Raw genomic sequence first — 60,948 nt, 5'->3', positions numbered from 1 at the left:
TTGTTCAGCAAGAAATGTTAAGAACAGAATGGCCTTTAATTTAATACTTAATATGGACAAAAAGCTTTAATCATTCCACAGAAATCGGTCGCCGAAATCGCTAAATAGCCAAAAATCGCTATTTTCATAATGTCGAGGCCCCAGTGGCACATGTTAACATATTCCAATTGTGCTAAAACTTTCACAGTCTGGCCAAACTAAAAACTTTATGCGGTTGCCGTCTTAAAAATCCGACATCGATTTGTTCCCTTTGAACAATAACCAGCCCAACGCTACAAATTATAACAAAGAAAATATTAAATTTTACATAGAACGTTTGATATTTTATCAAATTTTATACTTTTGCAAAGTTTAGTAATAAAAAAGTATATTACAATACCATACTTTTGTACCCAACACCACACTGCCGTAAGAGGTTTCGATAACACAATAATCTGCTAAAAAATCAACGTTAAACGGCCAACTATCTTAATTTAGAACATTTTGAAGATTTTTGACGATTTTTCTAACATTAATTGACAATTTTACGACTTTTATGACGATTTTCGGCCAAAAACTTTTTGCATATTTTGCATATTTTTTGCATATTCTGCATATTTTTTGCATATTTTGCATATTTTTTGCATATTTTGCATATTTTTTGCATATTTTTTGCATATTTTGCATATTTTTTTTGCATATTTTGCATATTTTTTGGCATATTTTTTGCATATTTTTTGCATGTTTTTGATATGACCCCAAATATCGAAAAATTGACCCTTAAAACGCCTAGATCCAAAATTTGAGTCCAATCGGATGAGAAATAAAAAACATGCAAAAATCCGATGTCTAGTGATTATCATCAGTGATGATATTCTGCACCTCCAAGGAATAAGCCTTAACCCTCTACGTTAAGGCTTATTCCTTGAAGAGTTTAGTACTTAAAAAAAACGAAGTACTTTGAATGCAGTTCATGGTAACCTCCTCTGTGAGGATTTATTTGATATATTTGAATTTGGCAATTGAATTAGGACAAGTTCGCTGTATTTTAACGTATATGTAAAAAAACACTGTTGTCAATAGCTTTTATATATTATTTTTTTTAGATATTTATTTATTTTTCAGTTTAATCACATAAAAAGTAGTAGTTTTTCGTTTATATTTCTGTATCGTGACGAGATAGATAGTTTGATTTTGCTTTTTTTTTCGATTACACCGTAGTTAACATTGAAGGCAGTTATATTTTCTTTTGTTTTTCAATAATGGTCTTTTGTGAAATTTCTGAGAAATTACTATGCAATGCGATACGATTTGTACATATACATTCATATTTTTGTTATAAAACATACATATAAAGTTCTCCTAATAAGTTTATAAACAAAGATTAAAAGTTTGTATGTTTTTGTTTGCTTTGCTTTTGTTCCTGGACGAAATTGAACAGCATATCCGTTATCAGTTATGTTTTCACAATATCAAGGTACAGCTGTGATGTGAATAAATAGTATATAAAATTTTACACAAACTACAACATTAAATTCATTGCATTGCTTTTTTATGCCGGTAAACAATAAAAATAGATAATAGATGAAGTTAGCTTATTTGTCCATGTATATATAAGTACATTTGTATGCATTTTTGTTGTTTAAGTAATATTTAAAAAATTAATATAATAGTTTGTTTTTCTTAGTTATCTTTTTGGTGGGATAATTTTTCAGCTTAAATTACTACTAAAGGTTTTTCCGGAACGTCACAGGTAGAGGCTTTCTCATCATCATGCTCCGTATTTGCAGACTCATTGGTAGCACTTGATGGTAATAAATGCTTTGTGCTACCAATCATTCCATGAGTATCACTTGGGCTTATGTCCAAATCCTAAAAAAATATAAAATTAGAGATATGGATAAAAATTAGTGTCTATATTTAAACAAGTAGAGTAATATCATCTGGCCTTGCCGAGAGAGATATACCCTCCGCCTAGGGGTTAAACAGAACAAGTAAACCCAATATCGGCTGTTTTCCCAAAACATTTGTTTTACGCCGACATTCGATAACACTGTGCGACAACTAAAAATGACAAGGAAAACTGAATAGATTATGAAAGTAGAGAAAAAAATATGAGACATGTGTATCGGCGTTTTTAAAGTTTACATCGGAAAGTAACCAAAGTAGTCGAGGCAAGTTTCGCCCATTTCTAGTTTTTTCGAAATATTCGAGTTGAGATATTATGGAATCCTTGCATTTTAGGTATAAAGTGTCTTTGGCAACTTTACAGAGGAGGATGTGGGTAATATTTTTTTAGAAAATTTAAACCTCATTCGGTTAATCGAAGGGGTCTTTTTGGTCTTTTTTTCGAAAATCTTTCAAAAACTACTTTAAAATGTGATCATATCAAATCCAAATATTCTACAAAATTGTTCGTCATAAAATTTTACTATAGGTCTCAGAATACACCAAATCTGTAAATCTTATCTAGTGGCCAGAAATCTCTAAAAACGAAAAGCACGTTTTAGGGTTGAAGTCGGACTTCATCTGAGTTTATTCAAAATTGTCCCACAAAACATAATTTTAGAGAGATGAGGTCAAAGACACTATGGGTCACCAAAGAAATGAAATGTCTATTTACATTATATATCATAAAATAGCATTATAAATTTTGCTGAAAAAACATGAAAATATTTCCCAATTTTTTTGATGACATTTTTTTCCTTCTTTTTCGAGTTGATACATGAAAGTAATATGAAACTTGGTTCTAGGTGAAAAGTGTCAAAAGATGAAAAATTCTATACAAAATTTCACTATGAGTTTCAGAATAAACCATATATCTAACTATGAAATTTCCTTAATAAATTAGATTACAAACGTGTATATATTAGGATGAAACTATCAGCCTTATTACGGTTGGCGTAGTCGTATCCAAAATTGCAAATTGACGTGTCGTAACGTCTAATTGGTATTATGTATATCGTACACGACATTTTCGCAACGACTAATTGGTATTATGTATGTCGTATACGAGATATTCAGCCTTATTACGGTTGGCGTAGTCGTATCCAAAATTGCAAATTGACGTGTCGTAACGTCTAATTGGTATTATGTATGTCGTACACGACATTTTCGCAACGACTAATCGGTATTATGTATGTCGTATACGAGATATTACAACTCTGTATGCCATTCTTTTACAATTTTGCTACCACGAGAGGCGTTTTATTACGAGAAACGCTGTGAAATTAGTCGTTAGAGATTTTGTTGACGACAACAGACAAATTTCTTAAAACGTTAATAAAAACGAACAAATAAAATGGATTTAAACAAAAGGTATGTGTCTATATAACAAGAAGATTATATATTCGTATAAATTTTATAATATTGCACATGTTTTAGAACAAAAGTCACCACAAAAAAGCAGTTTGACACAATGGTCCAGATTTTGCAGAACAATCCAAATTTGGCCAGAGGTTACAGCAATGGAATAAAAAAATTAGCGTGAAAGAAGAGTGGAATAAAATTAGTACGAAACTCAACATTTTAGGACCGCCAGTACGAACAGGTGAGGGTCGGATGAAAGTCTGGGCTGACTACAAATTCAAGTTAAGGAAGAAGTTAGTTCACAATAAGGCGGAATGTCGTGCTACAGGTGGAGGATCCTTCAAGCAGTACATACTAACAGACACGGAAGAAGCAGCATCAAGCATGTTACAATTGGATACAATTGTAAACGCGGGCAATCAGTCAATTGGAATCCAGCAGCCTTCAACGCTTGGAGAAACAACCACTGAGGAAGAACTGTTTGAAGCATGTATAATCCATGAAAATTTAGAAAACCACGATCCCTGCACAGTTACTCCCCAAAGCGTAAGCAGGTCTCATGCAAAAGAGCCGCAGGTCGTAGTGAATCAGGATCCCCGCACAATAACCCCTGTAAGCATAGGAATCACTCATGAAAATGAGCAACAGGTCCAAGTGAACCAGGATCCCTGCACACAAGTCACAAATACCCCTCACAGAAATGGATTTCAGCAACTGAGTATCAGTCAGTTTAAATCGTTCGGAGTATATTCATCCTCATCGTCAGATATAAAATAACCCACACTTAACATTTTTATGGTTTATTAATAAATAATTGTTTTTTTATTTTAACTGACTCTATTTTTTGTTTTCTTTTTTATAACAGGCTGGCGTGTAATAGTCGAAAATGTTAATAATCTTCAACACCCTGTATTTTTGCAATCTATTACTAAACAGACGTAGTCGAAAATTTTACATAATACCAAAAATTATTGACTACGACAACGCCTACGACTACGTCTACGACACTTGAACGCCTACGACAACGCCAACCGTAATAAGGGTGATTACAACTCTGTCTGCCATTCACCCTTATTACGGTTGGCGTTGTCGTAGGCGTTCAAGTGTCGTAGACGTAGTCGTAGGCGTTGTTGTAGTCAATAATTTTTGGTATTATGTAAAATTTTCGACTACGTCTGTTTAGTAATAGATTGCAAAAATACAGGGTGTTGAAGATTATTAACATTTTCGACTATTACACGCCAGCCTGTTATAAAAAAGAAAACAAAAAATAGAGTCAGTTAAAATAAAAAAACAATTATTTATTAATAAACCATAAAAATGTTAAGTGTGGGTTATTTTATATCCGACGATGAGGATGAATATACTCCGAACGATTTAAAAGTAAGACGAAAACAGTTACGACAAGAATCAAACATATTTTCCATGACTGATACTCAGTTGCTGTTGCTGAAATCCATTTCTGTGAGGTGTATTTGTGACTAGTGGGCATAGATCCTGGTTCACTTGGACCTGTTGCTCATTTCCATGAGTGATACCTATGCTTACAGGGGTTATTGTGCGGGGATCCTGATTCACTACGACCTGCGGCTCTTTTGCATGAGGCCTGCTTACGCTTTGGGGAGTAACTGTGCAGGGATCGTGGTTTTCTAAATCTTCATGGATTATACATGCTTCAAACAGTTCTTCCTCAGTGGTTGTTTCTCGAAGCGTTGAAGGCTGCTGGATTCCAATTGACTGATTGCCCGCGTTTACAATTGTATCCAATTGTAACAAGCTGGATGCTGCTTCTTCCGTGTCTGTTAGTATGTACTGTTTGAAGGATCCTCCACCTGTAGCACGACATTCCGCCTTATTGTGAACTAACTTCTTCCTTAACTTGAATTTGTAGTCAGCCCAGACTTTCATCCAACCCTCACCTGTTCGTACGTTCGTACTGGCGGTCCTAAAATGTTGAGTTTCGTACTAATTTTATTCCACTCTTCTTTCACGCTAATTTTTTTTATTCCATTGCTGTAACCTCTGGCCAAATTTGCATTGTTCTGCGAAATCTGGACCATTGTGTCAAACTGCTTTTTTGTGGTGACTTTTGTTCTAAAACATGTGCAATATTATAAAATTTATACGAATATATAATCTTTTTGTTATATAGACACATACCTTTTGTTTAAATCCATTTTATTTGTTCGTTTTTATTAACGTTTTAAGAAATTTGTCTGTTGTCGTCAACAAAATCTCTAACGACTAATTTCACAGCGTTTCTCGTAATAAAACGCCTCTCGTGGTAGCAAAATTGTAAAAGAATGGCATACAGAGTTGTAATATCTCGTATACGACATACATAATACCAATTAGTCGTTGCGAAAATGTCGTGTACGACATACATAATACCAATTAGACGTTACGACACGTCAATTTGCAATTTTGGATACGACTACGCCAACCGTAATAAGGCTGATTGTTTTACAATTTTGCTACCACGAGAGGCGTTTTATTACGAGAAACGCTGTGAAATTAGTCGTTAGAGATTTTGTTGACGACAACAGACAAATTTCTTAAAACGTTAATAAAAACGAACAAATAAAATGGATTTAAACAAAAGGTATGTGTCTATATAACAAAAAGATTATATCTACATATATAAAATTGAAATATGTTTGTACGTTTGTTTGTTTGTTTGTTCGTTTGTGCCTTATGGACTCGAAAACCGCTGAACAGATCTTACTGAAATTTTTAGGGTACATTGCTACATGGCCTGGAATGAAAATAGGCTATATAATTTTTAGAAATTTCGCGTGGATCTGGAGATATAGCATCAAAACCGGAGGTACCTCCAAAAAATTTAGATTTTGTATGCAAATATCTTTAGAACTATTACAGATGTAGCCTTCAAATTTTGTATGTGTGACGGAATTTGATGTAGAAATAAATTTACCAAATTATATTCAAATCGGTTCAGATTTGGATATAGCTCCCACATACATATATTTTCGGCCGATTTCCTTATTTTATGTACCACACATGCTATTTATGTCCAATTTCAATGAAATTTGGAATGTGTGACGGAACTTGGTCTGGAAATAAACGTGCCAAATTATATCAAAATCGGTTAAGATTTAGATATAGCTCCCATACACATATATTTTCGGCCGACTTCCTTATTTTATGCACCAAACACGCTATATATGTCCAATTTCGCTGAAATTTTAAATGTCTGACGGCATTTGTTCTAAAAATAAATGTGCCAAATTATAACGAGATTGGTTTAAATTTGGATATAGTCCCCATATACATATATTTTCGGCCGATTTCCTTATTTTATGCACCAAACACGCTATATATGTCCAATTTCGCTTTTGAATGTGTGATGGATATTGGCCTAGAAATATATGTGCCAATTTATATCGAAATCGGTTCAGATTTGGATATAGCTCCTATATATATTTTCTGCCGATTTTATGTATTTGAGGCACCAAACACGCTATTTATATCCAATTTGAATAAAATTTGGAGTGTGTGACTGAACTTGGTCTAGAAATACATGAGCCAAATTTTATCGAAATCGGTTCAGATTTTGATATAGCTCCCATATATATTTTCGGCCGATTTTCCGCATTTGATGCACCAAACAAGCTATATATGTCCAATTTCACTGAAATTTGAAACGTGTAACGGAATTTGGTCTAGACATAAATGTGCCGAATTATATCGAAATCGGTTCAGATTTGGATATAGCTCCAATATATATTTTCGGCCGATTTTCGACATTTGATGCACCAAACACGCTATATATGTCCAATTTCGTTGAAATTTGGAGGGTCTGACGGAATTCCTTCTAGAAATAAATGTGCTAAATTATATCGAGATCGGTTCAGACTTGAATGTAGCTCCCATATATATTTTCGGCGGATTTCCTGTTTTTTATGCACCAAGCACGCTATATATGTCCAATTTCACTGAAATTTGGAATGTGTAACGGAATTTGGTCTAGAAATAAATGTGCCAAATTATATCGAAATCGGTTCAGATTTGGATATAGCTCCCATATATATTTTCGGCATGTTTTTGTTACATATGTTCAATTTCAATGAAATTTTGAAGACTTAGCAGTCAGTAGAACTCATCATTACATACACAAGAACTTATAGTTGGAAAGGAATTGACCAAGGATACTGCTATTAAGTATCATATCTTTGAGAGACTTCTTAAGATTTATGTTTTATTATGATATATCTAAATCATTAGAAATACTTATTGGCGGAAAGGCTTTCGGAGGAGTGTTACCTCCTGAAACGTACAAAAAATAACATAGTAGCTCCATAACAACCCTGAATAAGTATATAACGCCTTCATATCTCCTATATTTATTCGTTAAAATATTAAAAACGTTAATATAATTATGGCATTCCATTATATTTTATCGTAGTCGGGGCAGCAAAGCGCACCGGGTTCAGCTAGTATTCATATAAATTTTATAATATTGCACATGTTTTAGAACAAAAGTCACCACAAAAAAGCAGTTTGACACAATGGTCCAGATTCTGCACAACAATCCAAATTTGGCCAGAGGTTACAGCAATGGAATAAAAAAAAATTAGCGTGAAAGAAGAGTGGAATAAAATTAGTACGAAACTCAACGTTTTAGGACCGCCAGTACGAACAGGTGGGGGTTGGATGAAAGTCTGGGCTGACTACAAATTCAAGTTAAGGAAGAAGTTAGTTCACAATAAGGCGGAATGTCGTGCTACAGGTGGAGGATCCTTCAAGCAGTACATACTAACAGACACGGAAGAAGCAGCATCAAGCTTGTTACAATTGAATACAATTGTAAACGCGGACAATCAGTCAATTGGAATCCAGCAGCCTTCAACGCTTCGAGAAACAACCACTGAGGAAGAACTGTTTGAAGCATGTATAATCCATGAAGATTTAAAAAACCGCGATCCCTGCACAGTTACTCCCCAAAGCGTAAGCAGGTCTCATGCAAAAGAGCCGCAGGTCGTAGTGAATCAGGATTCCCGCACAATAACCCCTGTAAGCATAGGTATAACTCATGGAAATGAGCAACAGGTCCAAGTGAACCAGGATCCCTGCACACTAGTCACAAATACCCCTCACAGAAATGGATTTCAGCAACAGCAACTGAGTATCAGTCATGGAAAATATGTTTGATTCTTGTCGTAACTGTTTAAATCGTTCGGAGTATATTCATCCTCATCGTCAGATATAAAATAACCCACACTTAACATTTTTATGGTTTATTAATAAATAATTGCTTTTTATTTTAACTGACTCTGTTTTTTTTTGTTTTCTTTTTTATAACAGGGTGGCGTGTAATATTCGAAAATGTTAATAATCTTTAACATCCTGTATTTTTGCAATCTATTACAAAACAGACGTAGTCGAAAATTTTACATAATACCAAAAATTAGGTCTGTACGATAACCCAAAAGTTTGTGCAAATTTGGACAAACTTTTACAAAATGCTGTTCGATAACAAACTTGTTCAGTATAAGAGAATTGAGAAGTCTTGCAAGTAGTTGCAAGAATTTGCAAAAACTTTTCACTTGCAAAGTTATCGAACAGGCATATTATTGACTACGACAACGACAACGCCTACGACTACGTCTACGACACTTGAACGCCTACGACAACGCCAACCGTAATAAGGGTGTATATGTTTTAATTTTGTACTGCTAATTTTACATAATTCCATACTGGATCAAAATCTAGCAAAATGCTTTACCTTTTGGGAATATTGTTAAAGTAAGAAATGTTCCAAAATAAATTTCATTATGAGTCTCTGAATAAAAGAAATCTGTAACCATAACATATAACATTCATAGCGACCCTTGTTTTCGATAAATGGTTTAGGGCCATATTTTACAATTTTTATCCAGATTGTCGTTGTGATTGGACACTATAAATATGTATCTTATTGATGGTTTTTTGTTATAAATTCATACAGAAGATGTTGTGCGCTCCATTTAAACAGCTTTTGAAACATTTGTGGTGAATATATATTTGAAAAATATAGAAAACCCAGATCGGACCTGGCTAAATTGCGAATTTTTAGTACTTTTAACTTAAATTACGTAGTTAGGATAGGCCATTCGTTCTTATATTGTTTGTGAAAATACGTGAGAGGTTTACGGTTATAGTCCAGTGAAAATATAGGTGTCATATGGGCTCTCCCATGCACGATTTGACGTGGTCATAAATAATACAATGATGGGAGTAACTCCTGCTTTGGTGACATTTACAGTGCCCCGCCTACTTTGGTTACATTCCGATGTAAACTTTAAAAACGGCGATACACGTGTCTAATATTTTTAGCATTTTTAGCTCTGCTTTTATAATCTACAAGGTTTTTCCCATCATTTTGAAAAATTTTGAAAAAATTAATTTTGTTGCACAGTGTTATTATTATTAGTATTTTTGGGTGTATTCGACATTTAAATTAATTTTTGATATGATTGATTCGATGAAGTTCGAGGTTCGAAAAACATTGACCTGAAAAATATTGAAAATATATATATTTTAAATCAACGGTATCTGTTTTTTGCATCTGCATAATCTCTTTTCAAAAATACGTGAAATCGGTTCCCTTATATGGGAGGCTACATGAAAACACTGACCTATGTCAGTAATTTTGGCCAAAAAGACTTCTTTCTGATTCATACAAAACTCGAAATGTCGAATTACAGCTAATTTGGATGTAAAATGTGGCGAAACCCTTCAAGCCATGTGGTGTACAAAATGTCCATATATACAAAAACCAAGTTCTTGTGAACTGTGGTTAGAGGCTAATCTTGCTACGATCGCCACATCTGACATACAATCCAGAAAGATGTTTCCAGCATGAGTTCCCCCACCTACAATGGAAAGGGAATACTGAAAATCCAGATCTCGTTACATCTGGTATTATTCTAATCACTCTCTAATATAGGTTTATTAAGGGGAAACGTGAGATAAACCAGAACTTCGGTTTGGGATGAATTCGGTTCCGTACGAATCCACTTCACGCAACTCAGTAAAAGTAGGAAAGCGGCAAGCGCTACACAACCTTCAGAATAATCTGCATCATTGTTCTGCTGCTCTTGTTCCTCACAAATTCTTCAAATAGATATTACCTGGCTGATACAGGACTTTCCATATATCATTAAATTATTTGTACATACTCGAGACCAGTGATGGCCAAAAACACACATTTTCAGATTATAACTTGCGCTAGTGTGAGTGGAAAGTATATATACAGTGTTGCCTTTTGGGGCATGGTAGTGTCATTTAAGAAAGGATTTGCATTTGTTATCCTAACAGGGTTGCCACTTTCTACCACTTTTCCCATGGTCTGGGGAAAATCTCATAATACCCTCAAATCAAAAATTTTTTCCCTCATATAAACATTTAAATTTTAAAATATTCCTTCGGAAAGTGGATTAATATCAACCGTTCTTTTGTTTGCCGCATAATAAAAAAGTTAAACAACCAAATAGTGGTAAATACGATACATCCTGGTGTAAACCCCTTGAGGCCATTGGCACATTGTGGCTAGAAACGTTGGGGAAACATTAAAAATAATGCAAATAGAAACACCCAAGTATTAGTTGGGGCTCTTATTTCCGATACATGGTCCAGAGTACTTCGCAGAAGAAGTTTTGAAAACAATTTGAGAAGTTATACAGCTCCCAACTCAAACAACACAACGGTCAAGAACCCATTGTTTCAACCAACAGTGAGTAAAATATCCTCATATAGCTAAATAATACAGGTTTTTTATATTTTTTGTTATTAAATCTTATTTTTAATATAATTTATTGAAAATAAAATAAAAAAAATCTTATTCGGTCGCTTAAACCATATAAAACATTGCATTTTCTACCAGTGTTTCATAAATTGTCTTCCTTTGGGTATGTCAATGGTTTCTTGGCCAGTGTATAACTTTTCAAATTGTTTTCAAAACTTCTTCTGCGAAGTACTCTAGGTCATATATCGGAAATAAGAGCCCCAACTAATTCTTGGAAGTTCCTATTAGCGTTATTTTTTAAGTTTCCGCAACGTTTTCCGCCAAAATGTGTCGATGGTCTTAAGGGGTTTAGACAAGGATGTATTGTGTTTACCAATATTTGATTTTTTAACTTTTTATTATGCGGCAAACAAAAGAACGGTTGACATTAATCCACTTTCCGAATGAATATTTTAAAATTTAAATGTTTATATGAGGGAAAAAATTTTTGATTTGAGGGTATTATGAGATTTTCCCCAGACCCTGGGAAAAGTGGTAGAAAGTGGCAACTCTGTTAGGATAACATATGCAAATCCTTTCTAAAATGACACTACCATACCCCAAAAGGCAAATTTAAGTCAAAAGTACAGTTAATTAACACCGATGTCACTACAATTTTTAATAATATTCTGTTGTTGCTTTTGTTTTGCAATCCCCGTTCTCGAGGATCAGCCAATATTATTGTTGTTGTTATCCCATCCAACGACAAAGTACAGAAACAACTTGTTGGAAGCTCTCTGTACATAATAAAAAACAACTGGACACAAAATATTACATTTTTAAAAAATTGTAACGGATCCAAAAATTGAATTACTGCAAAATCCTCGTTTTGTTGCTTTTGATATGCACAACACTGTACATATTCTTGGTCAGGATAAAATTCTAAGACGATCTAGCCATGCCCGTCTATCCGTCCGTCTATTGTAATCACTCTAGAGCGCACCCGAGTGTTTTTTTTCCATAGGCAGGTCAAGTTCGAAGATGGGCTATATAGGTCCACGTTTTGGTATAGCCCCCATATAACGGTACCACCTGATTTAAGGTATTTTGGGGATTTTATCTAAATTTTTTGACCAAACTAGCTGAAATTGAACCTTTGAGGTTCGCAATGACCAAAAGGTGTCTATACGAAAATTGTCAAGATAGGTCCACGTTTTGGTATAGCCCCCATATAACGGTACCTCCCGGTTTAAGGTATTTTGAGGGTTTTATCTACATTTTCCTCCCAAATTGCCTCCAATTTGGACCTTGGAGTTTCAAGAGACCAAAAAATTGTTGCACCAAGAAAGCTGATGATATGTCCACGTTTTGGTATAGGTTCCATATAACGGCACCACTCGATTTAAGGTATTTTGAAACTTTTAGCTCCATTTTTTTTACCGAATTAGCTGAAATTTGACATTTGAGGTTCCCAATGACCAAAAAGCTTCTCTACGAAAAATTGTCAAGATAGGTCCACGTTTTGGTATAGCCCCCATATAACGGTACCTCCCGATTTAAAGTATTTTAAGGCTTTTAGCTACATTTTCTGACCGAATTAGCTGAAATTTGACATTTGATGTTACCAATGACCAAAAACATCTCCACTAAAAATTGCAAATATAGGTCCACGTTTTGGTGAAGCGCCCATATAATATTTATGGTGGAGGGTATAAAAAGTTCGGCCCGCCCGAACTTAACACTTTTTTACTTGCTGCAAGAACTGAATCTTTGATGCAACAGTACCTACGGAAATGGATGTATCCTAAAGAAACTAGGAGCGGACCTTAATGTCTTGGGATTTGACGGCGTAGATGTCGCTATCCCAAGTTTAGATGACTGGAACCGAAGTAAACCTCCTCTGGATGGTCTGGTTGCAAGATGAAAGAAGGTGCGGGAGTTGCCGTCTACTATAAAGGCTAGGTCTTGAATGCAAGTTGGCAACGACTGTAGTACATTCCAAGCTGAAATCTTCGCGATTGGGAAGGCTGCAGAATTGATAAATTTCGAAAACTTTTAGCGTTCTTTATGAAAAGGCCAAATAATTATGGCATAATGAACCTGGATGCAACGTGTCAAGAACCATTTGGCCAACTATATCAACCAACAGAACAAATTCATTCTTAAATCTGAGCATAGCTGAAAATCTGAGCATTATGGTAGGCTCTGTGTAATAAATCATCTCTTATGTCGTTGCCCAATGCTAGCTCGCAAGCGGCATGCTTAATTAGACGTGTATTTTCCAGCAAGTATAAACTTCTATTCAACTATGGAACCTGTTACAATCAGTAATATCAACAATTTGAAATGGTTGGGACGGCGCAACCTGAATACGTGCATCTCCGCTGGATTTCCAACTACCCTAAAATTCCTCATAACTGTCAACTCTCTAAATCTTTATATATGTAAATACTAGAGTTGGGTAATTTTAGATCCTAGTTTTTCGTACAAACGATCCGATCGATTGGAACTGCAAAATGAACCAGATCTTTCAATTGAAGAAGATTGATAGTAAATAGAAAAATACTTTATACTATCTTTTTTAAATTCTTTGTTTTCCCCTTCTAATCTTACAATTACTCTAGTCCAATCCACTTCATTTCTTATAACTATGAATAAAGTCTCCGAGTGGTGTAGTCACACAAGTAGCTACACATCCCCAAAAATATCCTGCTTGGTGCAAAAACCATTTTCGAAGTGTATATGAGGAAAAGACAAAATTTTTTTGTTTTCCATCGAAAAAAAAATTGAAAAAATTGTTTAAGCTACACGAATGAGTTTTGCTACATGGATTGAGAAAAATTCCAATTCTCAAATCTTTTCGAGATACTAATTTCGGATATTGCGCGTAAAAGTTATAGCCGTTTCAATTTTGATAATAAGAAAAAACTTTAAAAAAGTCGTACTCATTATATTGAGAAACGTTGTAAATTAATGGCTTCCTACATACTATACTGAGGTCACCTATCTTTAGTGAAAATGTTGTAAATTTTCGCGGAAAATAAGAAAGAATTAAACAAATTGATAGTTTGCAACATGTTTTAATAAAATTCAAGCTGTTTATGCATCTTAAATATATTTGTACGTAATCTAAACATCGCGAAGATTCAAATGAAACCAAAACTTTTTAAATCTTTTTAGCGGTTCGCATATTATAACAAAAAAATTAAAACACGTTTGTAAGAAAAATATATTTTTCCAAATTTATTTTGTGAGTTAGTTGAAGAAAATGTAGGAAAACTAGGTCGGAGTTATTCATCTATTTTAGGTAAAACATTTATCATATTTTAGGAAAACGCACATTTATTATTGTAATCACTTCCCGAATACACGCTAACATCTTGAGGAAGTTAGTGGGCCGATTCCGTACAGCGAGGCGAGTCGTGTCGCGTTGCCAGTTGCAATTTTTCCATTACGTATGGCAAAAGTCGCACGACGACGTCAAATTTTGTCGCCGTAATGTTCATTTTCCGGCGACAACAAATTAGCTGTCGCCGTTCATTTTTACTAACGAATAAAAATAAAATAAAAAAAAATAAAAATAACTTGTTATCGACGATTATTTTCTATCGCTGTACGTAGTGCATTTTTTAAATTTTGTCGCAGAGACGATAGACGACGCGACATGACTCGCCTCGCTGTACGGAATCGGCCCATAGGGAAGATGTTCATATAAATTTTGGGAACCTTTTAATGGGGAATAATTTTGAAGGGAAACTGTATCAGGTAATACACATTTTGAAATGCATGCAAATCGCGAAATCCTTAAAATCACTTGATGCGCATGCGGCTTTCCAATACAACGAATTGTTTTCTTTTCATTTACCAACATTGACTTTTGCAGCGGCAGTTTAGTGTGCAAACAATTGTATAGCGCTAATAATTTCCATAAAGTGCACACACTTTTTATGCGCATCCGATTTCACTATCAACCGTGAAAAAATACATTGATTTAAACCATCAAGAACCGTGGATGTAGCATCACACACTATTTTTGGGATAAATCGGATACAGCTCTCATGCCACTAAATTTGTTAGACCTCTGTTTCCGCAAAAATGCGAATGATGTGTCAGTTTCTTTACTGAAAACAAGTAAAAAAGGTATCAGTCGGCATTGCCGACAGAGATATACCCTCAGCATGTCAGGATTGAAATATTTTTTTTCAAAAAAAAAAACTTACGTATTTAGGGGGGTTTTCAAAACAATATGGATAGGATTAAAGCGCAAAAATTTACGGGGATATCGATAGATAGGATTTTTTTAAACTGAGTTTCGACAATATTTAGAGTTCCATTTTAGCAAATATTTTTGAACTTTTGTGGGGGAGGTATCGAAAGGTCCACTCCTTCCACCTTCGAATTTCATCTAATATTCGATACCCAAAGTGTAGACGAACGCAGTCTTCGGTTCGAGCTCTCCAGTCACTACATATGGAGTCATAGGGGGTTTTTACAACTTTCGGGCTTTTTTCTCAAGAAGTATGGACTTGCCCTTGAAAAAACTTTTACTGTCGTAATTGAGGCAGCGAATACAAGTTGCTTCAACAAAAATCAAAGTGATCCGAGAGCAGGTCTTAAAGTGAATTTATCCAAAAATGTGTGTGGGATTTATCCGACGGAGTGGACAAATATAGTCCATATTCGAACCTGACCTAAACCTGTTAGATATATTAGGATGTGTAAAGTATGGAACAAATCTGTTACTCCCATCAAGAGTTATGGTACACACAATACATTAGAAGTGTAATCTTAATTTTTTATTCTTCTACTTTTACTTTGGACAGATGTCCGTCATTTGAATGGTTTAACCCATGGTACAATAAAGTAGAGGTAGGCCAGGTATGAACATCGCTGAAAAACTTCAAATGGCATTGTACAATAATAAAGGTAGATGTATCTGCATAGTTAGCCCGCTTTACAAAAATATATGGTATTTAGAACTGTTTATATGTTAAAAGCACCAACGAGAGTAAAAAATAAATATTATTTAAGCTAGGCTATTGTGGCTAGAAAAGTGTTCCAAAAATAGCAAAAGTTGTACCCAATCTTATGACGGTGAAAAAATGTTATTCTCTTATTTTCTACTTGACAAGTTTGGCTGATCTAACATCGTAATTGGTGGCATCCGATTAGCAGATACTTCGACATTTCACCTACAATTTAAAAAAAAAAATTGTAATTTTAACATTCCCGTACTTTTGGAACAAATTTCAATCAATATCAATATTTGACGAACCGTTCTTTCGCAAGTATTACTATTAAAAAATTAACAATTTAATTTTGCCACATGAATAAAAGTCGTTTGAACTTGTTTTTTATTTTAAGATATGGCGTTGCAGCAGAAGTTTTCCGTTGGAACAATTCACCGATGCATCTACCTTTATCATTGGATAATGTCAACAACAATCAAAAATGTCTACCCTGCTTCTGACAGAATAGGCCATAATAAGAAAAAAATTTTAATCAGCTGTTAGACGTGGCCTACCTGTAATTATTCTACTATGGTTTAATCAACAATCGAAAAGCAATGTAATGCTTGGTTTACATTTACGAAATCCACTCGATTTCAACCGTCAATTCCATTGCATAAACGTTAAATGAAATCGTATGGATTTCGGATGAGTTTTCATTTGACGTATACGCTAAGGAAGTGACAGTTGAAATCGAGTGGATTTCGTAAATGTAAACCAAGCATAAAAAACCCCGCTAGCTTCAACATGTTTTTGCCTATGTTTATTCATTTACGCGGTCATAACTTCCACGCAAATTAATTTTTTTGCTTAATTTTTCAGCTTTATTCAAAAATATTCTGGTAAACTACAATAGTTCGCGTATTATAATAGTACAAACCTTGGCTTCATGGAAACTAAATTTTTTTGTCCTTCGCTTCTGGATATTTTGGCATATAACAGCCAAACCATTGAGACTTTCGATTCAACACGATAATTGTAGACAAGACAATAAGTACTCTCAATAAGAACTCTCTAGTACATCACAAAAGCTTGTGGATAAAAAGGTTGCCGGCGTCTTAGCGTTCTAAGCCACCATCAACTTGTCAAAACTTTAGTAGACAATAATTGATGATCAAAAAATAAAAAAATAAAAAAAAAAATCTTCTGATATAGAAGAGCAATTACTAATGATGTAGGAATAAAACTTACCATAGTATTTGTGAACATTGAAAAATGGGATTACCAAGCAGGACTATAGGAAAAGTTTGGAGTTTCAATTAACTGACATAATTTCGCATATACATTTATCTAATGAAGTTCGATATATATACCAGTTACCAAGCTTTGCCTTCGTCTGCCACAAAAACAACATCCTAATACACCTGAAGATCGGATTTACCACCCGTGAAACGTAGTGTAATGGTTGGATGCGTGGGACTTCGGTAGACTCCTAATTTTTCAATGTATCTCTAAAGGCCTAACAGCTCAACTCGAAAGAGAATTAATTAAAAAAACTTCAAGTCAAACTCGTGGACTTTTTTGCTCAGTACAATCCCAGAAATCAGAAACGTGAGGGGCCGACCCAATAAAGTGTTTTTCCCTCCATACAAATCACCCCGGGCTAATGGACCTCCCTTAGAAAATATACTGTTGTCATGAGCTTTATTAGCAAACAGACCTCAATCTTTACTTAAGTGGTTATGGCCCTTATTGAGCAGGAAAAATTACATTTTTCAGAATTAAAAATAATAATTGTGAATTTTCAAATTTCGCCAAAAAAAAAAAAAAAAAATAAAAATAAAAAAAAATCGGTTAGTAAAGGGTTTTGTAATGAGTAGTTTTGCTGGGTAGTATCATAATTCATTATTTCTGTCGACATGTATAAAATGTAGAAATAACGGTTTTGTTCTTTACCCCCACAATCCCAGCAAAATTAAATGGAAGTGATTCCATGTGAAATCATGATTTCACTGGTTCTTTTGCATGAGTGCGAAAGGAGTCGTGAAAGATCCCATCTTTTTCATCGAATTTTCATGAGTGCAATTGAAGTCGTGAAAGGTCCGATCTTTTTCATCGAATTTTCATGAGTGCAATCGAAGTCATGAAAGATCCGATTTTTTCATCGAATTTTCATGAGTGCAATTGAAGTCATGAAAGATCCGATCTTTGTCACAATATTATCATGAGTTCAAATAAATTGATAAGTAACCGCACAATAAATTATCAAATACTCATATACCCGAATAATTATGTACTTGCAAAAGCAATTGTTAAAATGAAAATAAAAGTCAGATGAAAGTGGTCGATAGTGGCAAAATTTATATATTTTAATTAAAAATACAATGTAAATTGATATAAAACAAAAGAAAAATATATTTTGTGTTTGGAAACCTGTTTCGTTTTGTGGATATTAAAAAGAAGTATGAAAAAGACCCGGTCTATTAACCACGAGCTTCCCCAGCCGACCAACACCGATATAGTAAAACATATCGAGCTGCAATTATTGGGTTGGTTGGGCCATGTTAACAGGATGGATAAAGATGCCACCGGCATATGAATACGAGCCATTTGACGTTATGCGACCCGAGGGAACAAAACTCCAATGGAAAGATCACGATATCACAAGCATGGCATGCAAAGTGAGAGAAGCAAAGTAGGAGATCGGTAAAATAAGTATAAAAGAGACCATAACGTGGTAACTATTACAGGATAAGCTTTTTCTTTTGAAATAAAATAACAGAATTCAAATTTATACTAGATTTCCCAAACGATGAGCTTGGTTCAGAGATTGACACATAATTTATCGAATATTGGAAAAACGGAACCCCCAAGTTGAAAGAAGTATCTTGCAGCCATCGGAAGAGATAAATATGATATTGCAGATTAATATAATATATAATTTTGAAAATTACATACAAAATAAAGAAAAATAACATCTGGCGATACAAATCATCTGCGCATTGTATTCTTATTAATTCAACAAATTACATTATTGTATTGCGAATTTTATTTCTGATTGGCAAAAATCCGGATCCAAAGCATTGGTGCAAGAAGCCATGACGATGAACTGGTGCAAGAAGCCATGACAATGAACTGGTGCAAGAAGCCATGACAATGAACCGGTGCAAGATGCTATAACAATGAACTGGTGCAAGATGCCGTGACAATGAACTGGTGCAAAATGCCATGACAATGAACTGGTGCAAAATGTCATGACAATGAACTGGTGCAAAATGCCGTGACAATGAACTGGTGCAAAATGCCGTGACAATGAACTGGTGCAAAATGTCATGACAATGAACTGGTGCAAAATGCCATGACAATGAACAGGTGAAATCAGGTGTCACTCCCTTGTAAATTTCATCGGTGATTCACCTAAATTTGCACCTATGACAAGTCACTTGCACCTATGATTCAACTCATGATCTGTCATCGAACATTTTGCTGGGAATGTAATCGAAAGCTTACCTCTAAATTAGACAACTGATTAAGATTTTCATTTGCTTCATTGGTCTCCATCTGACGGGCTCGTACACTTTTACGTGCCGAGTATATTTCGTCAGTATCATCATTGTCGGCAGCACAAATGCAACGCATTTTGGCATCATCTCCAACCTAAAATGAACATTTATTTTATTTTGTAATTAGTTACCGCAGTTCAATTGATTATACAACAACAAACTTACCTTCACCAGTTTTGTTATAACAATCAGAGATATTGAAGAGATGACAAAAAGTACTATGGGTACAATTAAGGAAACCATAAGTTCATTGTAGACTTTTTTCAAATCATATCTAGCCGTAACAAAATCCACACTAGGGTCCTGAAACATAATTTGTGTATTTTTTAATCGTAAAAGGATTTAATGCCTTTTTCAGCATAAGTGGTGGTTATTATACAGTTAATACCCTAGACAGACGGCAGCGTTAATTTGCATTAACTGCCTTAATTCAAATTAATTCGTGCATTATCCACATTCTTAATGCACAAAATCAAAGCGAACATAAGTCGTGTTCCTTTACGTGACAGAGGTTACCAGTTTCCTTTACTTAAAAAAAGCATACAATTTATATGATAGCAGCTCACCACTTTTACCATTTTTTGCCACTGTTACCATTTTTGAAAGTAAAGGAACATACCAATAAACTGAATTTAGGTATTTCAATATGGCAATGCTGTAAAAGAGAGCCCATATTCATGTAGGCGAGAGAGCATATTCATATATTTATGCTCTGAGACACAATTTGCATTGCAAACAACAACAAAACAGTTGTTTACCAGCAAACAGCTGTTTCGTAAATGCAGAAACTGTCGTTTGTCAGGTTAATACCCTAGACAGACGGCAGAGTTAATTTGCATTAAAAATTCCTTAATTTGAATTAACTTTTTACCCTGACAGACGATAGTTTCTGCATTTATGAAACAGCTGTTTGTGTTTTTTGTTTGTACCCAGCAGACCATTTCATAAAGTTTTACAAAAGTTCGCCAAAATATGCGAAACAAATATACTTTCTACCATTGACCTTTTCACCACGATAATGCAAAAATAAATTAAATTTATTCCCGATATTTTTGAGGCCTTTTAATATTAAAAAATGTCGCATAACTCTAAAGAAACATTTGAAGAAGATCCCAGCAAAATTTGAAGGAAGGGGTTCCATGGGATGACGTGATTTCATGGCATCTTTTGCATTGGTTCAAAAGAAGTCATGAAAGATCCGATCTTTTCATTAGCATTTGAAAAAATGCAAAGGAAGTCGTGAATGATCCGATCTTTTCATCAGCATTTGAACCCATGCAAAGGAAGTCGTGAAAGATCCGATATTTTCACCAGCATTTGAACCCATTCTATCGATTCAAAAGAGATGAATTTTGGTTTTTTTCATACACATTTTTCTAAATATATAAGATTAATTATTTACAATAGGCTTGATGATGTCGGAGACTCGAAATCACAACCTACGTTGTTAAAACTCTCGTCGTAATGATAATGTCATTGCAAAGAAAAGGTGAGAATGACATGCCAAAGCATTGGTGGAGATGACATGCCAAAGCATTGGTGAAAATGACATGTCAAAGCATCGGTGTAAATGACATGATTTGGATCCAAAAATGAATAGCATCTTTTGGGGTCCACGCTCATATAAAATTCATCGATGAAGATGCTAAAAAGATGACATGCCAGATCACTTTCACCCATGATTGAATGACATCTTTGGCATCGAACATTTTGCTGGGATGTTATTTTCAATAGAATTGGTATGGTGGGTAATGAAATTTTAAAAATAGATTTGATAGAAGGCGCGAAACACGATTAGCTGCTAATCTATTCGAGAAAGACTACTACTTATTTGAAAGAAACGCGAAAATTTCTGATTTGTTTTCCTTTTTTATTTTCTTAAACATGGAAATTTGACAAAAGACAATTGATTTTCAATGCAAATTGTGTCTCAGAGCATGAATATGCTCTCTCTCCTACATGAATATGGGCTCTCTTTTACAGCATTGCCATATTGAAATACCTAAATTCAGTTTAAATTTCCTTTGATTTTGTGCATTAAGAATGTGGATAATGCACGAATTAATTTGAATTAAGACAGTTAATGCAAATTAACGCTTCCGTCTGTCTAGGGTATAAAATTAAATGCCCATCTTAATGCAAATTAAAGCGCTCGGCACATACGATGCGTTGAGCGTCGCGGTACAACAATTGCCATATTGAAATACCTAAATTCAGTTTAAATTTCCTTTGATTTTGTGCATTAAGAATGTGGATAATGCACGAATTAATTTGAATTAAGACAGTTAATGCAAATTAACGCTTCCGTCTGTCTAGGGTATAAAATTAACTGCCCATCTTAATGCAAATTAAAGCGCTCGGCACATACGATGCGTTGAGCGTCGCGGTACAACAACCACATGAAAAAAGTGTAAGTGATGCCAAGAATTTTGAAAAACAACAATGTGGCTGACGCATTAAGCCCTCGGCACATACAGTCCGTTCGGTGACACGCGTTGTCCCAAAACAGGTAAATTATGTTTAACTTTCATGCGTCAGCCACATTTTTGGTTTTCAAAAAACTTGGCATCACTTAAGCGTTCGACACATACGGTGCGTTGTGCGTTGCGTTACAACAACCACATGAAAAAAGTGTAAGTGATGCCAAGTTTTTTGATAAACAACAACATGGCTGATGCATTAAAGTTAAACATAATTTAACTTTTTTGGGACAACGTGTGCCCCAAGGTGTCACTAAACGGACCGTATGTGCCGAGGGCTTTACACTTTTTTCATGTGGTTGTTGTAACGCAACGCACAACTGATAAAAAAACAAGAAGTACTAGGAGAACTAGAAAAGTTCACGTACTATTGCCAACGCCATTTCACATTTGTTGGAAAGTTTGACACATTGTAGCCTAAACGTACTCAGGGCAGTTTGACATACGATCATGTGTTGTGTTGTTTATAGTGACTTGATTGAAACACCCCCAAAACATGTTTTTTGAACGCTTCAACAGCTTCTTCTGGCGACGAAAATCGTTGCCCATTTCTTTTTTTCTTAATGTTCGGGAATCAAATGAAATCATTTGGTGCCAAGGCAGGCCTGTACGGCGGATGACCCATCAATTCCACGTTGTCTTCGGTGAAAAAGGCGCTGCTTTGAATCGATAATTGAGAGCGCGCATTGTCATGGGGCACAATGAATCGTCTTCTCATGTTCGTTATTTGAATTTCTCCGGAGACTTCAGGCAAAAAAATTGTAGAATTAACCTCCTACGTTGCTCAAGCCGTATAGTCAGCCAGTTTTGCCGAAGAAGCATGCGACCGTTTGCTTCGAAGTGCTTCTTCCATGAACAACTTTCGTAGAATTTGGTCCGTCTTCGAACACCCACATGATCGGTTGCTGTTTTGTTTCGGGCTCATACGCGTAGATTCGTCGTCTGTGACGATCTAATAAACGTTGTTTGAAGCACCGCGTATTTATTCACAATTTCTTTGCACCGATCGAGCCTTTTTGTTGAGCATTTTTCAAATTGTGCAGGATCTAACGAGAAAATTCCAATTTTTGCGGCCAGGTATTCATGCAATAACATATGCTAGTTTGTGGAAGAAATGCCCAAGGATCCTTCTATCTCACGGTATATAACATGGCGATCTTGCATTATCCGTTCACGCACAGCTTGATTTTTTTTTGCCACAACGACCGTTTTTGGACGACTCTCGGCCAAGATTCCATTCATTAAATAATTTTTGATAGTGATGTAGGATGGTCCTTTATCGACATGCATAGACTTAATTTGATCGAGGCACTCCAGCCGTGATTATCCACGTCGAAAATTGTGAAAAACGATTGGACGAAAATGTTCACAAGTAAATTCCATTTTTTTTTCAAAGTGTTTTTTCAAGCCACAGTAAACAACATGACATATGATCGTATGTCAAAATTTCCTGAGTACGTTTTGGCTAAAAACTGCCAAACTTTCCAAAAAACTGTCAAATGGCATCTACTTGTTGTCTAGGCCCCAAACTTTTCTAGTTCCCATCGTACAAAAAAGGATATTTTCTATTTGGACCAATATTAAAATATCCGAATGCGTAAAACCTCGTATAATAAGGAGCCTACTTATTTTTTAAGTTTTATTCGAAAGATCAATTTTTAAGTTTTAACCAAAAATCAAAAGATCGAAAAGACTTTTGCTTGGAAATACGTATCCCTAATACAGGCATAAATGGGTGCAATTGTTTATTTGAATATTTACCTTGTTATAGTAACATTGATATCGGGACATTGCAGTATTGTTATCACCGTCTTTGCCGTGACGGGCCCAGAACTCTTTGCATTCTCCTCGTAAGGTGTTGACACAACCTTCTAAGTTAATAAATAGCTTCTTTGATTTGTATATTGTTAAATTATGTTGGTTTGGTAAAAATCGTTGTTCCGGATCAACCTCAACTTTACTCTCAGCATACATTTTCCAAAAATCTGTAAAGTTCATAGATGAATTCGGCAAAGTTCCCGGAGGTAGTAGGGTGCCGTTTAAACAGTCTTTAGCGCTGCAAAGATAGATAATAAAAAGAAAAATGTATATATTAAAAATAAGATTTTTGTGTATAAATTATTTACAAACTTACGTTATTATTCTGCCTTCGGGAGTTTCTACCGTCGAAACCGATGCACAGTTGGCCAATAAAATGCCATCTTCTTGTTTCCAAAATTCGGTGGGATTTATACGGACACCAGGTTCATTGCCTCGAGCCTCATTAAAAGCCACAGCAGTCTCACAATCTGCTGTTATGACACTGTTGTCCTAGCAGTAAAAAAACTGGTTTAAAAATATGTTTTTTATTTGGGCAATATTAAAGCTTCACTCACCTCCATCAGTAACACATTTCTTTCAGATGTTCCTATTGCATTACAAATGCGATCACATGTAAAGGTCTTCTTGATTTTGGTACAATGGATACCTTTACATTCAAAGAAACCATTTAGTTTGGTATTATCCTTAGCAGAATTGATAACTGGCCCATCGGCTTTGTGGTGGCACAAGAATGATTGAGTCATATTACGACAATGTCCTAAAAATAATTTATCAGTTATTTCTCTTCATTTATAAACTTTTAAAATGTTCTTACCGTTCGAACAGTTGAATACTCCTTTAAGGTGATTGCATTCAGTGCCATTGTTACAGTTAAATTTAGCCAAAGTATTCATATCAGGCTGGAAAAGAGAATAATAGAAATGTTATGTTTCAAAACTTCTTAATTGCACTATGTATTAGTGGATAAATAGTCCCTCATATACGTATTTATATAAATAACAAGTAAGAACGGCGTAAAGTTCGGCCGGGACGAACTTTTTATACACTCCATCACGAACTGAATAGGTAAAATTATACTAAGTTTACATTTACGAAATCCACTCGATTTCAACTGTCAATTCCATTGCTTAAACGTCAAATGAAATCCAATGGATTTCAGATGAGTCTTCATTTGACGTATACGCAAAGGAATTGACAGTTGAAATCGAGTGGATTTCGTAAATGTAAACCAAGCATTAGCTTCCATTCGTTTATCAAAGTACTAAGCCTGCAGGAGCAGAATATCTTTACTGATAACACTCCCTTTAAAAGTGCTCATATTGGTCGTCATCGTTGTTTCCTCCGATCCTATAGGAACCCAAAATGTCAAATTATAGCTAATTCGAGACGAAAGTGTAGCTAAAAATCTCAAAATACCTGATTCGGAGGGTACCGTTATGTGGGGCCTATTCCAAAAACCTGAACTTATGTCCACAACATTTGGAAAATGATTTTCTTGACCCCTAAATTTCAAATTATAGACAATTCGGTCTGAAAATGTAGCCTAAAACGTCAAAAATATGGGGTACCGTTATATGTAGATAATTGTCTACACCCCTAGGGACGCTAAATGTCAAATTATAGCTGATTCGATTCGAAAGTGTAGCTACAAATGTCAGAATACCGGATTCGGAGGGTACCGTTATGAGGGAGCTATTCCAAAACATGGACCTATGTCCACAACATTTGGTAGATTATTTTCTTGATGTCAAATTAAAGATAATTGTAGACAATTCGGTCTGAAAATGTAGCCTAAAACGTCAAAAATGGGGGTACCTGTATATGGGGGCTATTCCAAGACATGAACCTATGTCTAGAATTTTGGGTAGATAATTGTCTACACCCCTAGAAATCCTAAATGTCAAATTATAGCTAATTCGATTCGAATAATAATATAATTGTTCCACAAACATCCCGATGGGACAAGGGAGACTTCTCTCATATCAAAGAGTGCACGCCGATTCATATTGGCTCAATGATATGGGACCTACTTTTTATTGCCGAGTCCGAACGGCGTGTCTTACGACACCACTTGTAGGGAAGTTTTTCATGGCTTAAATACTCAGGAAATGTCGCCAGCATTACTGAGGGGGAATTTTGCCACCGTTGAAAATTTGGTGTTGTTTGGCCTGGGATTCGAACCTTCTGAGTGCAAGGCGGACGTGCTAACCATTGCACCACGGTGGCCCCCTATTTATAATTCGATTCGAAAGCGAGGCTAAAACGTCAAAATACCGGTTTCGGAGGGTAGTTATGTGGGGGCTATTGCAAACATGGACCTATGTCCACGACTTTTAGTAGATGAGTTTCTTGATTCCTAGGAACCCATAATATCTAATTATAGATATTTCGGTCTGAATATATAGCCTAAAACGTAAAAAATGGGGGGTACTAGTATATGGGGGTGGTCCAAAACATGGACCTATGTCCCCAATTTTTGGTGGATAATTTTCTACATCCCTAAGAACCCTAAATGTCAAATTATAGCTAATTCGGTATGGAAATGAAGCTAAATACGACAAAATATCGGATTCGAAGGACACTGTTATGCGGGCTAAGTTTTGGGTTAAAAGTTTCTTGATCCATTAGAGCCATCAATGCGAAACTATAGCTAATTTGGTCTGAAGATGTAGCTAAAATGTCAAAATACCGGAAATCGGGGGTACCTTTATATGGGGGCTATACCAAAACGTAAACCGATATAGCTCATCATCGAACTTGATGCAAACTGGACATGCATACATCGACACGGAATGTTGCCCTGATCCTATATATACTAGCTGAACCCGGTGCGCTTCGCATTGACAAGTAACCTCCTCCAAGTCCGAACGACATGCCGCACACTAAAACACCGCTTATAAAGGCGGTACAATATTTGTTAATATGCGTGGTATTTTGTTAAACTTGAAAATAATAAAGCCCTAATAAACGTGTGCTATAGCTGATTCGATTCGAAAGTGTAGCTACAAATGTCAGAATACCGGATTCGGAGGGTACCGTTATGAGGGAGCTATTCCAAAACATGGACCTATGTCCACAACATTTGGTAGATTATTTTCTTGATGTCAAATTAAAGATAATTGTAGACAATTCGGTCTGAAAATGTAGCCTAAAACGTCAAAAATGGGGGTACCTGTATATGGGGGCTATTCCAAGACATGAACCTATGTCTAGAATTTTGGGTAGATAATTGTCTACACCCCTAGAAATCCTAAATGTCAAATTATAGCTAATTCGATTCGAATAATAATATAATTGTTCCACAAACATCCCGATGGGACAAGGGAGACTTCTCTCATATCAAAGAGTGCACGCCGATTCATATTGGCTCAATGATATGGGACCTACTTTTTATTGCCGAGTCCGAACGGCGTGTCTTACGACACCACTTGTAGGGAAGTTTTTCATGGCTTAAATACTCAGGAAATGTCGCCAGCATTACTGAGGGGGAATTTTGCCACCGTTGAAAATTTGGTGTTGTTTGGCCTGGGATTCGAACCTTCTGAGTGCAAGGCGGACGTGCTAACCATTGCACCACGGTGGCCCCCTATTTATAATTCGATTCGAAAGCGAGGCTAAAACGTCAAAATACCGGTTTCGGAGGGTAGTTATGTGGGGGCTATTGCAAACATGGACCTATGTCCACGACTTTTAGTAGATGAGTTTCTTGATTCCTAGGAACCCATAATATCTAATTATAGATATTTCGGTCTGAATATATAGCCTAAAACGTAAAAAATGGGGGGTACTAGTATATGGGGGTGGTCCAAAACATGGACCTATGTCCCCAATTTTTGGTGGATAATTTTCTACATCCCTAAGAACCCTAAATGTCAAATTATAGCTAATTCGGTATGGAAATGAAGCTAAATACGACAAAATATCGGATTCGAAGGACACTGTTATGCGGGCTAAGTTTTGGGTTAAAAGTTTCTTGATCCATTAGAGCCATCAATGCGAAACTATAGCTAATTTGGTCTGAAGATGTAGCTAAAATGTCAAAATACCGGAAATCGGGGGTACCTTTATATGGGGGCTATACCAAAACGTAAACCGATATAGCTCATCATCGAACTTGATGCAAACTGGACATGCATACATCGACACGGAATGTTGCCCTGATCCTATATATACTAGCTGAACCCGGTGCGCTTCGCATTGACAAGTAACCTCCTCCAAGTCCGAACGACATGCCGCACACTAAAACACCGCTTATAAAGGCGGTACAATATTTGTTAATATGCGTGGTATTTTGTTAAACTTGAAAATAATAAAGCCCTAATAAACGTGTGCTATTTTGATTTCAAAAACAAAAGTTTGAAGCAGCTTCTCTTCTTTCGATGAATTGTTTTAGTACTTACTTTACCTAGTTTGTTCTACCATGGTCAGTTGCAGAGAAAAATTCATTCACTCCTGCGAGAGGAAAATAATTTTGGGAAAAAATCGAAAAGTCATCTTTTTCTCTTTGAAAGGTTTTAACACGTCGTAGAACTTCTTTCCTAAATCAGTATGAAAATAGTTATTTCCTACAACAATCTCAAAAAGCACAAAAACTAAATTTTTTGTACATTTAAAAAAGGATGTTATTATAATAAACATCTTTATTTTGATTTATATTACTTGAAATTTATGAAAATAAACGTCAAATAAGTAAATAAAATCCTACTCAAAGAAGGTGATACAATAATACCAACTGATGTCTTCATTTGCTGTCAAAACATATTTTGAATCAAAAATAAATAACAAATATTTCACTATTATCAAGAATATTTTTGTACAACGTCTTTATTCATGCTCCGCGAAGAATATATTATCGTTTTATTATATTGGGTGCCACCGTGGTCCAATGGTATGCACACCCGCCTTGCACACATAAGGTCGTGGGTTCGATTCCCCGACCAGGCAACATCAAAACACTTTTCAACGGTGGCAAAATCCCCCTCAGTAATGTTGGCGACATTTCCTGAGTATTTCAGCCATGTAAAACTTCTCTACAAAAGTGGTGTCTTGGACACGCCGTTCGGACTCGGCGATAAACTGTAGGTCCCATATCATTGAGCTAATATGAATCGGGGTGCACTCATTGATATGAGAGAAGTCTCCCTTGTCCCTTATGGGGTGTTTGTGGAACAATTATTATTATTATTATTATATGTACCTTTTGTGGATATGAAGACTTTGGATCACCTTGTTAAATTCGCCTTGATCCTACTCAACAAAAGTAGGAATACGTTAGGTCTGTTCGATAACCCAAAAGTTTGTACAAAATGGTGTTCGATAAAAAACTTGTTAAGTAAAAGGGAAATGAGAAATAGGTGCAAGTACTTGCAAATACTTTTTACTTACGAAGTTAGGCGTATTGTAAGAATAAGTTTTACTAGCCTTACTCGTACTACATTTTGCCTCCAAACATTTGGAAGTTAAATATATCTTCTCTCAGCAAATGTGTCTCTGCAAAGTGCCTTAAAAAGCGACTCTTGACATTTTGCAAAAACAATTTCATTGAACTATGCTCATTATTTCATTCTAATTTCTTTTAACCCTTGTGCAGAATCCCTTACTTTAGATCAAACAAGTAAAAAAGCGTTAAGTTCGGCCGGGCCGAACTTTTCATACCCTCCACCATAAAATATTCTGAACTAAAATGGAATAATTAGTTTTCATTCCTGTCCCCAACTTTAAGTGGGTACGTTAAAATGTCAGATAATGTACATAAAATGTTTCATTTGGTAGGCCCTTTTTTATGGTGCCCCTTTTTATGGTGGCTAGAAATTGGGAGGTACCGTTATATAGGGGTTATAATAAAACATGGACCTATGTTGACAGTTTTTGATGGGAGCCTTTAATGTCAAATAACTCCTACTTCGGTTAAAAAATTTTAGCTAGAATCCTCAAAATACCCAAAATCGGTACATAACGTGGGAACTTCAAATGTTATTAACAGCTAGTTCGGAGGTATGTATTTGGGCTATACGAAAATATAAACTTAAATGAACAATTTTTGTTGGCTTTTAAATTTCAAATTACAGAAAGTTTGTCCAAAAAATAAGGCTAAGGTACGGAAAATTGGGAGGTTTGTTTTGGGGCTATACCAAAACATGGACCTACGTTCGGTTAAACATTTTAAGAAAAATCCTCAAAGTACCGAAAATCGGGAAGTATCGTTATATTGGGGCTATGTTGAAAATTGTTGATGCAGACGTGTGGTGACCACTACAACCTTCAAATGTCAAATTACAATTTTAGCTAAAATTGCCAATTACTGAAAATTGGTAGGTACCGTTATATGGGAGCTATATCCGAACATGGACCTATGTTGACAATTTTTTATGGAGAGGTGTTGTGACCACTAAGAACTTCAAATGTCTCATTACTGCTAGTTCGGTTTAATATTGTATTTAAAATCATCAAATTACCGAAAATCGGGAGGTATTTTTATATGGGAGCTTTATCAATACATCGACCACCTTTCTTGACAATTTTTGGTGGAGAGGTGTGGTGACCACTAAGAATTTCAAATGTCAAATGTTCAAATTACAGATAATTCGGTTAAAACTTGTAGGTAAAATTCTCAAAATACCGAAAATCCGTTATATGGGGATACCGAAATCCGTTATACCGAGGTACCGTTATATGGGGCTATACCAAAACATGTACCTACGTTCATAATTATTTCGAATATAAGTTTTTTGGTCACAAAGAACCCTAAATATCAAATTATAGCTAATTCGGTCTAGAAATGTGAATTTAAACGTCAAAATACATGAAATCGGGCGGTAACGTTATATGGGGGCTATTCCAAAACATGGACCTATGTCCACTAGTTATATAAGTTTATTGACATTTAATAACCCTAAATGTCATTTTATAGCTAAGTCGGTCTGTAAATGTAACTAAAAACGTCAAAATGCCATAAATCGGGGGTACCGTTATATGGGGGCTATACCAAAACGTGGACCTATGTCCACAACTTTTGTTATATAAGTTTATTTACACTTAAGAACCCTAAATGTCAAATTATAACTTAAACGACCTGAAAATGTAGCTAAAAACGTCAAAATACCGTAAATCGGGGGCACCGTTATATGGGGGCTATACCAAAACGTGGACCTATGTCCACAAGTTTTGTTATATAAGTTTATTTACACTTAAGAACCCCAAATGTCAAATTATAGCTTAAACGACCTGAAAATGTAGCTAAAAACGTCAAAATACCGTAAATCGGGGGCACCGTTATATGGGGGCTATACCAAAACGTGGACCTATGTCCACAAGTTTTGTTATATAAGTTTATTGACATTTAAGAACCCTAAATGTCAAATTATAGCTAAATCGGTCTGAAAATGTAGCTAAAAATATCAAAATACCGTAAAACGAGGGGGGGGGGGTGTACCGTTATATGGGGGCTATATCAACACGTCGACCTATGTCCACAACTTTTATTATATAAGTTTATTGACACTTAAGAACCCTCAATGTCAAATTATAGCTAAATCGGCCTGAAAATGTAGCTAAAAACGGCAAAATACCGTAAGTCGGGGGGTACCCCGATATAGCCAATCATCGAACTTGACCTGCCTGCAAACAAAAGACGCATTTTCCCAAAATGTCAGACAATTTTGGTGGAGAGGTGTGGTGACCACTAAGAACTTCAAATGTCAAATATTCAAATTACAGCTAATTCGGTTGAAACTTGTAGGTAAAAATTTCAAAATACCGAAATTCAGGAGGTACCGTTATATGGGGCTATACCAAAACATGTACCTATGTTCATAATTTTTTCGAATATAAGTTTTTTGGTCACTAAGAACCCTAAATATCAAATTATAGCTAATTCGGTCTAGAAATGCGACTTAAATCGTTCAAAATCCGTGAAATCGGTCGGTAACGTTATATGGGGGCTATTCCAAAACATTGATCTATGTCCACTAGTTTTGTTATATAAGTTTATTGACACTTAAGAACCCTAAATGTCAATTTATAGCTAAATCGGTCTGAAAATGTAGCAAGAAGCGTCAAAATACCGTAAATCGGGGGGTACATTTATATGGGGGCTATACCAAAACGTGGACCTATGTCCACAAGTTTTGTTATATAAGTTTATACCAAAACGTGGACCTATGTCCACAACTTTTGTTATATAAGTTTAGTGACACTTCTTCTTCTTCTTTATTTACTCATCCGTTATCCGGATATAAGTGATCGTACAATTCATCTTTTTTTAATATTTATCGCATTTTAATTATTATCTTATTGTATAGTGGTAGTCAGCTCTCTGTGTTTTGCAGCATTCAGCAGATCGGTTTCGTTGGTATAACCTGTCCAGTCCATGATATTTTTGAGCCAGGATGTTTCTTTCCTTCCTCTAGCTGGCCTTCCTTCAATTTTTCCCTTCAGAATTGCTTGTAAAATTATGTATTTGTTGTTCCTTAATACATGTCCCAGATACGCTATTTTGCGCCTTTTTATAGTTGTTATTAATTGCCGGCTTATATTTATCCATGGTATTTTCAGTACTCGCCTGTAAATCCATATTTCAAAGGATTCCAATTTTCTTTTATCAGAGGATTTGAGCGTCCAAACTTCTGTTCCATATAACAGCACCGACCAAACATAACATTTTATAAAACGTATTTTTGTTGTTATATTTATGTCATGACTTTTCAGGGTTTTACTATATTTACAGAAAGCATCTCGCGCCATCTCTATTCGACTTTTTATTTCTTTCGAGGGATCCCATTTGTCGTTTATTAACATCCCAAGATATTTAAAGGTTCTCACTCTTTCTATTTGTGTACCTTGTACTTTTAAGTTCACCTCAGCATGGGGATTTTTTCTGCTAATGATCATGTACTTCGTCTTCTTCATGTTGATTTTAAGACCATATTTCTCACTTACACGTGCCAGTTTCTCTACTAGTTTTTGTAGACCGGATATGCTCCCTGCCAGTAACGTAGCATCGTCCGCATACCTTATATTGTTGATTAGTTTCCCATGAATTCTGATTCCGATGTTTTCTCCTTCGAGTGTTTCTTGGAATATTTTCTCTGAATACACGTTGAATAACAGGGGAGATAAAAGGCATCCCTGTCTAACACCCCTTGATATGGCAATTTCTTTTGTGGGTTCTCCACTTACGTCAATTCGTGCCGACTGATTCCAATAAAGACTTTTAATGCACAGGAGTTCGTTTTCTGGTATTCCAATAGTATTCAAGATTTCTATTAATTTGTCATGTTTGACGGTGTCGAATGCCTTTTCATAGTCAATAAAACACATGAACACATCCTTCTGGGCATCTCTACATTTCTGTGTTACAACTTGAATGCAGTATAATGCTTCTCTTGTGCCCATTCCTTCTTTAAATCCAAATTGGGTATTTCCCATGTGTGCTTCACATGTAGTATATATTCTGCTATGAATTATTTTTAGAAATATCTTCAAAGCATGACTCATTAAGCTAATGAGTCTGAAGTCACTGCATTTCTTTGCATTATTTATCTTGGGAATTGCGATGAAGGTGGATTTGAGCCATTCTTCTGGATAGTTTCCAGTGTTATATATGTGGTTAAAAAGGTTGATTAATAGTTTTACGTTATTAGAATCAATAAGCTTTAGCAATTCTGATGGGATTTCGTCCGGTCCTGTAGCCTTTTTATCTTTCAAGGATTTTATAGCGCATTCAACTTCGTTCCGTGTTATAGGTGTTCCCCTTCTTGAAATTTGCAAAACCTCTCCATAAGGTGATCGTTCGTTATCAGTAAAAAGATTGGTAATGTATTCCTCCCATATCTGCTTCTTTCCATCCAAGTCAAAGACAGCTTCATTGTTTTCGTTAATTAAAACTGGGTTAGATATTTTCTTTCTATATACACCGACGGATTCCTTTAGTTTCTTGTGGAGGTTGAAATCATCATGTATACTTTGTAAGAATTCAATTTCCTGGCATTTGGCATTCAATAGAGCATTTTTGGCTGATCGGGTCGCGGATCGTATTTCCCTGTTTATCTCCCAGTATTTTTCATAATTTTTATTTTTGTACTTGCTTCGTTCATTCCATAGTTCTCGAATCTCGTCGGTAATCCATTCTTCTGTTCTTGATGGTGTTCTCTTTCCCAGAATGTTCTTTGCAGTCGTGTTTATAACATCTTTCACCTTGTTCCACAATGTGTGCACATTTTCTTCATTCAACTGTTGCAATTGTCTATTAATGTTGTTTTGTAGCTCGTTTTTAATTGCCGAGTCTTTAAGTTTTTCTATATTCAGTTTATTTTGAGGCAGTTTTGTCCGATTCGATGCAAGTTTAATTCGTATATTTGCGACGAGTAAGTTGTGGTCCGACGGCACATCTGCTCCTGGGTACGTCGAACATTTTGTAACACTGGAGAAATATCTTTTATTTATTATTATGTAGTCTATTTGGTTTCTCACAATTTGGTTTTCATTGTCCTGTGGGGATTTCCAGGTGTATAACCGTCTGGGATGTAGGGGAAAACACGTATTGGTCACTTTCATACAATATTCCTGACAAAATTGCACTAGTCTGTCTCCTCTATCATTTCGTTCGCCTAGGCCATATTTTCCCGTAATATTTTCAACTTCTTGGTTTCCGACCTTGGCATTAAAGTCTCCTTGTATTATTGTTATTTCATGTTTTTTTGTCATCTTTAATAACTGCGCTATATCACTATAAAATTCTTCAACTTCATTCATATTTGCATCTCCAGTGGGAGCATAGACTTGTATGATATTAATATTTAGCGGTTTTCCACTTATTTTTATCAACATTGTCCTTTCTGACATTGGAACAAATCCCGTGACACATGCCGCTATATGATTTTTAACAATAATACATACTCCTCTTCTGTGAACACCCATCTGGTTTCCTGAATGATACACCGTCATATTTTCTGATCTAAAATCTCCGCATTCCGTCCACCATGTTTCGCTGACACCTAAGATATCAATTTGGAGTCGGTTCATCTCGCTTATTGTGTTATTAAGTTTTCCACTTTCGTAAAGACTTCTCACATTCCAAGTTCCAATTACAAGTTTTTGTTTAGTTTTACCTCCGGGGATTCTTAGCACCCTCTTTTGGCCGGAGACTGAGGGCCGTTTGTTTTGCGTTGTATTGTTCATGTTTTGTACGATTTTCAAGGGATTATACATCAGTGGTTTCCCCTTGCCTTCTGATGGGTTTATAGTTTCCTTCTATATTTCAGCCGCCCCACTGGAGTACAGACGCTGCTTGCTGCCGCCGAATCTCGATCAGACGCTGCTTTTTTCCCTTTTTTTTTTGGTTCGCCCCGCATATTTTATTTTTGCGGTACTCGCCATATCTGATGAGCGTTCCCCTATCCACCACCTGGGGAGGCGTCCGATGGGAGAAAAAAAGAAGAAAAAACTCCGCACGGATTAGTGACACTTAGGAACCCTAAATGTCAAATTATAGCTAAATCGGTCTGAAAATGTAGCTAAAAACGGCAAAATACCGTAAATCGGGGGTACCGTTATATGGGGGCTATACCAAAACGTAGACCTATGTCCACAAGTTTTGTTATATAAGTTTATTTACACTTAAGAACGCTAAATGTGAAATTATAGCTAAATCGGTCTGATTTTCCCAAAATTTATAGGGTCGCAAATGAGTATTTCAATGCGTTACAAAAACAAACTTAATATACCCTCCATACTATGGTGGAGGGCAGGGACGTACGCAGGATTTCATTTCGGGGGGGGCACAACTTGACCAAAAATCATGAAAAATTGAAATGTTGTGTAGCGTTACGTAAAGCTATTTTAAGGGGTTATGTCCACTTATAAGCATGAGAAAAGCCATTTTCATGCATTTTTTATAAAAAATCTATTAAACCTTAAGTTACCTTCTATTTTTTTTTTTTTTTTTTTTTTTTTTTTGAAAAATCTTACGTTCAAATGCCCGCTTATAAAGCACTGTTTTTACTAAAGCAGTTTGCGGTACCCACTGTAGTTTGAAAAAGAATAAACCGATCAGCATATATTTTTGTGGGATCATTACGAACCTAATAATCTTGTCCATTATCGAAAAGGCATTAAAAATCAATTTTTAAAAATTTTGAACAGTTTAAATCAAAATTTCGATTTTAACAAAAACCAAACACTGTACAAAATTGATATTTTTTCTGACTCCGTCAGCAGTTTTTTTAAACACTCTCTCGGTTAAGCACATGATTTATGTGTACAATAGTCCCACAAAAACATATAAAGTGCCACTTCGAAGAAAAGACGTTTTTTAGTTTTTACATACAAAACACAATAAATGTTTCCCTTCGAAAGCTCATATCTCGGTAAATTTTTGTCCGATGGACTGGAAATTTTTGGCACATATTCTATTCTACATTTTATATGAAACAATGGTACAAAGTATATAAATTCAATAGAAAGAATTCATAATATTTAGTCCCAATTTACATCAGGCGAGTTTACTTGCGGCAAGTCTCAGTTTGTAGGAGAGACACGTAACGGGTATGGAAGTGGAAAAAATTGCTCGTACCGCCAATTTTCAGACAATTCCTTTTTTCGTTTTTGACATTATTTTCATTGTTTTGAAAACAAAACTTGCAGAAACAGAATTGCCTGTATAAACGCAAGAGGCAAGTTTAAAAGAGAACGAGAAAAATTGCCGCAAGAAAAATCGTTTAATGTAAATTGGGACTAAGGATACAATTTTAAATATTTACAGAGCGGGATATTTAGAATTGAAAATAGACAATATCGGGCCACGTTCGGTAATGTCGCCATGTAAAATTTATTGAAGTATATTGAAGTTTTTAATCATACAGGTCCACGTTATGGTTTATCGAAGAATTTTACAACCACAAAGAATTGCCGTTGTCTTTGCTATAGCAAAATTTTCACCATTTCGGTGATCTTAGCCTAATTTTTAAGAATATCGGCTGTGGTTGTCGTTGATATGTTTCCAAATGAAAACATTAAGAAAAATTTAACAGTTTTGGAGATATGGTGCGAAATGTATACAAATTATGGAATTTTTAGATATATTATAAAATTTATTTTTTTTTTCATTTCTCCAAGATTTGCATTGGTTTCAGAGATATAGCCCCGAGTTGTTTAAAAAGTCGATATATAACAATGTTTAGATGGGGCCATGCTGTATCTGACTCAACAAAACGGAACTAGGCCTTTTGTACTTTGGGTCTGTACTTTCAAAAAATCCTCACTTCAAATTATTTGCACAAGATTACCTTAAAAATGTTGCACAGTGTTATTTACCGAAAGAGATAGATTCTGATACCAGTATTATTTTTACTTTTAATATTATGTTACAAAAGAACCGTTATAATTTGTTTTCTTAATTGTTCGATTAGAAGTTTTTGGACTCGATGACAAACACTTTGATGGACTTAGTTCTATATAGTTTTGACAAATAACAATCGATCCTTATTGAACCCCACATAATTATTTACTAATAATTATTTGAGAGGCACTCCTCTCGATAGTTACCGCGCCCATAAGCTTTTTATTTGACCACCGTCGTCATTTTGTAACGTCATTTTCTTAACAAAGTGTTTTACTTAAGGTAAGGTCACATTAGGCAAATATTTGCTCCAGCGACGGGTATTGTGCGCTTACTGAGATCAAGTGAGTGCTAATAATACATTGAATTTATGCTCAATTGCTCTCAGTAAGCGCACAAGGCCGGTCGCTGGAGCAAATATTTGCCTAATGTAACTCTACCTTTAGATATATAGTTTGTTCTGGGACTTATAGTGAAATTTTGTGTAAATTTTTTTTTAACAACTTTTGTCTGAAACTAAATTTTATGTTACTTTCATGCATCAACCCGAAAAAAGAACAAAACTAATTTATTCAAAAAATATTTGGGTGTTTTGTTGGCAAATTTGATGTATATATTTTCTTTATATATATATATTGTAAATACAGATTTCATTTATTCGGCGACTTATATTGAAATTTGATGGAGAATATTTTTGTCTTTGACGTCTTCTATCTAGAATGAAGTTTTGTGGGACAAAACTTAATAAACTCAGATAAAGTACAACATTAAACGTGATTTTACTTTTGGCAGATTGCTGACGTTTAGGTACGATTTAGAGTTCTGGTATATTCGGGGACATATAGTAAAATTTAATGACAAATAATTTTGTAGAATATTTTGATCTGATACGATATCATTTTAAAGGACTTTTTAAACGTTTTTGAAAAAATGGACCAAAAAGACCCCTTTAGTGACTCGCATGAGGGTTAATTTTTTTCATAAAAAGATACCCCGCATTGTTGTTCGTAATATTGCGAAAGACACTTTATACCTGAAATGCAAGGATTCCAAGGAATCGAATGTCGAATATTTCAAAACCTGTAGAAATCGGCGGAACTTCCCACGCCTATTTAGGTTACATCTCGACGTAAACTTTCAAAACGCCTATACACGTATCTTCTTTTTTTCGGTCCTCTTTCATAATCTGGGCGAATTATCTTGTATTTTTTTTTTGTGTTGTACAGTGTAATAGACATGGGGTATATTCATTAAGGAATTAGCATTTGATAGTGGTATGATATGAAATGAAGAAGTAATTCAGATTTCATTGGAAGTTTCTCTCAAAAACAGCTTACAAACAAAAATTTTTAAAATATTTTCTTACAAAACTTGTTAATGATGTACATTTGCTGTTCAGAAACTTAAGAAAATATAAGTTTTAATTTGAAATCTTCAAATATACAAAATTTTTTATGAGAAAAAAATATAATAACTAGTTACGGTAGCTTAAAAAATTTTGTTCGACCCTGCGTACGTCCCTGGTGGAGGGTATAGAAATCGATTGTTTACATTTATTTATTTTGTACCACTCTGTACATATAAAAATCATTAGTCTATCTGAACATTATTGGTTTGTTCCTTTACTATTGAAAATGGTAAAACCGGCAAAAGTAGCAAAAGTTGTAAACTGCTCTCATATGAATTGTATGGTGTCAGAAGTAAAGGAACGCTTTTCGAGTAAAAAGTGGTAAAACTTGAAGATTCTTGCACGTAAAGGAACAGTGCTTATATGGAACGGTGTTGCAATGGATAGCATGCTCGGCTGGCATTCTGCATAACCGGGTTCTAGTCCCGGGTCACGACAATTCCTAAGCTTGTAAAGTAGTATTAAAATATAAGTAATAATACGAAAAATTACAATTATAATAATAAAACAAAAAAGAAATAAATTTTCTTTTTTCGTCAATGCCAATTTTGGTGACGGAACCGATAAGCCAGTTAGGGCCGCAAAAGTGGAACAGTTTCTTTAGTCATTTTTATCTTTTTGGATAAAAATGCGTCTGTCGTAGCAGATGCCACAATCGCTTTTAGGTGACCTTTCCTTTAAGCAAGCTATAGAAAATGTTTGCAGGGTTGTGTCCAATAGAGGAATTTCGCTGGTATAAACGCAATCTAACTCTTCCTTTATAGTCCAGAACAAGAAAATTTTAACAAACTGTATTGACACCAACTGTGTGGACGTGTTTCCCGCAGCACACAAACATTGCACTTAATAATCGATTTATATATTTATGTACATATGTCATTCTAACTGTTCTGGCTTTGTCATTGTCCTTTCTTTCTCCATTGTCTTCCAGTGTATGGTTGTTTTTGGGAAATAAGTAAACAAATGAACAACTTACCATTGGACATGTCGTTTTTGAAAAAAATTTCCTCGAACAATTATTAAATTGTACATCGGTGCCATTGCGTCGAACTATTGAATGTATTTGAGGACAAAAGCCACTGGTACGAGTTAGACACCACTCACCGCACGATGCCCAGTCACAATGGCTGTCGGGCATTTGTGAATTGTGTGTTTGACACATTACCGGATCCAGTTCAAAGCCGGACTTGAAGGCTCTGCAAAAGAACGAAATGGTAGTTTTTTAATGAAAAAAATTAAATGTAAATTTAAAGAAATTGCTATAAAATAAATATTTGCTCTCAGTTTGTTCGTATGTATGTATGTATGTATGTATGTATGTATATGTATAAATTCGAACGTTATGGCCAAGGAGAAGTCACTCACATGTCATCTGATTATCCTCTTATTTAATTAAACTGTTGAAATTGGATATTGAAACCAAGGATTTTTTATTTAAGCCTCTCAAACAAACAATAGAAAAACATAATTAGAATTAATTTACTTTGTAAGAAAATAAATCAAAAACATGGGACAATAGAATTGATTTAGTATTCTTCCCAGCTGCAAGTCGTGAAATGATTGAATTAAGCAAAAATTCGTCCATCTTCGAACTTTATGTATGATTAAAAGAAATATTTTAAAAATATTGCAAGAAGTGTTATTCGGTCCCTATCTTCGCGACTTATTGTGCAAAAAGCCAGAAAGAAACGGATTCTAATACCATTTGTTCGATGGGGCACATTTTCAGCCACAACTCTGAGGACAAGGCGAATTTAACAAGGTGATCTAAAAGGCGAATTCAGGCCTCAGTCTCCATTTTTTTGTCAAATTTGTTTGCGCGATTTATCCACAAAAGGTAGAAGAATAGGGTAAAATATTCTTCGCGATGTTTAAATAAAAATTTTGTATATTCTTTATGGAAGCGAAATATTTGTTATTTATTTTTTATTAAAAATATGTTTTGACAGCAAATGAAGACATCAGTTGGTATTATTGTATCACCTTCTTTCATGCACCAATGCTGAGGGTTTAAAAATTGATTTACGACCTTGAGTTTCGTAAGACTAATGAATGTAACAAGTGGCAACCCTGCTGTCAGAAGCTTGAGAAATTCCTTAAGTAAAATCTTGCTGAAGTTGTTAGTCTTTTACTGCCCCGAAGTCTGAAACTATGGAACGGGTAGAGATATTTTAATATTTTTGTTTGAAATATGTTGCTAAACACGGTGCGCCTGAAACGAATTTAAATAAAAGTAACTTACACCTGGGAAGTTTTTGCGGATTCTGAAACTACACTGTTCATAGATGAGAAAAAATTAGTAAAATCGCAGTAGCGCTTTTTAAATAAATCGCGGTCAAAGTTCACATTTTTAGGGTTTTTTAGGTTTTCAAGATTTTGCTTGGAAACCTCAATCCTATCGAAATGGGATTATAATTTGTTGTTATGGCCCCTTATAAGGGTACCAACGATTTTTCTTCTAGCCATTCACATCCGATATGCCTGATGAACAGCAAAACGATCGTAGCATATTGGTTGATTGTGTGGGACTTCACTAGAATTCACTTTTTCAATACAAACTCCTTAGGTCATGTTAGCTCGATTACTTCAATTAATTAAATACTTTCATAAATAATGACCTTCGTCTTAATAAAGATAACAATAAATAAAGATTACATGTGTTTTTATCTACATTTACGATCAAAATTTGATATCATATGGTATTTATGGTTCCTAGTGGTACAAAACTCCTACACCAAAAGCCCCCATATAACAGTTCCGACCGATTTCGGGTATTTTCAAATTTTTGCTAACCGAATTAACTAATATTAGGTATTTGGAGTTCCCAGTGGTCAAAGAACATTTTCCCCCCAAATTAAGGGCATGGGTACTTTCGTAAATGAAACTAAATATTCCGTATTAGATCATGATGGAAGGTGTAAAAGGTTGGGCCGGCCGAACTTTATGCTTTTTTATTGTTATACCCTACACCACTATGTGGAAAGGGTATTGTAAGTTTGTTTTGGAAAAAATTCATGTAACACCGCGAAATATCGGTCCTAGACCCCCAATGTGGTATACCAATGTTCATATCTCGATGAGATAAAGCGATTTTGAGATGTGTCCGTCCGTCTGTCCATTATAAATTGTAATCAAACTCCAGGCCGAAATTATCGACCGATCGTCACAAAATTTTGCATGGAGGTCGGATTCAGTCCTATTATTATTGATGATGATCGTGAAATATTTAGCGGGTGAAATGTACCAAAAACATAATTTTTATCCGATTTTGTAGCTGCTCTGTAGGTCGCAATAATAGTCCGATCGCCTCGAAATTTTAAATATGGTAAGAGTATATGACATAGAAGAAGCTTGCAGTTTGAGATAGTGATCAGATAATATTTAGAGGGTTAAATGGACCACAACTTTTGTTTGAAAATTGTGAAAATTTTTAATATACAGCTTACATATGTATTCCTGGAAGATACATTCCGTAAATATTTCTTCACCTTTCCATTGATTTCAATTATGTTGACTTATGTACGTATTAATATAACAGAGTTACAGCCTAATAAATCCAGTTATTTGTTTGTAGTGTAATCAGAAACACGCTAGAGGTCGTAATTATAGATCAATAGTCACGAGATTTTGTACGATGTAAGAGTTTAGGTCGAAGAACATGCCTACAATTTTGGATAATGATCTCATATTATCTAGTGGGTTAAATGGGCCAGTACTTTTGTATATAAAATATAAAAATTTAAAATTTGGTCCATATTTTATTTCCTGCAGGGCATATACCAGGAAAGTAGCCTACATATGGAAAAAGAAGTACTGACCTTTCCCCTGATGCAAATTGCAATAATGTGTCTCCTGGGTAACTAACGGGCCTACTGCCTAATATATAATAGCTTTTGTGTATAATACAACATTTTCCTCCCATGCTACAATTTGTCTCTATCATGATAGAGAAATTCCCAGCATTATTGCAAATTACGTGGTGCCCTAGCATATTAATTGTCCAATTGAATTTTTTATGCATATGTATATTGCAGCATGGTGTCGCTTCGCTACCTTGTTTCAAAATGGGAGTCATAAATTTGTTTGCATGCAAATTATTTGTATTTCTACTCATTATTAGTTGCTTTTTACCGGTTAAAATATATTTTTGATATCACAATATATATTGACAAAGAACTATTTTCGAAATACCCTAAAAAGCACAAAATCGCGTTCATTTCCAAATGCACTGTTTTGGACGATAGATCTTCAATATACTCACAATGTTCCCTTTGAAAATTTGTATATAACATTTGTAGTGTTCAATTGTTCCATAAACATCCCAGTAGGGACAAGGGGGGCTTCTCTAATATGAATGAGTTCACCCTGATTCATACTAGCTCAATGATTAGGGACCTACTGTTTATTGTTGTTTACTGTTTATGTTTATCAACAGCCACTCTGTTCACCTCATGGACAGCGCAGTTTGGAAGAGAATTGAATGTCGTGGTCGACAGTAGCAGAATTCCGACCACAAACTGCCCCAAAATTTTAGGGGTCACATTCGACACTACTTTCAGGTCGTGCGCGCACACCACAGTTATCTGCGACAAACTGAAAAGTAGGAACAAGGTCCCGAAGTCCCTAGCCGGCAGCACTTGTGGTGCAGATAAAGAAACCTTGTTGACCACATATAACGCGATAGGTCGGTCTGTGGTAAGCTATGCGGCGCCAGTCTGGTCCCCGAGATTGTGTGATACGAATTGGAAAAAGATTCAAACTTGCCAGAATGCCGCCCTGAGAACAGCAACAGGGTGCCTCCTCAAATCTTCAGTGGACCATCTACATGAGGAGGCAAAGATTCTTTCAGTAAAGCAACACAATGAGATGCTTTCGTTGCAGTACCTGCTTGGATGATACCGTGTGAGCCATCCCAATTACCATCTTGTGGGTAGGCCCGGCACATAAGGCAAATCAGGAAGGATATCTATGCTCTAGAGGGAGAGGTCCAACGATACAGGAGAGAACCCCTAGATCAACAAGCGTATCAAGCAGGTTTAAATAGTATTCACACGGATGCAGTTGCCAAGGCCTTAAGCAGTTATAGTGTGAATAAAGTCCTCGAAATATATCCCCCATCAATTGCAGTTGAGGAGCGTCAACTGCCACGACAAACTAGAGTAGTTTTGGCTCAATTACGCTCGGGATATTGCAGTCGCCTAAATTCTTATTGGGCGGAAATCGACCACGCCGTGCAAAACATCCCCAGTATGTGGCATGGGCCCGCACGACACAAAACACCTTTTCAACTGCCCAGCCAACCCTACTCATCTAACTCCAGTGGATCTGTGGTTACATCCCATCGAAGCAGCCACTTTCGTGGAACTGGAGATAGACCCAGAGCCAGATTGAACAAAAGAACGAACATACAAACATAATAACAAACACTGTTACAACAACAACTGCTTATCGCCGAGTCCAAACGACGTGGCCTAAGACACTGCATGTAGAGAAGCTTTTCATGGCTGAAATACTCAGAAATTTTGTCACCGTTGAAAATTTCATGTGGCCTGACCTAGGAACTGAAACCGGGCATTCAGAGTGAAAGCGGGTGTGCATACCATTGCACCACGGTGGCACCCTATTAGATATGTCAAAACATTTTTTGATTTTTCAAGAATAGACTTCGGATACATCATTACGTATCTTCGTTTTTAATATTATTGCATTGTGTGGAGCTATATTTTAACTTCACATCTGCCTTGTACGCAGAATGTCGTGGGTTCGATTCTCCGGCAAGGTAACATCAAACTTTTAAATACACCTCAGTAATGTTGACGACATTTTCTGAGTATCTCAGCCATTTAAAACTTCTCTAAAAGTGGTGTCTTAGGACACGCCGTTCGGACTCGGCGATAAACTGTAGGTCCTAAGCTTAATGTGATAAGGTGGCAGAATCGACAAAGTTATTTCTTAAAATAAGGTTATTTGTTCCATAAAAGCATTTTGATTTGCTAAAAGCTAATTCCCAGGGGTAGTGGTGTAGGGTATCACATGGTCGGCCCCGTGCGACTATAACCTTTGCTTACTTGTTTTATATACCCTTAGCCTTTGTGTATCTCTTTCAGACGACCAAAATGTGTTTCATCGAAATAATGGACCCCAAATATGTTTGGACGAATTCTGTTTCAGACAATTTGGAGTCGTTTTAACTATGTCCGCCCGTCTGACTGCCTGGCTGGAGCGCACGGTATCTCTCGAACGGATCAACCGATTCGGTCCAAAATTTGGCATTCGTAATATTTTGTACAAACTTAGTTAAGTGCGAAAATGGACCATATTGGTCCACACCTTTGGGTACATCTCCCACAAAAGTCCAAAAATTTTCAAAAATGGTGCTCACGATAACTCTCAAAGGCAGTAAGCGAATTGGTCCATACTTTACACAAAGCAATATTTCTACCAGACATAGATCAGATTCAAATATGCACTTAATCGGTCCACTCCTTGAGTACCTTTCACACAAAATTTCGGAAAAGTGCAGTTTAAGACCTCTTCTCGAATAGTTTTGATTTTCCTTGCAACAGGTTGTACTCGGCAGAGATCATCAATGAGTTACTTGCCCTCGTAAGCCAATTGAGCACACACAAGTTTGTTGGGCCTTTTGCTTTTTTAACGCATGTGTTTTCTTGCACTCGGTATTTTTTCCACCACCACAAAAAATACTTACGACGCATCAAGACCGTTGCTTGTGCGTAATAAGTAAAACAAGTGTCCATCATATTTTGCACTGTATACAAAACTCGCAATCGTAGATAGTTTGCTAATTGGCTTCCCAGCTAACAATTTTTTCCGAGGGCTCTGATTTCCGATTTTTTTCCGAAATTTTCTGAATATATTTTAGATATTTGTCGATTTCTCTAATGTTTTTCTAGAAATTGTACCGATTTTCTAAAACTTTTTTTTAAGAATCTCTGCACATTTTCTGAAGAACCTTAAGAACCTCGTTCCGAATTCGTTCCGATGTCTAACCGATTTTCTAACGGATCTTTTTGTTCGATTGTTGTCGAAAAACAAAGTGATTTTTTATAAAATTCGCATATACAGTTTTTGAATTGTTTTAATATAAATGCAACATATAATAATTCAAGCTAGTGTTGATAGCTTTAACATACTCGTGCACATTCTTCTACTATTAATCACAAAATGATAACAAGAGGGAAAATCATTAGGAAGTTTGAAATTAGAATCATCCATAAATAGGGAATTAAAAGAGAATTGTTTCTGAGTTTGGGGATTTGTTCTGTGTTGTGTGTCAATATCAAAAACGTCAGCGGCCAAGAATTTCATCAGATTTTTTCCAGAAAATCTAATCTTTTCTTCGAATTTTTCCAGAATTTCTTTCCGAATTCGGACCGAGTTTCTTCAAAAAATCTAAATTTTCCACCGAATTTTCCAGAATTTTTTTCCGAATTCGGACCGAATTCGTTGCGAAACTCTAATATTTTGTTAGAATTTTCTTAGAAAATTCTTTCCGATTTCGGTGGACACGTCCATACAACTTTTGTACCGAATTCGGAAAGAATTCGGCATCAGAATCGGCAACTTGTGCAGAGATTCTGACCGAATTCGCAAAGAATTCGGAAAAAAATGTTAGCTGGGTTATCAAGTAGAAGCACACACACAACACAACAAAAAATTGTAATTTTATTTGTTGTTGTTTCGTTTATGCTTTTCTTTATTTGGTTGGAATGCTATGTGTGCTTTTGCATGTTCTTTAAACGTTTGAAAATCAGTTTTAGAAAATTATCTTAGCTCTCACTCTCTCGGAGAGCACGAGACAATCGGTTGAATTAAAAGGGTTGAAAACAATACTTGATGTGCAATGAGCAAGAAAGTAAGACAGAAAATGTTATTGCGTATTTAAAACTACTTGGCAAAGCATACGCAAGTGTCAAAAAATATCCATTTTTAAATAACTTATTTTTTGAGTGGCTAGCCACACTCGTACATATTTTGAGAATGGCAATCAACACTTGCATTTATTTTTTAGAGTAGCAAGCCGCACATGCGCTTGTTTTTTAGCATGTGGCTTATGAGTGTCAAAATCAGCTACTTGCGCACTTCTCTGGTACTCGGTCCCCCCATTACGATGATAAAAGTTTTTTCAGGCATAAGTCCATAATTCGTCAAAAAATGATCCGAAAGCTCTAAAACGGCCTTTACGGCACCATGGGTAGTGATTGGAGCCCATGATAACTCTAGAACGGATTAGCCTATTCGGTCCAACATATTTTGTCCAAACTTTTCATATCGCTGCTCTCCTTCCTGTACCCTCTAAAATTCAAAAAATGTCAGTAAAATAATACGCGCGATATCTCTTGAACCGAGCAACCGATTTGGTCCAAACTTTGAATCTCCTAATATTTTGTCCAACATTGGTTTAACTCCGAAAATTGTCAATATGGGTCTTCTCCTTAGGGTACCGCCCCCACAAAAGTTCAAAAATGTTGTTTAAGTGCAGGTTGGGGTCTGTTCGTAGATCTTTTGGAAATTTATATCGATGCTACTTCTTCTGCTCCTGTTTACGGCAATAATATGTTTTTTTGCGGGTAAGTCCATGCTTCCTGACATAATAATAATTGTCACACAAACATCCCAGAAGGGACAAGAGAGACTTCTCACATATCAATGAATGCGTACCGATTCATATTAACTCAATGATATGGCTGACTACTACATGGCTGAAATACTCAGGATATGTCGCCAACATTACACTGAGCTGCATTTTGCCACAGTTGAACATTTTATGTCGCCTGTCCTGGTAATCAAACCACCACCATGTCAGCTCTAAGCTCTACGGTGACCAACTGAAATGACTGGTGTGCGCGACATCTATTGTAACAAGTAAAAAAGTATCAGTAGGCTTTGCCGATAGAGATATACCCTCAGCCTATATAAATTGAAACACTTTTTTCCAAAAAAAAAAACTTATGTATTTAGAGGGTTTTCAAAATTATGGGCGTGGATTAGGATTAAAGTTCAAAAGTGTTGCGGAGGAGGTACTTAAAGAAATGGCCCGGATCTTATTTTGGGAGTTACATCTTTCCGATAGATATCGCGCCCACTAGTCATTACAGTTTGGACCAGTATGCGAGGAATCATGGACCTGTTCAAGGAAAACATAATATCGCTGTAAACAGGACCACAATGTATCGGTCTACACTGATCCAAAGGATCTTCAAACTTTGTGCACTTAGACACAAATGCTGAACTTTAGTAATTTCAGTTTGGACCAGTATGCGAGGAATCATGGACCTGTTCAAGGAAAACATAATATCGCTGTAAACAGGACCACAATGCATCGGTCTACACCGATCCAAAGGATCTTCAAACTTTGTGCACTTAGACACAAATGCTGAACTTTTGGGGGGGAGGTACCTAAAGAGAGGTCCGATATGGGCCATTTTAGAAGGTAAACTATTTTGGTTGTCCCCGTGCATACCATTTTCAAACTGAAACTACGCTTGGAGAAAATATGAGGAAGGTCAAATTTTGGATCAATTCGATTGATCAGTTCGAGAGTTTTCGTGCTCTCCAGCCACTACATATGGTGACATAGGGGATTTCTACACCTTTCGGGCTGTTTTCTCAAGAAGTATGGACTTGTCCCTGAAAAATACTTTTATCGTCGTATTTGAAGCAGCGAATGCAAGTGGCTTCAATTAAAATCAAAGTGATCCGAGAGCAGGTCTTAAAGTGAACTTATCCGAAATTTACCTGAAGGAGTGGACAAATATATCTCATATTCGAACCTGATCTATATCTGGAAGATATATTAGGATATGTAAAGTATGGACCAAATCGGACACTCTCTTCAAGAACATTTTGAACTTTGGAACTTAAACTAAGTTTGACAAAATATTACCCAAAATTTGGTTCGAACCGGTTGATCCGTCCGAGAGTTATCGTGCGAAAAAGCCTGCCAGACGGCCAGACGGAAGGACATTGCTACATCGACTCCAAATTGTCTGAAACGGATTTCGTCCCAACATACTTGGGGTCTAAAAACATTATTTCGATGAGGCACATTTTGCCCGTATGAAAGGTATATACTAGGGTTATGACTGTTTTACAACCTCATATCCCTGTATGATATTTTGATGAGTGTTTACCTAAGATTACACAAAATCTTAATTATAAAGTGATTCAATGAAAAAGGTTCCGCACAAAAAGCTTTTAAAGTTTTAATTTTACAGAACTTCTGAAAATTTTTTGAAGTCACTGTAAAGCAGATATTTAACTGAAAAAAATATATAAGAGCACCCGACATAACTAAAATAGCATGATCGTTTGTCTCGCACTAATTTTATCATCATATTTATTTCATATATCATAAAAATTAAAAGTGGTTTGTGCGGGACCATTTTTAAAATTTAAATGAAATACAATTTTTAGTCATTAAAGGTAAAAGACAATACAAGTGGTTTGTTCGGAACTTTTTTTATAGTAAAGTGGAATGGTTCACTTTGGCAGTTTTGTTGTGATATGTGTTTACTTTTTATTTTTAAAGTAAGCCCAGCTTAATCACAGATTTGTTGTTTTCAAATTTTAAAAACAACAAGTATTTGAATTGATTTACTTTAGGGAAGGGCAGATAAGACTAGTTTCGTCCAACGCTACTTGGACTTAACAGTTCCCTTAGTTCTTTGTATTGAAACAAAAACAAAATTGGGGAAGAGTTCTTTGTTTCAATACAAAGAACTAAGGGAACTGATGAGTCCAACTAGTCTTCTCTGCCCTTCCCTAAAGAAAATCAATTTTAACTACAACCACTTTAAAAACTTGTTGTTTTTAAAATTTAAAAACAACAAATCTGTGATTAATCTGGGCTTACTTTAAAAATAAAAAGTAAATTTGTTGTATGGTTATAGTTGACCTTTGGACTGAAGTTTTCTATAAGTTTTAGTTTGGCTTGAGGTCAGTAAATTAAAAACATTTTATTTTGTTTTTAATAGTATTTTATTTTCCGATATTTCGGTCGTCTCCGACAACCATCATCAGGGATTTAATCTTTAAAAAGAACAAATTACATTTGCTATATAAAAACACTAGCAAAGTGCCCGCTACTTCGTATGCGTTAAATATACAAAACAAATAAACAATATATAATATAGTATGGTGGAAACATTTTGTGTACTAATACGTACCACTTTAGTCCGATTTTCGTCACGCCTACACATCAAGAGCAGTCCACATTTTTTGAGATATTTTAATTGAGGTTCTCATCGCAAATACGGCCTAACCCAACAACCGCCATCCTCATTTCCAGCTCTATCTGTTCCCCCAAAACCAATTATAGAACTATTTAGTACTTTACATGTAAATGCATAAATACGAACCTCCTCCTAAATTCCCTTCACACAATAACAAATTGTACCAAATCCTGTGTAAATCGGACGTTATAAGCAAATGATAACAGTAATCTTAATTCCAAATCTCACGAATCCAGATCTATCCGTTCAACCAATACAAAATTGTACCACACATGGAACCATTTCGTACCCCTAAGTGTACCTAATTCCACATTTTAGGATTCGAGCGCTATAATTTCACCCAAATCCTAATTGTACAAAATGTAGTTCTTTTCGTACTCATGAGTACGAATTTCAAAAACTACTTCCATATCTCAATCCTACACTCCAACAGTAATCTTAATTCCAAATTTCTTGATTCCAACTCTATCCGTTCGCTCAAATCCAAATTGTACCAAATTTAGTACTATTTAGTACTTTTCCTACCCACAACTAAAAATTTTCAAAATTTTATCTATCCTACAATTCAACAGGTATTTTAATTCCAAACTTGAGTATGGCAGCTACATCAGATCACCGAAATCCAAATTGTACCAAATTTAGTACCATTTAGTACTTTTCGCACCCATAAGTACAAATTTTCAAAACTACCTCAGTGCTATGTTCAAACAATAAGCTTAATTCCGAATTTCAGGATTCTAGATATATCCGATAACTCAAATCCAAATTTGGTACCATTTAGTACTATTCGTATTCATAGTACGAATTTCTAAACCTACATCTATCAACACTCCAACATCAACATCACATAAATTAAAATAAAATATCAGTTCAAAATGCAAACTGTATCAAATTTGGTACCATTTAGTACTTTTGTACCCATGAGTACGAATTTCTACAACTACCTCAATCCTACACGCCAACAGTAATCTTAATTCCAAATTTCAGGATTACAGCTGCATCCGATCACCGTAATCCAAATTGTACCAAATTTGATACCATTTAGTACTTTTCTTATCCAAAGTACGAATTTCCAAACCTTCCTCTTTCAACACTCCAACAATAATTCCGCATTTCAGGATTCCAAATGTGTCCGATCACATAAATTAAAATTTGGTACCATTTAGTACTTTTCGTACCCATAACTAAAAATTTCAAAAACTTCATAAATCCTATTTACCAACAGTAATCCTTATTCCGAATCTCGGGATTCCATCTATATCCGTTCACCCAAATCCAAATTGTACCAGATTTGGTACCATTTAGTACTTTTCGTACACATAAGTACCAATTTTCAAAACTACCTCAGTGCTATGTTCAAACAATAAGCTTAATTTTGAATTTCAGAATTCCAGATACATCCGATAACTCAAATCCAAATTTGGTACCATTTAGTACTATTCGTATCCAAAGTACGAATTTCCAAACCTACCTCTATCAACACTCCAACAGCAATTTTAATTCCGAATTTCACTATTCCAAATCTATCCCAACATTGAAATCTAAATTGTACCAAATTTAATACTATTTAGTACTTTTCCTACCCATAACTAAAAATTTCCAAAACTTTATCAATCCTACACTCCAATAGTACTCCTTATTCCAAATCTCGGAATTTCAGCTATATCCGTTCACCCAAACCCAAATTGTACCAAATTTGGTACTATTTAGTACTATTCGTACCCAAGAGTACGAATATCCACAACTACCTCAAGCCTACGCGCCAACAGTAATCTTAATTCCAAATTTCAGAATTACAGCTGCATCAGATCACCATAATCCAAATTGTACCAAGTTTAGTACCATTTAGTGCTTTTTGTTCCCATAGGTCCGAATTTCAAACCTACCTCTATCCAACACTCCAAAAGTAATCTTTATTTCGAATTTCAGGATTCCAAATGTATCTGATCACCCAAATCCAAATTGTACCAAATTTGGTACCATTTAGTACTTTTCGTTGCCATAAGTACGAATTTCCAAAAGTATACCAATCCCACACTCCAATAGTAATCTTAATTCCAAATTTCACTATTCCAGCTCTATCCGATCACTTAAATTCATATTGTACCAAATTTGGTACCATTTAGTACTTTTCGTACCCAAAAGTACGAATTTCCAAAATACCTCTATCCTACACTCCGACAGTAATCCTAATTCTAAATTTCAGGATTCCAGGTCCATCCGTTCCCCCAAATCCAAATTGTACCTTATTTGGTACTATTTAGTACCTTCCGTACCCATATGTACGAATTTCGAAAACTACCTCCATATCTCAAACCTACACTCCAACAGTAATAGTAATTCCAAATTTCAGAATTCCAACTTTATCGGTTCGCCCAAATTCACATTTTACCAAATTTAGTACTATTTAGTACTATTCGTACACATGAGTACACATTTTCAAAACCACCTCCTAATATCAACTTATCTTCTAAACCTTGATTTTCATTCCAAATTTCAAGATTTTAGCTCTGTCCGTTCACGTTATACCAAATGGTACTAAATTTAGTAACTTTTATTACTCTTCGTACACTTATAGTTCGAATTTCCAAAAACCCTTTGGTACACCTTTCTAACTCTCCATCAGTGAACCTCATTCCAAATTTCAGAATTCTAGCTCTTCGCGTTTGCCTAATACTAAGGGTCCATATTTAGTACCTTTTAGTACTTTTCGTACTGTTCTAGTTCGAATTTCCAAAAACCGAGCCTTATCTGACCTATTCGGACCATGAGTGACCTCACCCAAAATTTCAAGATTCTAGCTCCAGCCGTTTAGTCTGGGCGTTGATTATCAGTCAGTCAGTCAGTCAGTCAGTCAGTGAGTCAGTGAATCAGTGAGTCAGTGAATCAGTGAGTCAGTGAGTCATCATTACTGAACTCTTTTATAAGTATAGATTAACAAAATTAGTTTTTAACACAATAATTACATTTGTTCTATTTTGCAGTCACTAGAAATAACTTCCTCATCTTTTCACAAATATTCTCCAACTAAACTTTTTGATGTTTTTCTATCAAGTTTCTATAGATTTGTGCACAGTGGTCTGTGTCTGTCTTGTAATTCATCCGTTTTTCTACCGGAACATTTATTATATGGAGCAATTCTAGCATAAATCTTCGCGTGTAGTTATTTTCTTGAGTCAAAATGTCCAAATTTTTAAAGTTAGGAGTGTGTCCTGTAAGAGCACAATGGGCTGCGAGTGCGGTTTTTTGTTCTAAAGGTCTGTTTTTGGCTTTCTGGTCCGACTTGTGTGCACTTAACCTAGTTTTTAGTTTTGATTTTGTTTCCCAACATATACCTTATGGCATATGTTGGACCCGTCACCATTGCATTTCACTTTATAAATGACGTTAGACTTGTCTTCCGGAGGAACTTTTGACTTCGTACGGCTAAAAAAGTTGTTATTTGTATTTGTACTTTTTAGTGCCAATTGAATGTGCTCTTTGTCATATAGATTGGAGTGAGAAAATCTTTCTGAAAAGCCTGGAACATATGTCGCGCGTTTATATATCTTTGGCGGTTTTTGGTCCATATTATCTTTTTTGCATCGAACCTGGTTGATGAGATCTTTCACCGTTTTATTGGGGAAGTCATTTATTTTTAAAATGTTTTTGATTTTTGCTATATTTTTGGTATGAAATTGTCTGTCGCTAAAAAGTAAACACACATCACAACAAAACAGCCAAAGTGAATCTAAAATAGACACACAGCCCCGTGGACGATTTGTTTGTTGTTATTTTCGACAAACTATCAAAATAGTCCGTCCGTCCGTCTATCTGTCTGTTGCAATCAAGATACAGCTCGCAATTTTAAAGATAGAGAGTCAATATTTGGTACAGAAGTTTTTATTACTTGCAGGATGGTTGGTATTCAAAATGGGATATATCGGTCCACGTTTTGATATAGCCCCCATACAACGGTACCTTCCGATTTTCGGTATTTTTAAGGTTTTAGCTTCAAATTTGGTACGTAGTCTTCTTTAGGGGTAAAAAACTTTTCTACGTTGGTGGTATAAAACTTTCCCCCAGAACTTTGTCGGTATCTGTCCATGCCTTCATATAGCCCCCATAGAACGGTACCTCCCGATTATCGGTATTTTGAACGTTGTGGCGTCAATATTCCACCGAAATGGCTAAAATTTGGTATTTAGACTTCGTTGGGGATACTCAAACTTCCCCGCGAAATTTGTCGGTATAGGTCCTCGCCTTCATATATCCCCCTTGGAAAGGTATCTCTCGATTTTCCGTATTTTGAAGGTTGTGGCTTCAATATTCCACCAAAATGGCTGAAATTTGGTATTTAGTCTTCTATGTTATATAAAACTGTTCGCCAGAAATTTATCTGTACAGGTCCACGCTTTCATATTTCCCCATTTCCGACTAAAATTCTTCGGTATAGGTCCACGTTTCGATCTTGCCCCCTAAGAACGGTACCTCCCGATTTTCGTAATACTGAAGATTGTGACGTCAATATCCAACCGAAATGGCTAAAATTCGTTATTTAGTTTTCCAAGAGGTTTAAAATATTCCAGAAGAGTATTATCAGAATAGGTCCACGTCTTCCTATATCCCCACAGAAGCGTACTTCTTGATTTTCCGTATTTTTTAAGTTTTAGCCACATTCTCTTACCGAAATATAGGAAATTTGGTATATAGTCTTCATTGAGTCTAAAAACTTTCCGTCTGAAATTTGTCGGTATAGATCGACGTTTTGAAACTTCAATACAACTTGTGGTGGATGGTATAACAAGTTCGGCCCGGCCAAACTTAACGCCGTTTTTACTTGTTTTGTATAGCACCCATACAACGGTACCTCTCGATTTTCGGTATTTTGAGGGTTTTAGCTACAATTTTTAACCGAATTAGCTGTAATTTCACATTTGGGGTCTTAGAGGTCACAACATTACTCCACCAATAATTGTCAACATAGGTCCATGTTTAGGTGTAGCCCCTATATAACGGTTCCTCCCGATTATCTGTATTTTGAGAAATTTAGGTACAATTTTTAACCGAATTTGAAATTTAAGGTTCTCAGTGGTCACGAAAGTTCTCCGCCAAAAACCGTCAGCATTGGTTTATGTTTTGGTGTAGCTCTCCATATAAAGGTACCTCCCGATTTTTTGTATTTTGAGGATTTAAGCTACAATTTTTAACAATTTAATTTGACATTTGAGATTCACGGTGGTCACGAATTTCGGTATTTTGAGGGTTTTAGCCACATTGTTTGACGGAACTACTTGGATTTTAACATTCACAGCTACAATTTTTAACAATTTAATTTGACATTTGTGATTCACGGTGGTCACGAATTTCGGTATTTTGAGGGTTTTAACATTCACAGAAGTAACATAACGTTCTCACTAAAATTTGTCAATAGGGATCCATTTTTTATAGGCCCCATTTAAACGTATCTCCCGATTGTCGGTATTGTAAGAATTTTAGCTTTATTTCTTGACCGAACTTGCCGTAGTTTAACATTTGAAGCTTCTTTTCCGCACAAAACTTTTCGACCAAAAGTTGTTAATATTGGTCCATGTTTTCGTACATGTCCCCCATAACTGTATCTCCCGATTTTCAGTATTTTGAAGGTTTTAGCTATATTGATTGACTGTACTACCCGTAATTGCAGTCACGAAACTTCTCCACATAAAATTATCAACATAGGTCCATGTTTTGGTAAAGCCCCCATATAAGAGTATCTCCCAATTTTCGGTATTTTGAAGGTTTTAGCTGTATTGTTTGACGGCACTGACGACATTGTGACATCTTAAGTTCCCTGCAGACACAAAACTTTTTCACTAGAAATTGTCAATATAGGTCCACACTTTGACATACCCCAATATAAAGGTAGCACCTGACTGAACAATTTTTTTAGATCAGATTAGAAAATTTAGGCATCGAAAAATTGTTGCACACAAAAATTTGGAGATTAAAGGAAACTAATTTTCCTTTTTAGTTAAGAATATTTTATGGTGGAGGGTACAAAAAGTTCGGCCCGGCCGAACTTATCGTCTTTTCACTTGTTTAGATTAGATTAGGTAATTAGAAATTTCTGGTATAAGTGGTACAAAAATTTTTGCACCTAAAATTGTGGACAGGAGAGGAAATAATTATTCTCTTTTAGTTAAAAATATTTTTTTAGTGGAGAGTATAAAAACTTCATCCCGGCCGAACTTAATGACTTTTTTTTTTGTTTTTTTTTTAACAATTTGGTTTGAAGTGAGTTGTGGTTAAATTGATTCGTCCCGACGCATTGTTGTTCTTGTCTGTAATACAAATTTTATTCAAGATTCCCGAATCGCTCGGAAAATGTACATAATGCAATTTAATAAAATCCCACCTTACGTCATGTAAACAATACCACACATTGTCAACCATTGTCGGCTTTTACATTAATTACAACAATACAATAACAAAACTTACTTGAAGGAGGGTGAATAAATAGCCACACTCAAATAAACAATGGAGACACAGGAAAGGACCATGGTCAATTGGCAGAGGCATATAGCGCGGCATATCCTTTTATCCTGTTCGGGTATAAGGCGTGGTTTATCCTTGCGGCGACCCATCTTAAGTTAAAGTGTTTGCAGGTTTTGTTTGTGTTTTAAGGTGTGGGAGTTATAAAGTTTATTTTATAGTCGTTTGCGTTGGGCTTGAATGACTTAACAGGTTGTGGGTGTTCGTTCGATTGCTTTATATTTTGTGTTGCGGTTATTCTGGGAAATTTGTGCTGTGTTAGATAATATTTCCTTTTTAAAGTGGGAATTGTGTTTATATTTTCAATTTCATTTAATTTTTGTTAGTATTTTAAAATACGCAAATAGTAGTTGCTCAGGGTAATTGGCTGGTTAGGTGGGTAGTTGGTATTGTTTTCGGCTAGGCACCAAAGGAGAAAACGTTGATAGTCTGAATTATCATCGATCTGAACGACGTTTGCTATATAATTTCCCTAAATATTTACGACTTGTTGAACTTTGATTTTGATTTTTGTAATGAAAATTAATTACACTAACACACTTGCAATAACGATTTAATAATTTAAGCACTTTTTTCAATAATACAAAAACTTGGCCACATTTTAATCGAAAAGCTATAACATATAAATTCGTTTTTGTCGTTTATATTTTTATTATATTCTCTTTACTCTTTTTTAAAATTTGTGGAATTTTCAATATTTTTGTTTAGTTAAAATTGTCTTTTATTTTTTCACAATGCAAACTTTGGGTGAGGGCGAAGAAAAAATATATAAAATCAACACAAGAAATGTGTGTGTATGTATGCGTTTCTGAATGAATGTTAATGATTGCCCGTGCGCGGTGCTACTACTGCTTTCTGTGCGTTGGTCTGGCAAACTAATTCACAGGACAAAGGACATTCAATGTTAATAGCTTGGCAAGTAAAGCTTTTTTGTTTGTAGTAGCTTTTATTTGTTATTGCTCTCAGCGTTATTAATACTTTCCTTCACACTTCTATTGCCATTGTTATGACGTTATCCTGTGTCTTTGTTGCTTTTCAAGGGACTTCTGTCATTTCATGTTGTTTTGATGTATATGCGCATGTCAGTATTGAAATATCCCGGTATTAATTTCTGAATTCTCTGTAATAGAGATGATACCGGGAGAATATGCAACATGCCTGCGAGAGAGATAAAGTTATTTGTGTTAATAGGACAAATCTTTATTTATAAAATAGGTCAGACAAGTAATTTTGTTTCACAATAAAGACATCCTGGAATATTCAAGAATGATGCAAATGTACAGCGGTAATCAATAAATTTGCATCAAAATTGTACGTTTTAGAAAAATGTATCTAAAATATTCGTTTGAAAATTTGGTTTTGCAATTTTTTTATAGTTTAATGCTTTAAAAATAAGAAAATAAATCGTCTGTTCCGTCGGAAAAGGTCGTAAGTCCCTCTTAATAAATTTTTCAGGAGGAAGAAAAAACATTCCAGCGCTTTCTGTATTAAAGATTTTATTATGGTGGTAAAGGCAGTATTTTTCGTGTATTTATTCCGCTTCAATACCTGTACTTTGTTTGATAAAGTTCCGTCGCGTTTGGAAGATAATTGGATGTCTTTGGACTTACGACCTTCTCCTTGTACAGTTTTGCATTTTTGTTGGGACTTACGACCTTTTCCTACAATTTACGGCCGTTTTTAAAATAAAATATTTATACTTTACAAAACAATGTGGAAACGGTATTATAAGTCTGTTTTGTCCAATATTCGTGTAACAACGCGAAGTATTCGTCGTAGACCCCCTCCCCTTGCCATTTTTTCATATCTTGACGGGATAAAGCGATCTAGCTATGTGTGTCCGTCCATCCATTAACAATTTTAATAAAACTCCAGGCCTCAATTTTGGACCGATCGTCACGAAATTTTGTGGAGAGGTCGGGTTCCGACCAGAAGTGACCCCATCAGATGTTGGTTATGATCGAAAGGTGTGAAATGGACCAAACACACATTTTTACCCGACTTTGCAGCAGTCCTGTAGATCGCAGTAATATTCCGATCGGAGCGAAATTTTAACCAGTAAGGAAAGGATCATAGTCGGGCGGGGCCGACTATATGATACCCTACACCACTGTGAATATGTAAAATATAGGAGATATGTATCAATTTGAACTGATTTATATACATATATATACACATCCCAAATTTCATCAAAATTAGACAGAGCGGGCGAAAATATACATAGGAGCTATATCCAAATCTGAACCGATTTCGATATAAGTTGTTACACTTATTTCTAGACTAAATTCAGTCACACATTCCAAATTTCATCAAAATTGCACGTAAATAGCGTGTTTTCAGCAAATACGTCAAATCGGCCGAAAATATATTTGGGAGCTATATCCAAATATGAACCGATTTCGATGTAGTTTGGGACATTTATTTTGAGACCGAATTCAGAGCAGGCGAAAATATACATAGGAGCTATATCCAAATCTGAACCGATTTCGATATAAGTTGTTACACTTATTTCTAGACTAAATTCAGTCACACATTCCAAATTTCATCAAAATTGCACGTAAATAGCGTGTTTTCAGCAAATACGTCAAATCGGCCGAAAATATATTTGGGAGCTATATCCAAATCTGAATCGATTTCGATATAATTTGGTACATTTATTTATAGACCTAATAAATTTAAATGTCAAATTATAGCTACATCGGTCTGAAAATGTAGCTACAAACGTCAAAACACCGCAAATCGGGGGTACGTTATATGGGGGCTATACCAAAACGTGGACCTATGTCCACAAATTTGGTTATATAAGTTTATTGACACTTAAGAACCCTAAGTGTCAAAATATAGCTAAATCGGTCTGAAAATGTAGCTAAAACTGTCAAAATACCGTAAATCGGGGGGTACCGTTATATGGGGGCTATACCGAAACGTGGACCTATGTCCACAACTTTTGTTATATAAGTTTATTGACATTTAAGAACCCTAAATGTCAAATTATAGCTACATCGATCTGAAAATGTAGCTAAAAACGTCAAAATACCGCAAATCGGAGGGTACCGTTATATGGGGGCTATACCAAAACGTGGACCTATGTCCACAACTTTTGTTATATAAGTTTATTGACACTTAAGAACCCTAAATGTCAAATTATAGCTATATCGGTCTGAAAATGTAGCTAAAAACATCAAAACACCGTAAATCGGGGGGCACCGTTATATGGGGGCTATACCAAAACGTGGACCTATGTCCACAAGTTTTGTTATATATGTTTATTGACACTTAAGAACCCTAAATGTCAAATTATAGCCAAATCGGTCTGAAAATGTAGCTGAAAACGTCAAAATACCGTAAATCGGGGGGTACCGTTATATGGGGGCTATACCAAAACGTGGACCGATATATCCCATCTTCGAACTTGATCTTCCGACGGCTAAAAAAATGGTATTCCCCAATTTTCAGCGAAATCGGTCAACAAATGCGACCTGTATGTTGCGAACGGACGGACGGACGGACATGCATAAATCGACTCAGAAAGTGATTCTATGTATATCCCTAGAAGGAACTATGGGTCTATCTCGCTTCCTTTTGTATGTTACATACAAATGCACTAACACATAATACCCCTTACCACATAGTGGTGTAGGGTATAAAAATGATTTGAGTTTAAGACAAAGAATAAGCTTGCAATTTAACATAGTGATGAGATAATTATTAGGGGGTTTAAGGGACCAAAACTTTTGGGTGAAATCTTATATATAAAAGACAATGTGTGTAGGGACGTAGCCAGGATTTCATTTCGGGGGGGCCCACCTGACCAAAATTTTGAAAGTTCATGTTAGCGAATTTTTATACCCTCCACCATAGGATGGGGGTATATTAAGTTTCTACATCGATATAGCCATGTCCGTCCGTCTGTCCGTCTGTCCGTCTGTGGAAATCACTCTAGCGTCCGAACGGATTGACGTATGTTGATGAAATTTTGGGAAAATATGTTATATTTACGTAGGACTTTTGGTATTGAAAGCGGGCTATGTAGGTCCACGCTTTCGTATAGCCCCCATACAAAATGACGCGTGACGCGTCGTCGTTTTAAGGAATTTTTAAGATATTTGGCCCATTTTACCACCGAATTGGTTGCAATTTGGCACTTTGTGTCTCCAGAGGCCAAAAAATATTCCTACCAAAGTTGGGTTATATAGGTCCACGTTTTGGTATAGCCCCCATATAAGGCCCCATATAAAGTACGCGTCATTTTAATATATTTTGAATGTATTAGACCCATTTGACCACAGAATTGGTTGTAATTTGGTATTTTGTGTCTCCAGAGGCCAAAAAATATTCCTACCAAAGTTGGGTTATATAGGTCCACGTTTTGGTATAGCCCCCATATAAGGCCCCATATAAAGTACGCGTCATTTTAATATATTTTGAATGTATTAGACCCATTTGACCACAGAATTGGTTGTAATTTGGTATTTTGTGTCTCCAGAGGCCAAAAAATATTCCTACCAAAGTTGGGTTATATAGGTCCACGTTTTGGTATAGCGCCCATATAAGGCCCCATATAAAGTACGCGTCATTTTAATATATTTTGAATGTATTAGACCCATTT

At 35.6% G+C, this 60,948-nt stretch overlaps 1 protein-coding gene across 1 annotated transcript; it reads right to left on the bottom strand.

Moving 5' to 3' along the window:
• Positions 1 to 1,059: 1,059 nt before the first annotated feature.
• Positions 1,060 to 57,239, bottom strand: Teh4 (tipE homolog 4 phospholipid transfer protein). Its single transcript, XM_073981708.1, has 9 exons — positions 56,286 to 57,239; positions 39,548 to 39,767; positions 24,642 to 24,726; positions 24,382 to 24,584; positions 24,141 to 24,316; positions 23,768 to 24,062; positions 19,692 to 19,829; positions 19,474 to 19,620; positions 1,060 to 1,851 (listed from the first exon to the last, which is right to left on the bottom strand). Exons 1-9 carry the CDS (start codon positions 56,429 to 56,431, stop codon positions 1,696 to 1,698), a joined length of 1,566 nt encoding a protein of 521 aa, XP_073837809.1. The 5' UTR covers positions 56,432 to 57,239; the 3' UTR covers positions 1,060 to 1,695.
• Positions 57,240 to 60,948: the final 3,709 nt, after the last annotated feature.

The sequence above is a fragment of the Musca autumnalis genome, unplaced genomic scaffold (genome assembly GCF_047663935.1).
Source record: "Musca autumnalis isolate F117 unplaced genomic scaffold, ASM4766393v1 scaffold_4, whole genome shotgun sequence".
Classification (NCBI taxonomy): domain Eukaryota; kingdom Metazoa; phylum Arthropoda; class Insecta; order Diptera; family Muscidae; genus Musca; species Musca autumnalis.
The sequence above is the reverse complement of the archived record's forward strand: the minus strand, read 5'-3'. Positions and strand labels throughout refer to the sequence as shown.

What these genes read in the sequence shown, in the direction of transcription:
- Teh4 (XM_073981708.1), bottom strand. Translation starts at nt 56,431, where the DNA reads ATGGGTCGCCGCAAGGATAAACCACGCCTTATACCCGAACAGGATAAA. An exon ending in GAAATGTGTTACTGATGGAG is followed by an intron (nt 24,317 to 24,381) that starts GTGAGTGAAGCT and finishes TTTTACTGCTAG; the next exon opens with GACAACAGTGTCATAACAGC. An exon ending in CCCGAAGGCAGAATAATAAC is followed by an intron (nt 24,063 to 24,140) that starts GTAAGTTTGTAA and finishes CTATCTTTGCAG; the next exon opens with CGCTAAAGACTGTTTAAACG.